General features: G+C 48.9%; 2 protein-coding genes and 1 pseudogene across 2 annotated transcripts; 2 read left to right on the top strand and 1 right to left on the bottom strand.

Annotated features, from left to right (window-relative positions):
- The first annotated feature begins 32,792 nt into the window (after positions 1-32,792).
- LOC138414239 (uncharacterized) lies at positions 32,793-33,536 on the top strand. The gene has a single exon (XM_069541290.1). It carries the CDS (start codon positions 32,793-32,795, stop codon positions 33,534-33,536), a length of 744 nt encoding a protein of 247 aa, XP_069397391.1.
- Positions 33,537-35,818: 2,282 nt separating this feature from the next.
- LOC138414238 (uncharacterized) lies at positions 35,819-36,940 on the top strand. The gene has a single exon (XM_069541289.1). It carries the CDS (start codon positions 35,819-35,821, stop codon positions 36,938-36,940), a length of 1,122 nt encoding a protein of 373 aa, XP_069397390.1.
- A 31,396-nt stretch (positions 36,941-68,336) lies between these two features.
- On the bottom strand, positions 68,337-69,646 carry LOC132436615 (elongation factor 1-gamma-like; annotated as a pseudogene).
- Positions 69,647-71,505: the final 1,859 nt, after the last annotated feature.

The raw sequence follows: 71,505 nt of genomic DNA, 5'->3' as shown, positions 1-71,505 counted from the left end.
ACTCCCCTGACGTGAAACACTGGAACTTCACCTTGAGGCCTGAGGTCACCTTTCTTTCGGCCGGAGCCGAACCTGGGGTGCCGTGGGAGGAGGTCCTAGAAAGGGATTGCCAGCACGGTTTTCGCTTTGGGAGAGCACGCAGCCTCGGCCCACAACGACGGTCCTGCCGTGCAGAGACGTCGGGCCGCTAGTCCTGTTCCAGGCAGCTTTGAAGCCAAGCGCAAGGCGCCTCCAAACGGGGAGAAAGCGTACTCTCCCCTCCGCGTCCCACGTTCAAGCTGAATGACGCAGCATGTTTCTCGGAAGGCTCTGCCGAGCTATCTAGTACAAGGGAGAGAGTGCCTGCCTCTGCCGAGAAAGGTTTTGACGTGGGGATTGCTGGACAGGCGGAAGAGCGTTCCCCAGGCCGTGCAAAGTTGAGGCCTTGGTGATTCTGGATGGTCCCAAGGGTCCAGAATTGTCCCTGGGAAAGCTGTCCTCTTCCCTCTTTTTCCGGCTGGAAGTACACCTCCGGCATCCGACTGCCGTTCGGCGACGTCCTGGGGGAGACGCCCTGGTTTCCCTTGATGCGCACACCGATGTTTCTCAGAAGAGCCCAAATTCCTCCCTGCGGGTGGGTGGGGGGCTTGGCACACCAGCATGGAATGTAAGGCTGTTTAGAACTGCGTACCTTGAGGCCGTGTGAAGGCCGCGCGAACGAGAGCTTTCGAGCGAACAGGGCAGCGCTTGGCCATCACCGTTGCACATTCACGGAGCTTAGTCAAACGAACGCGTTTACTTCCTGGGGCTCAAACACAGCCGAGGAGTTGGAAGGCATACGGTGAGGGCCCTTTGACAGTTGTTACAGCGAACGTGAGTGCACAGTGTCCCGTGAGATACCTTCCACGGTTGAAGCATTCCGTTAACGCGTGCCCCTCCGCTCCCTCTGGCACTCCGAGGTGTTACTAACGGGGGAAATCTGGACTTTTGCTTGAGGCCGGGGTGGGGCGGGGGGACTCACAATTCTTCTGCCGGCGAGCTCCAGAGCGCTCCTGCTGAAGCTCCCAGCAAGGAACTGAGAGCGGCAGGCCTCACACGAGTCAACTCAGACTTCTTCTGTCACGAGTCAACTCAGAGTTCTTATGTGAGGCCTTCCGGCAGCAAAGAGAAGGTGCGCGCGAGGAGCGTGCTTCAGGCAGCTTAGGAGCCGCCACTGTCTCGTCCACCACGGAGGGGAATCAGGTTTGGCCAGGGTCGCCCAGCTTCATAGCTGCGCTCCTACAGGTATCCTCAGTGGTTTCTGATTACCTCAAGGAGACACAACGGGAGGAACAGGGCCCTTCCGTGGAGGCCCTTCTGGGCACAGGGACCTCTGCGTGGGATCTACTGGGTAAGTATGGCAGTACCTTAGGTAGGCCTCAGTGACCAAGGCTCTCTGGCTCACGCCTAGCTGTGTAGAGAAGTGTGGCAAACGTACGTATACGGCTCCTCAGGCTGGGCCCACAGCCTAGCTTTCGCTTCTGTGAGAGTGCTGTCCCGAGTCTCTTCCTGGAGCCAGTCGTCAGCGCGGTGCCTTTTGGCACTGCGGTTCTCTTTCAGTCAAGGAGGCCGTTCGACTGACCGGCAAAGGGAGTCCGCCCAGCGCTGCTTTCGCCAGTCTCTCTGACGACTGGGCCACTCAACCCGGGCAACCCAGAGAGGAGTACACTGCCCTAGCTATGAATGTGAAGAGCTGTCTCCAGGGGCCTGCTTACGCTAAGGTTCCTCAGAAGCCAGAGGCCGCCGTTCCGGCACGGAGAGAGGTCATCATGCGAAACTGGTGAACGGGCTCCTAGCCTGTGTGTCCCCAGGAGCGTCGCCGGGTTAAGGCACTCCGTGGTGGAGTATGGCCTCATTGGAGACCCCTGCACGCCCAACTCCCCTGACGTGAAACACTGGAACTTCACCTTGAGGCCTGAGGTCACCTTTCTTTCGGCCGGAGCCGAACCTGGGGTGCCGTGGGAGGAGGTCCTAGAAAGGGATTGCCAGCACGGTTTTCGCTTTGGGAGAGCACGCAGCCTCGGCCCACAACGACGGTCCTGCCGTGCAGAGACGTCGGGCCGCTAGTCCTGTTCCAGGCAGCTTTGAAGCCAAGCGCAAGGCGCCTCCAAACGGGGAGAAAGCGTACTCTCCCCTCCGCGTCCCACGTTCAAGCTGAATGACGCAGCATGTTTCTCGGAAGGCTCTGCCGAGCTATCTAGTACAAGGGAGAGAGTGCCTGCCTCTGCCGAGAAAGGTTTTGACGTGGGGATTGCTGGACAGGCGGAAGAGCGTTCCCCAGGCCGTGCAAAGTTGAGGCCTTGGTGATTCTGGATGGTCCCAAGGGTCCAGAATTGTCCCTGGGAAAGCTGTCCTCTTCCCTCTTTTTCCGGCTGGAAGTACACCTCCGGCATCCGACTGCCGTTCGGCGACGTCCTGGGGGAGACGCCCTGGTTTCCCTTGATGCGCACACCGATGTTTCTCAGAAGAGCCCAAATTCCTCCCTGCGGGTGGGTGGGGGGCTTGGCACACCAGCATGGAATGTAAGGCTGTTTAGAACTGCGTACCTTGAGGCCGTGTGAAGGCCGCGCGAACGAGAGCTTTCGAGCGAACAGGGCAGCGCTTGGCCATCACCGTTGCACATTCACGGAGCTTAGTCAAACGAACGCGTTTACTTCCTGGGGCTCAAACACAGCCGAGGAGTTGGAAGGCATACGGTGAGGGCCCTTTGACAGTTGTTACAGCGAACGTGAGTGCACAGTGTCCCGTGAGATACCTTCCACGGTTGAAGCATTCCGTTAACGCGTGCCCCTCCGCTCCCTCTGGCACTCCGAGGTGTTACTAACGGGGGAAATCTGGACTTTTGCTTGAGGCCGGGGTGGGGCGGGGGGACTCACAATTCTTCTGCCGGCGAGCTCCAGAGCGCTCCTGCTGAAGCTCCCAGCAAGGAACTGAGAGCGGCAGGCCTCACACGAGTCAACTCAGACTTCTTCTGTCACGAGTCAACTCAGACTTCTTATGTGAGGCCTTCCGGCAGCAAAGAGAAGGTGCGCGCGAGGAGCGTGCTTCAGGCAGCTTAGGAGCCGCCACTGTCTCGTCCACCACGGAGGGGAATCAGGTTTGGCCAGGGTCGCCCAGCTTCATAGCTGCGCTCCTACAGGTATCCTCAGTGGTTTCTGATTACCTCAAGGAGACACAACGGGAGGAACAGGGCCCTTCCGTGGAGGCCCTTCTGGGCACAGGGACCTCTGCGTGGGATCTACTGGGTAAGTATGGCAGTACCTTAGGTAGGCCTCAGTGACCAAGGCTCTCTGGCTCACGCCTAGCTGTGTAGAGAAGTGTGGCAAACGTACGTACGGCTCCTCAGGCTGGGCCCACAGCCTAGCTTTCGCTTCTGTGAGAGTGCTGTCCCGAGTCTCTTCCTGGAGCCAGTCGTCAGCGCGGTGCCTTTTGGCACTGCAGTTCTCTTTCAGTCAAGGAGGCCGTTCGACTGACCGGCAAAGGGAGTCCGCCCAGCGCTGCTTTCGCCAGTCTCTCTGACGACTGGGCCACTCAACCCGGGCAACCCAGAGAGGAGTACACTGCCCTAGCTATGAATGTGAAGAGCTGTCTCCAGGGGCCTGCTTACGCTAAGGTTCCTCAGAAGCCAGAGGCCGCCGTTCCGGCACGGAGAGAGGTCATCATGCGAAACTGGTGAACGGGCTCCTAGCCTGTGTGTCCCCAGCAGCGTCGCCGGGTTAAGGCACTCCGTGGTGGAGTATGGCCTCATTGGAGACCCCTGCACGCCCAACTCCCCTGACGTGAAACACTGGAACTTCACCTTGAGGCCTGAGGTCACCTTTCGTTCGGCCGGAGCCGAACCTGGGGTGCCGTGGGAGGAGGTCCTAGAAAGGGATTGCCAGCACGGTTTTCGCTTTGGGAGAGCACGCAGCCTCGGCCCACAACGACGGTCCTGCCGTGCAGAGACGTCGGGCCGCTAGTGCTGTTGCAGGCAGCTTTGAAGCCAAGCGCAAGGCGCCTCCAAACGGGGAGAAAGCGTACTCTCCCCTCCGCGTCCCACGTTCAAGCTGAATGACGCAGCATGTTTCTCGGAAGGCTCTGCCGAGCTATCTAGTACAAGGGAGAGAGTGCCTGCCTCTGCCGAGAAAGGTTTTGACGTGGGGATTGCTGGACAGGCGGAAGAGCGTTCCCCAGGCCGTGCAAAGTTGAGGCCTTGGTGATTCTGGATGGTCCCAAGGGTCCAGAATTGTCCCTGGGAAAGCTGTCCTCTTCCCTCTTTTTCCGGCTGGAAGTACACCTCCGGCATCCGACTGCCGTTCGGCGACGTCCTGCGGGAGACGCCCTGGTTTCCCTTGTGGCGCACACTGGTGTTTCTCAGAAGAGCCCAAATTCCTCCCTGCGGGTGGGTGGGGGGGCTTGGCACACCAGCATGGAATGTAAGGCTGTTTAGAACTGCGTACCTTGAGGCCGTGTGAAGGCCGCGCGAACGAGAGCTTTCGAGCGAACAGGGCAGCGCTTGGCCATCACCGTTGCACATTCACGGAGCTTAGTCAAACGAACGCGTTTACTTCCTGGGGCTCAAACACAGCCGAGGAGTTGGAAGGCATACAGTGAGGGCCCTTTGACAGTTGTTACAACGAACGTGAGTGCACAGTGTCCCGTGAGATACCTTCCACGGTTGAAGCATTCCGTTAACGCGTGCCCCTCCGCTCCCTCTGGCACTCCGAGGTGTTACTAACGGGGGAAATCTGGACTTTTGCTTGAGGCCGGGGTGGGGCGGGGGGACTCACAATTCTTCTGCCGGCGAGCTCCAGAGCGCTCCTGCTGAAGCTCCCAGCAAGGAACTGAGAGCGGCAGGCCTCACACGAGTCAACTCAGACTTCTTCTGTCACGAGTCAACTCAGACTTCTTATGTGAGGCCTTCCGGCAGCAAAGAGAAGGTGCGCGCGAGGAGCGTGCTTCAGGCAGCTTAGGAGCCGCCACTGTCTCGTCCACCACGGAGGGGAATCAGGTTTGGCCAGGGTCGCCCAGCTTCATACCTGCGCTCCTACAGGTATCCTCAGTGGTTTCTGATTACCTCAAGGAGACACAACGGGAGGAACAGGGCCCTTCCGTGGAGGCCCTTCTGGGCACAGGGACCTCTGCGTGGGATCTACTGGGTAAGTATGGCAGTACCTTAGGTAGGCCTCAGTGACCAAGGCTCTCTGGCTCACGCCTAGCTGTGTAGAGAAGTGTGGCAAACGTACGTACGGCTCCTCAGGCTGGGCCCACAGCCTAGCTTTCGCTTCTGTGAGAGTGCTGTCCCGAGTCTCTTCCTGGAGCCAGTCGTCAGCGCGGTGCCTTTTGGCACTGCGGTTCTCTTTCAGTCAAGGAGGCCGTTCGACTGACCGGCAAAGGGAGTCCGCCCAGCGCTGCTTTCGCCAGTCTCTCTGACGACTGGGCCACTCAACCCGGGCAACCCAGAGAGGAGTACACTGCCCTAGCTATGAATGTGAAGAGCTGTCTCCAGGGGCCTGCTTACGCTAAGGTTCCTCAGAAGCCAGAGGCCGCCGTTCCGGCACGGAGAGAGGTCATCATGCGAAACTGGTGAACGGGCTCCTAGCCTGTGTGTCCCCAGGAGCGTCGCCGGGTTAAGGCACTCCGTGGTGGAGTATGGCCTCATTGGAGACCCCTGCACGCCCAACTCCCCTGACGTGAAACACTGGAACTTCACCTTGAGGCCTGAGGTCACCTTTCGTTCGGCCGGAGCCGAACCTGGGGTGCCGTGGGAGGAGGTCCTAGAAAGGGATTGCCAGCACGGTTTTCGCTTTGGGAGAGCACGCAGCCTCGGCCCACAACGACGGTCCTGCCGTGCAGAGACGTCGGGCCGCTGGTGCTGTTCCAGGCAGCTTTGAAGCCAAGCGCAAGGCGCCTCCAAACGGGGAGAAAGCGTACTCTCCCCTCCGCGTCCCACGTTCAAGCTGAATGACGCAGCATGTTTCTCGGAAGGCTCTGCCGAGCTATCTAGTACAAGGGAGAGAGTGCCTGCCTCTGCCGAGAAAGGTTTTGACGTGGGGATTGCTGGACAGGCGGAAGAGCGTTCCCCAGGCCGTGCAAAGTTGAGGCCTTGGTGATTCTGGATGGTCCCAAGGGTCCAGAATTGTCCCTGGGAAAGCTGTCCTTTTCCCTCTTTTTCCGGCTGGAAGTACACCTCCGGCATCCGACTGCCGTTCGGCGACGTCCTGGGGGAGACGCCCTGGTTTCCCTTGTGGCGCACACTGGTGTTTCTCAGAAGAGCCCAAATTCCTCCCTGCGGCTGGGTGGGGGGGCTTGGCACACCAGCATGGAATGTAAGGCTGTTTAGAACTGCGTACCTTCAGGCCGTGTGAAGGCCGCGCGAACGAGAGCTTTCGAGCGAACAGGGCAGCGCTTGGCCATCACCGTTGCACATTCACGGAGCTTAGTCAAACGAACGCGTTTACTTCCTGGGGCTCAAACACAGCCGAGGAGTTGGAAGGCATACGGTGAGGGCCCTTTGACAGTTGTTACAACGAACGTGAGTGCACAGTGTCCCGTGAGATACCTTCCACGGTTGAAGCATTCCGTTAACGCGTGCCCCTCCGCTCCCTCTGGCACTCCGAGGTGTTACTAACGGGGGAAATCTGGACTTTTGCTTGAGGCCGGGGTGGGGCGGGGGGACTCACAATTCTTCTGCCGGCGAGCTCCAGAGCGCTCCTGCTGAAGCTCCCAGCAAGGAACTGAGAGCGGCAGGCCTCACACGAGTCAACTCAGACTTCTTCTGTCACGAGTCAACTCAGACTTCTTATGTGAGGCCTTCCGGCAGCAAAGAGAAGGTGCGCGCGAGGAGCGTGCTTCAGGCAGCTTAGGAGCCGCCACTGTCTCGTCCACCACGGAGGGGAATCAGGTTTGGCCAGGGTCGCCCAGCTTCATAGCTGCGCTCCTACAGGTATCCTCAGTGGTTTCTGATTACCTCAAGGAGACACAACGGGAGGAACAGGGCCCTTCCGTGGAGGCCCTTCTGGGCACAGGGACCTCTGCGTGGGATCTACTGGGTAAGTATGGCAGTACCTTAGGTAGGCCTCAGTGACCAAGGCTCTCTGGCTCACGCCTAGCTGTGTAGAGAAGTGTGGCAAACGTACGTACGGCTCCTCAGGCTGGGCCCACAGCCTAGCTTTCGCTTCTGTGAGAGTGCTGTCCCGAGTCTCTTCCTGGAGCCAGTCGTCAGCGCGGTGCCTTTCGGCACTGCGGTTCTCTTTCAGTCAAGGAGGCCGTTCGACTGACCGGCAAAGGGAGTCCGCCCAGCGCTGCTTTCGCCAGTCTCTCTGACGACTGGGCCACTCAACCCGGGCAACCCAGAGAGGAGTACACTGCCCTAGCTATGAATGTGAAGAGCTGTCTCCAGGGGCCTGCTTACGCTAAGGTTCCTCAGAAGCCAGAGGCCGCCGTTCCGGCACGGAGAGAGGTCATCATGCGAAACTGGTGAACGGGCTCCTAGCCTGTGTGTCCCCAGGAGCGTCGCCGGGTTAAGGCACTCCGTGGTGGAGTATGGCCTCATTGGAGACCCCTGCACGCCCAACTCCCCTGACGTGAAACACTGGAACTTCACCTTGAGGCCTGAGGTCACCTTTCGTTCGGCCGGAGCCGAACCTGGGGTGCCGTGGGAGGAGGTCCTAGAAAGGGATTGCCAGCACGGTTTTCGCTTTGGGAGAGCACGCAGCCTCGGCCCACAACGACGGTCCTGCCGTGCAGAGACGTCGGGCCGCTGGTGCTGTTCCAGGCAGCTTTGAAGCCAAGCGCAAGGCGCCTCCAAACGGGGAGAAAGCGTACTCTCCCCTCCGCGTCCCACGTTCAAGCTGAATGACGCAGCATGTTTCTCGGAAGGCTCTGCCGAGCTATCTAGTACAAGGGAGAGAGTGCCTGCCTCTGCCGAGAAAGGTTTTGACGTGGGGATTGCTGGACAGGCGGAAGAGCGTTCCCCAGGCCGTGCAAAGTTGAGGCCTTGGTGATTCTGGATGGTCCCAAGGGTCCAGAATTGTCCCTGGGAAAGCTGTCCTCTTCCCTCTTTTTCCGGCTGGAAGTACACCTCCGGCATCCGACTGCCGTTCGGCGACGTCCTGGGGGAGACGCCCTGGTTTCCCTTGTGGCGCACACTGGTGTTTCTCAGAAGAGCCCAAATTCCTCCCTGCGGGTGGGTGGGGGGGCTTGGCACACCAGCATGGAATGTAAGGCTGTTTAGAACTGCGTACCTTGAGGCCGTGTGAAGGCCGCGCGAACGAGAGCTTTCGAGCGAACAGGGCAGCGCTTGGCCATCACCGTTGCACATTCACGGAGCTTAGTCAAACGAACGCGTTTACTTCCTGGGGCTCAAACACAGCCGAGGAGTTGGAAGGCATACGGTGAGGGCCCTTTGACAGTTGTTACAACGAACGTGAGTGCACAGTGTCCCGTGAGATACCTTCCACGGTTGAAGCATTCCGTTAACGCGTGCCCCTCCGCTCCCTCTGGCACTCCGAGGTGTTACTAACGGGGGAAATCTGGACTTTTGCTTGAGGCCGGGGTGGGGCGGGGGGACTCACAATTCTTCTGCCGGCGAGCTCCAGAGCGCTCCTGCTGAAGCTCCCAGCAAGGAACTGAGAGCGGCAGGCCTCACACGAGTCAACTCAGACTTCTTCTGTCACGAGTCAACTCAGACTTCTTATGTGAGGCCTTCCGGCAGCAAAGAGAAGGTGCGCGCGAGGAGCGTGCTTCAGGCAGCTTAGGAGCCGCCACTGTCTCGTCCACCACGGAGGGGAATCAGGTTTGGCCAGGGTCGCCCAGCTTCATAGCTGCGCTCCTACAGGTATCCTCAGTGGTTTCTGATTACCTCAAGGAGACACAACGGGAGGAACAGGGCCCTTCCGTGGAGGCCCTTCTGGGCACAGGGACCTCTGCGTGGGATCTATTGGGTAAGTATGGCAGTACCTTAGGTAGGCCTCAGTGACCAAGGCTCTCTGGCTCACGCCTAGCTGTGTAGAGAAGTGTGGCAAACGTACGTACGGCTCCTCAGGCTGGGCCCACAGCCTAGCTTTCGCTTCTGTGAGAGTGCTGTCCCGAGTCTCTTCCTGGAGCCAGTCGTCAGCGCGGTGCCTTTCGGCACTGCGGTTCTCTTTCAGTCAAGGAGGCCGTTCGACTGACCGGCAAAGGGAGTCCGCCCAGCGCTGCTTTCGCCAGTCTCTCTGACGACTGGGCCACTCAACCCGGGCAACCCAGAGAGGAGTACACTGCCCTAGCTATGAATGTGAAGAGCTGTCTCCAGGGGCCTGCTTACGCTAAGGTTCCTCAGAAGCCAGAGGCCGCCGTTCCGGCACGGAGAGAGGTCATCATGCGAAACTGGTGAACGGGCTCCTAGCCTGTGTGTCCCCAGGAGCGTCGCCGGGTTAAGGCACTCCGTGGTGGAGTATGGCCTCATTGGAGACCCCTGCACGCCCAACTCCCCTGACGTGAAACACTGGAACTTCACCTTGAGGCCTGAGGTCACCTTTCGTTCGGCCGGAGCCGAACCTGGGGTGCCGTGGGAGGAGGTCCTAGAAAGGGATTGCCAGCACGGTTTTCGCTTTGGGAGAGCACGCAGCCTCGGCCCACAACGACGGTCCTGCCGTGCAGAGACGTCGGGCCGCTGGTGCTGTTCCAGGCAGCTTTGAAGCCAAGCGCAAGGCGCCTCCAAACGGGGAGAAAGCGTACTCTCCCCTCCGCGTCCCACGTTCAAGCTGAATGACGCAGCATGTTTCTCGGAAGGCTCTGCCGAGCTATCTAGTACAAGGGAGAGAGTGCCTGCCTCTGCCGAGAAAGGTTTTGACGTGGGGATTGCTGGACAGGCGGAAGAGCGTTCCCCAGGCCGTGCAAAGTTGAGGCCTTGGTGATTCTGGATGGTCCCAAGGGTCCAGAATTGTCCCTGGGAAAGCTGTCCTTTTCCCTCTTTTTCCGGCTGGAAGTACACCTCCGGCATCCGACTGCCGTTCGGCGACGTCCTGGGGGAGACGCCCTGGTTTCCCTTGTGGCGCACACTGGTGTTTCTCAGAAGAGCCCAAATTCCTCCCTGCGGGTGGGTGGGGGGGCTTGGCACACCAGCATGGAATGTAAGGCTGTTTAGAACTGCGTACCTTGAGGCCGTGTGAAGGCCGCGCGAACGAGAGCTTTCGAGCGAACAGGGCAGCGCTTGGCCATCACCGTTGCACATTCACGGAGCTTAGTCAAACGAACGCGTTTACTTCCTGGGGCTCAAACACAGCCGAGGAGTTGGAAGGCATACAGTGAGGGCCCTTTGACAGTTGTTACAACGAACGTGAGTGCACAGTGTCCCGTGAGATACCTTCCACGGTTGAAGCATTCCGTTAACGCGTGCCCCTCCGCTCCCTCTGGCACTCCGAGGTGTTACTAACGGGGGAAATCTGGACTTTTGCTTGAGGCCGGGGTGGGGCGGGGGGACTCACAATTCTTCTGCCGGCGAGCTGCAGAGCGCTCCTGCTGAAGCTCCCAGCAAGGAACTGAGAGCGGCAGGCCTCACACGAGTCAACTCAGACTTCTTCTGTCACGAGTCAACTCAGACTTCTTATGTGAGGCCTTCCGGCAGCAAAGAGAAGGTGCGCGCGAGGAGCGTGCTTCAGGCAGCTTAGGAGCCGCCACTGTCTCGTCCACCACGGAGGGGAATCAGGTTTGGCCAGGGTCGCCCAGCTTCATAGCTGCGCTCCTACAGGTATCCTCAGTGGTTTCTGATTACCTCAAGGAGACACAACGGGAGGAACAGGGCCCTTCCGTGGAGGCCCTTCTGGGCACAGGGACCTCTGCGTGGGATCTACTGGGTAAGTATGGCAGTACCTTAGGTAGGCCTCAGTGACCAAGGCTCTCTGGCTCACGCCTAGCTGTGTAGAGAAGTGTGGCAAACGTACGTACGGCTCCTCAGGCTGGGCCCACAGCCTAGCTTTCGCTTCTGTGAGAGTGCTGTCCCGAGTCTCTTCCTGGAGCCAGTCGTCAGCGCGGTGCCTTTCGGCACTGCGGTTCTCTTTCAGTCAAGGAGGCCGTTCGACTGACCGGCAAAGGGAGTCCGCCCAGCGCTGCTTTCGCCAGTCTCTCTGACGACTGGGCCACTCAACCCGGGCAACCCAGAGAGGAGTACACTGCCCTAGCTATGAATGTGAAGAGCTGTCTCCAGGGGCCTGCTTACGCTAAGGTTCCTCAGAAGCCAGAGGCCGCCGTTCCGGCACGGAGAGAGGTCATCATGCGAAACTGGTGAACGGGCTCCTAGCCTGTGTGTCCCCAGGAGCGTCGCCGGGTTAAGGCACTCCGTGGTGGAGTATGGCCTCATTGGAGACCCCTGCACGCCCAACTCCCCTGACGTGAAACACTGGAACTTCACCTTGAGGCCTGAGGTCACCTTTCGTTCGGCCGGAGCCGAACCTGGGGTGCCGTGGGAGGAGGTCCTAGAAAGGGATTGCCAGCACGGTTTTCGCTTTGGGAGAGCACGCAGCCTCGGCCCACAACGACGGTCCTGCCGTGCAGAGACGTCGGGCCGCTGGTGCTGTTCCAGGCAGCTTTGAAGCCAAGCGCAAGGCGCCTCCAAACGGGGAGAAAGCGTACTCTCCCCTCCGCGTCCCACGTTCAAGCTGAATGACGCAGCATGTTTCTCGGAAGGCTCTGCCGAGCTATCTAGTACAAGGGAGAGAGTGCCTGCCTCTGCCGAGAAAGGTTTTGACGTGGGGATTGCTGGACAGGCGGAAGAGCGTTCCCCAGGCCGTGCAAAGTTGAGGCCTTGGTGATTCTGGATGGTCCCAAGGGTCCAGAATTGTCCCTGGGAAAGCTGTCCTTTTCCCTCTTTTTCCGGCTAGAAGTACACCTCCGGCATCCGACTGCCGTTCGGCGACGTCCTGGGGGAGACGCCCTGGTTTCCCTTGTGGCGCACACTGGTGTTTCTCAGAAGAGCCCAAATTCCTCCCTGCGGGTGGGTGGGGGGGCTTGGCACACCAGCATGGAATGTAAGGCTGTTTAGAACTGCGTACCTTGAGGCCGTGTGAAGGCCGCGCGAACGAGAGCTTTCGAGCGAACAGGGCAGCGCTTGGCCATCACCGTTGCACATTCACGGAGCTTAGTCAAACGAACGCGTTTACTTCCTGGGGCTCAAACACAGCCGAGGAGTTGGAAGGCATACGGTGAGGGCCCTTTGACAGTTGTTACAACGAACGTGAGTGCACAGTGTCCCGTGAGATACCTTCCACGGTTGAAGCATTCCGTTAACGCGTGCCCCTCCGCTCCCTCTGGCACTCCGAGGTGTTACTAACGGGGGAAATCTGGACTTTTGCTTGAGGCCGGGGTGGGGCGGGGGGACTCACAATTCTTCTGCCGGCGAGCTCCAGAGCGCTCCTGCTGAAGCTCCCAGCAAGGAACTGAGAGCGGCAGGCCTCACACGAGTCAACTCAGACTTCTTCTGTCACGAGTCAACTCAGACTTCTTATGTGAGGCCTTCCGGCAGCAAAGAGAAGGTGCGCGCGAGGAGCGTGCTTCAGGCAGCTTAGGAGCCGCCACTGTCTCGTCCACCACGGAGGGGAATCAGGTTTGGCCAGGGTCGCCCAGCTTCATAGCTGCGCTCCTACAGGTATCCTCAGTGGTTTCTGATTACCTCAAGGAGACACAACGGGAGGAACAGGGCCCTTCCGTGGAGGCCCTTCTGGGCACAGGGACCTCTGCGTGGGATCTATTGGGTAAGTATGGCAGTACCTTAGGTAGGCCTCAGTGACCAAGGCTCTCTGGCTCACGCCTAGCTGTGTAGAGAAGTGTGGCAAACGTACGTACGGCTCCTCAGGCTGGGCCCACAGCCTAGCTTTCGCTTCTGTGAGAGTGCTGTCCCGAGTCTCTTCCTGGAGCCAGTCGTCAGCGCGGTGCCTTTCGGCACTGCGGTTCTCTTTCAGTCAAGGAGGCCGTTCGACTGACCGGCAAAGGGAGTCCGCCCAGCGCTGCTTTCGCCAGTCTCTCTGACGACTGGGCCACTCAACCCGGGCAACCCAGAGAGGAGTACACTGCCCTAGCTATGAATGTGAAGAGCTGTCTCCAGGGGCCTGCTTACGCTAAGGTTCCTCAGAAGCCAGAGGCCGCCGTTCCGGCACGGAGAGAGGTCATCATGCGAAACTGGTGAACGGGCTCCTAGCCTGTGTGTCCCCAGGAGCGTCGCCGGGTTAAGGCACTCCGTGGTGGAGTATGGCCTCATTGGAGACCCCTGCACGCCCAACTCCCCTGACGTGAAACACTGGAACTTCACCTTGAGGCCTGAGGTCACCTTTCGTTCGGCCGGAGCCGAACCTGGGGTGCCGTGGGAGGAGGTCCTAGAAAGGGATTGCCAGCACGGTTTTCGCTTTGGGAGAGCACGCAGCCTCGGCCCACAACGACGGTCCTGCCGTGCAGAGACGTCGGGCCGCTGGTGCTGTTCCAGGCAGCTTTGAAGCCAAGCGCAAGGCGCCTCCAAACGGGGAGAAAGCGTACTCTCCCCTCCGCGTCCCACGTTCAAGCTGAATGACGCAGCATGTTTCTCGGAAGGCTCTGCCGAGCTATCTAGTACAAGGGAGAGAGTGCCTGCCTCTGCCGAGAAAGGTTTTGACGTGGGGATTGCTGGACAGGCGGAAGAGCGTTCCCCAGGCCGTGCAAAGTTGAGGCTTGGTGATTCTGGATGGTCCCAAGGGTCCAGAATTGTCCCTGGGAAAGCTGTCCTCTTCCCTCTTTTTCCGGCTAGAAGTACACCTCCGGCATCCGACTGCCGTTCGGCGACGTCCTGGGGGAGACGCCCTGGTTTCCCTTGTGGTGCACACTGGTGTTTCTCAGAAGAGCCCAAATTCCTCCCTGCGGCTGGGTGGGGGGGCTTGGCACACCAGCATGGAATGTAAGGCTGTTTAGAACTGCGTACCTTCAGGCCGTGTGAAGGCCGCGCGAACGAGAGCTTTCGAGCGAACAGGGCAGCGCTTGGCCATCACCGTTGCACATTCACGGAGCTTAGTCAAACGAACGCGTTTACTTCCTGGGGCTCAAACACAGCCGAGGAGTTGGAAGGCATACGGTGAGGGCCCTTTGACAGTTGTTACAACGAACGTGAGTGCACAGTGTCCCGTGAGATACCTTCCACGGTTGAAGCATTCCGTTAACGCGTGCCCCTCCGCTCCCTCTGGCACTCCGAGGTGTTACTAACGGGGGAAATCTGGACTTTTGCTTGAGGCCGGGGTGGGGCGGGGGGACTCACAATTCTTCTGCCGGCGAGCTCCAGAGCGCTCCTGCTGAAGCTCCCAGCAAGGAACTGAGAGCGGCAGGCCTCACACGAGTCAACTCAGACTTCTTCTGTCACGAGTCAACTCAGACTTCTTATGTGAGGCCTTCCGGCAGCAAAGAGAAGGTGCGCGCGAGGAGCGTGCTTCAGGCAGCTTAGGAGCCGCCACTGTCTCGTCCACCACGGAGGAGAATCAGGTTTGGCCAGGGTCGCCCAGCTTCATAGCTGCGCTCCTACAGGTATCCTCAGTGGTTTCTGATTACCTCAAGGAGACACAACGGGAGGAACAGGGCCCTTCCGTGGAGGCCCTTCTGGGCACAGGGACCTCTGCGTGGGATCTACTGGGTAAGTATGGCAGTACCTTAGGTAGGCCTCAGTGACCAAGGCTCTCTGGCTCACGCCTAGCTGTGTAGAGAAGTGTGGCAAACGTACGTACGGCTCCTCAGGCTGGGCCCACAGCCTAGCTTTCGCTTCTGTGAGAGTGCTGTCCCGAGTCTCTTCCTGGAGCCAGTCGTCAGCGCGGTGCCTTTTGGCACTGCGGTTCTCTTTCAGTCAAGGAGGCCGTTCGACTGACCGGCAAAGGGAGTCCGCCCAGCGCTGCTTTCGCCAGTCTCTCTGACGACTGGGCCACTCAACCCGGGCAACCCAGAGAGGAGTACACTGCCCTAGCTATGAATGTGAAGAGCTGTCTCCAGGGGCCTGCTTACGCTAAGGTTCCTCAGAAGCCAGAGGCCGCCGTTCCGGCACGGAGAGAGGTCATCATGCGAAACTGGTGAACGGGCTCCTAGCCTGTGTGTCCCCAGGAGCGTCGCCGGGTTAAGGCACTCCGTGGTGGAGTATGGCCTCATTGGAGACCCCTGCACGCCCAACTCCCCTGACGTGAAACACTGGAACTTCACCTTGAGGCCTGAGGTCACCTTTCGTTCGGCCGGAGCCGAACCTGGGGTGCCGTGGGAGGAGGTCCTAGAAAGGGATTGCCAGCACGGTTTTCGCTTTGGGAGAGCACGCAGCCTCGGCCCACAACGACGGTCCTGCCGTGCAGAGACGTCGGGCCGCTGGTGCTGTTCCAGGCAGCTTTGAAGCCAAGCGCAAGGCGCCTCCAAACGGGGAGAAAGCGTACTCTCCCCTCCGCGTCCCACGTTCAAGCTGAATGACGCAGCATGTTTCTCGGAAGGCTCTGCCGAGCTATCTAGTACAAGGGAGAGAGTGCCTGCCTCTGCCGAGAAAGGTTTTGACGTGGGGATTGCTGGACAGGCGGAAGAGCGTTCCCCAGGCCGTGCAAAGTTGAGGCCTTGGTGATTCTGGATGGTCCCAAGGGTCCAGAATTGTCCCTGGGAAAGCTGTCCTCTTCCCTCTTTTTCCGGCTGGAAGTACACCTCCGGCATCCGACTGCCGTTCGGCGACGTCCTGGGGGAGACGCCCTGGTTTCCCTTGTGGCGCACACTGGTGTTTCTCAGAAGAGCCCAAATTCCTCCCTGCGGGTGGGTGGGGGGGCTTGGCACACCAGCATGGAATGTAAGGCTGTTTAGAACTGCGTACCTTGAGGCCGTGTGAAGGCCGCGCGAACGAGAGCTTTCGAGCGAACAGGGCAGCGCTTGGCCATCACCGTTGCACATTCACGGAGCTTAGTCAAACGAACGCGTTTACTTCCTGGGGCTCAAACACAGCCGAGGAGTTGGAAGGCATACGGTGAGGGCCCTTTGACAGTTGTTACAACGAACGTGAGTGCACAGTGTCCCGTGAGATACCTTCCACGGTTGAAGCATTCCGTTAACGCGTGCCCCTCCGCTCCCTCTGGCACTCCGAGGTGTTACTAACGGGGGAAATCTGGACTTTTGCTTGAGGCCGGGGTGGGGCGGGGGGACTCACAATTCTTCTGCCGGCGAGCTCCAGAGCGCTCCTGCTGAAGCTCCCAGCAAGGAACTGAGAGCGGCAGGCCTCACACGAGTCAACTCAGACTTCTTCTGTCACGAGTCAACTCAGACTTCTTATGTGAGGCCTTCCGGCAGCAAAGAGAAGGTGCGCGCGAGGAGCGTGCTTCAGGCAGCTTAGGAGCCGCCACTGTCTCGTCCACCACGGAGGGGAATCAGGTTTGGCCAGGGTCGCCCAGCTTCATAGCTGCGCTCCTACAGGTATCCTCAGTGGTTTCTGATTACCTCAAGGAGACACAACGGGAGGAACAGGGCCCTTCCGTGGAGGCCCTTCTGGGCACAGGGACCTCTGCGTGGGATCTATTGGGTAAGTATGGCAGTACCTTAGGTAGGCCTCAGTGACCAAGGCTCTCTGGCTCACGCCTAGCTGTGTAGAGAAGTGTGGCAAACGTACGTACGGCTCCTCAGGCTGGGCCCACAGCCTAGCTTTCGCTTCTGTGAGAGTGCTGTCCCGAGTCTCTTCCTGGAGCCAGTCGTCAGCGCGGTGCCTTTCGGCACTGCGGTTCTCTTTCAGTCAAGGAGGCCGTTCGACTGACCGGCAAAGGGAGTCCGCCCAGCGCTGCTTTCGCCAGTCTCTCTGACGACTGGGCCACTCAACCCGGGCAACCCAGAGAGGAGTACACTGCCCTAGCTATGAATGTGAAGAGCTGTCTCCAGGGGCCTGCTTACGCTAAGGTTCCTCAGAAGCCAGAGGCCGCCGTTCCGGCACGGAGAGAGGTCATCATGCGAAACTGGTGAACGGGCTCCTAGCCTGTGTGTCCCCAGGAGCGTCGCCGGGTTAAGGCACTCCGTGGTGGAGTATGGCCTCATTGGAGACCCCTGCACGCCCAACTCCCCTGACGTGAAACACTGGAACTTCACCTTGAGGCCTGAGGTCACCTTTCGTTCGGCCGGAGCCGAACCTGGGGTGCCGTGGGAGGAGGTCCTAGAAAGGGATTGCCAGCACGGTTTTCGCTTTGGGAGAGCACGCAGCCTCGGCCCACAACGACGGTCCTGCCGTGCAGAGACGTCAGGCCGCTGGTGCTGTTCCAGGCAGCTTTGAAGCCAAGCGCAAGGCGCCTCCAAACGGGCAGAAAGCGTACTCTCCCCTCCGCGTCCCACGTTCAAGCTGAATGACGCAGCATGTTTCTCGGAAGGCTCTGCCGAGCTATCTAGTACAAGGGAGAGAGTGCCTGCCTCTGCCGAGAAAGGTTTTGACGTGGGGATTGCTGGACAGGCGGAAGAGCGTTCCCCAGGCCGTGCAAAGTTGAGGCCTTGGTGATTCTGGATGGTCCCAAGGGTCCAGAATTGTCCCTGGGAAAGCTGTCCTTTTCCCTCTTTTTCCGGCTGGAAGTACACCTCCGGCATCCGACTGCCGTTCGGCGACGTCCTGGGGGAGACGCCCTGGTTTCCCTTGTGGCGCACACTGGTGTTTCTCAGAAGAGCCCAAATTCCTCCCTGCGGGTGGGTGGGGGGGCTTGGCACACCAGCATGGAATGTAAGGCTGTTTAGAACTGCGTACCTTGAGGCCGTGTGAAGGCCGCGCGAACGAGAGCTTTCGAGCGAACAGGGCAGCGCTTGGCCATCACCGTTGCACATTCACGGAGCTTAGTCAAACGAACGCGTTTACTTCCTGGGGCTCAAACACAGCCGAGGAGTTGGAAGGCATACGGTGAGGGCCCTTTGACAGTTGTTACAACGAACGTGAGTGCACAGTGTCCCGTGAGATACCTTCCACGGTTGAAGCATTCCGTTAACGCGTGCCCCTCCGCTCCCTCTGGCACTCCGAGGTGTTACTAACGGGGGAAATCTGGACTTTTGCTTGAGGCCGGGGTGGGGCGGGGGGACTCACAATTCTTCTGCCGGCGAGCTGCAGAGCGCTCCTGCTGAAGCTCCCAGCAAGGAACTGAGAGCGGCAGGCCTCACACGAGTCAACTCAGACTTCTTCTGTCACGAGTCAACTCAGACTTCTTATGTGAGGCCTTCCGGCAGCAAAGAGAAGGTGCGCGCGAGGAGCGTGCTTCAGGCAGCTTAGGAGCCGCCACTGTCTCGTCCACCACGGAGGGGAATCAGGTTTGGCCAGGGTCGCCCAGCTTCATAGCTGCGCTCCTACAGGTATCCTCAGTGGTTTCTGATTACCTCAAGGAGACACAACGGGAGGAACAGGGCCCTTCCGTGGAGGCCCTTCTGGGCACAGGGACCTCTGCGTGGGATCTACTGGGTAAGTATGGCAGTACCTTAGGTAGGCCTCAGTGACCAAGGCTCTCTGGCTCACGCCTAGCTGTGTAGAGAAGTGTGGCAAACGTACGTACGGCTCCTCAGGCTGGGCCCACAGCCTAGCTTTCGCTTCTGTGAGAGTGCTGTCCCGAGTCTCTTCCTGGAGCCAGTCGTCAGCGCGGTGCCTTTCGGCACTGCGGTTCTCTTTCAGTCAAGGAGGCCGTTCGACTGACCGGCAAAGGGAGTCCGCCCAGCGCTGCTTTCGCCAGTCTCTCTGACGACTGGGCCACTCAACCCGGGCAACCCAGAGAGGAGTACACTGCCCTAGCTATGAATGTGAAGAGCTGTCTCCAGGGGCCTGCTTACGCTAAGGTTCCTCAGAAGCCAGAGGCCGCCGTTCCGGCACGGAGAGAGGTCATCATGCGAAACTGGTGAACGGGCTCCTAGCCTGTGTGTCCCCAGGAGCGTCGCCGGGTTAAGGCACTCCGTGGTGGAGTATGGCCTCATTGGAGACCCCTGCACGCCCAACTCCCCTGACGTGAAACACTGGAACTTCACCTTGAGGCCTGAGGTCACCTTTCGTTCGGCCGGAGCCGAACCTGGGGTGCCGTGGGAGGAGGTCCTAGAAAGGGATTGCCAGCACGGTTTTCGCTTTGGGAGAGCACGCAGCCTCGGCCCACAACGACGGTCCTGCCGTGCAGAGACGTCGGGCCGCTGGTGCTGTTCCAGGCAGCTTTGAAGCCAAGCGCAAGGCGCCTCCAAACGGGGAGAAAGCGTACTCTCCCCTCCGCGTCCCACGTTCAAGCTGAATGACGCAGCATGTTTCTCGGAAGGCTCTGCCGAGCTATCTAGTACAAGGGAGAGAGTGCCTGCCTCTGCCGAGAAAGGTTTTGACGTGGGGATTGCTGGACAGGCGGAAGAGCGTTCCCCAGGCCGTGCAAAGTTGAGGCCTTGGTGATTCTGGATGGTCCCAAGGGTCCAGAATTGTCCCTGGGAAAGCTGTCCTTTTCCCTCTTTTTCCGGCTGGAAGTACACCTCCGGCATCCGACTGCCGTTCGGCGACGTCCTGCGGGAGACACCCTGGTTTCCCTTGTGGCGCACACTGGTGTTTCTCAGAAGAGCCCAAATTCCTCCCTGCGGGTGGGTGGGGGGGCTTGGCACACCAGCATGGAATGTAAGGCTGTTTAGAACTGCGTACCTTGAGGCCGTGTGAAGGCCGCGCGAACGAGAGCTTTCGAGCGAACAGGGCAGCGCTTGGCCATCACCGTTGCACATTCACGGAGCTTAGTCAAACGAACGCGTTTACTTCCTGGGGCTCAAACACAGCCGAGGAGTTGGAAGGCATACAGTGAGGGCCCTTTGACAGTTGTTACAACGAACGTGAGTGCACAGTGTCCCGTGAGATACCTTCCACGGTTGAAGCATTCCGTTAACGCGAGCCCCTCCGCTCCCTCTGGCACTCCGAGGTGTTACTAACGGGGGAAATCTGGACTTTTGCTTGAGGCCGGGGTGGGGCGGGGGGACTCACAATTCTTCTGCCGGCGAGCTCCAGAGCGCTCCTGCTGAAGCTCTCAGCAAGGAACTGAGAGCGGCAGGCCTCACACGAGTCAACTCAGACTTCTTCTGTCACGAGTCAACTCAGACTTCTTATGTGAGGCCTTCCGGCAGCAAAGAGAAGGTGCGCGCGAGGAGCGTGCTTCAGGCAGCTTAGGAGCCGCCACTGTCTCGTCCACCACGGAGGGGAATCAGGTTTGGCCAGGGTCGCCCAGCTTCATAGCTGCGCTCCTACAGGTATCCTCAGTGGTTTCTGATTACCTCAAGGAGGCACAACGGGAGGAACAGGGCCCTTCCGTGGAGGCCCTTCTGGGCACAGGAACCTCTGCGTGGGATCTACTGGGTAAGTATGGCAGTACCTTAGGTAGGCCTCAGTGACCAAGGCTCTCTGGCTCACGCCTAGCTGTGTAGAGAAGTGTGGCAAACGTACGTACGGCTCCTCAGGCTGGGCCCACAGCCTAGCTTTCGCTTCTGTGAGAGTGCTGTCCCGAGTCTCTTCCTGGAGCCAGTCGTCAGCGCGGTGCCTTTTGGCACTGCGGTTCTCTTTCAGTCAAGGAGGCCGTTCGACTGACCGGCAAAGGGAGTCCGCCCAGCGCTGCTTTCGCCAGTCTCTCTGACGACTGGGCCACTCAACCCGGGCAACCCAGAGAGGAGTACACTGCCCTAGCTATGAATGTGAAGAGCTGTCTCCAGGGGCCTGCTTACGCTAAGGTTCCTCAGAAGCCAGAGGCCGCCGTTCCGGCACGGAGAGAGGTCATCATGCGAAACTGGTGAACGGGCTCCTAGCCTGTGTGTCCCCAGGAGCGTCGCCGGGTTAAGGCACTCCGTGTTGGAGCATGGCCTCATTGGAGACCCCTGCACGCCCAACTCCCCTGACGTGAAACACTGGAACTTCACCTTGAGGCCTGAGGTCACCTTTCGTTCGGCCGGAGCCGAACCTGGGGTGCCGTGGGAGGAGGTCCTAGAAAGGGATTGCCAGCACGGTTTTCGCTTTGGGAGAGCACGCAGCCTCGGCCCACAACGACGGTCCTGCCGTGCAGAGACGTCGTGCCGCTCGTGCTGTTCCAGGCAGCTTTGAAGCCAAGCGCAAGGCGCCTCCAAACGGGCAGAAAGCGTACTCTCCCCTCCGCGTCCCACGTTCAAGCTGAATGACGCAGCATGTTTCTCGGAAGGCTCTGCCGAGCTATCTAGTACAAGGGAGAGAGTGCCTGCCTCTGCCGAGAAAGGTTTTGACGTGGGGATTGCTGGACAGGCGGAAGAGCGTTCCCCAGGCCGTGCAAAGTTGAGGCCTTGGTGATTCTGGATGGTCCCAAGGGTCCAGAATTGTCCCTGGGAAAGCTGTCCTTTTCCCTCTTTTTCCGGCTGGAAGTACACCTCCGGCATCCGACTGCCGTTCGGCGACGTCCTGCGGGAGACGCCCTGGTTTCCCTTGTGGCGCACACCGGTGTTTCTCAGAAGAGCCCAAATTCCTCCCTGCGGGTGGGTGGGGGGGCTTGGCACACCAGCATGGAATGTAAGGCTGTTTAGAACTGCGTACCTTGAGGCCGTGTGAAGGCCGCGCGAACGAGAGCTTTCGAGCGAACAGGGCAGCGCTTGGCCATCACCGTTGCACATTCACGGAGCTTAGTCAAACGAACGCGTTTACTTCCTGGGGCTCAAACACAGCCGAGGAGTTGGAAGGCATACGGTGAGGGCCCTTTGACAGTTGTTACAACGAACGTGAGTGCACAGTGTCCCGTGAGATACCTTCCACGGTTGAAGCATTCCGTTAACGCATGCCCCTCCGCTCCCTCTGGCACTCCGAGGTGTTACTAACGGGGGAAATCTGGACTTTTGCTTGAGGCCGGGGTGGGGCGGGGGGACTCACAATTCTTCTGCCGGCGAGCTCCAGAGCGCTCCTGCTGAAGCTCCCAGCAAGGAACTGAGAGCGGCAGGCCTCACACGAGTCAACTCAGACTTCTTCTGTCACGAGTCAACTCAGACTTCTTATGTGAGGCCTTCCGGCAGCAAAGAGAAGGTGCGCGCGAGGAGCGTGCTTCAGGCAGCTTAGGAGCCGCCACTGTCTCGTCCACCACGGAGGGGAATCAGGTTTGGCCAGGGTCGCCCAGCTTCATAGCTGCGCTCCTACAGGTATCCTCAGTGGTTTCTGATTACCTCAAGGAGACACAACGGGAGGAACAGGGCCCTTCCGTGGAGGCCCTTCTGGGCACAGGGACCTCTGCGTGGGATCTACTGGGTAAGTATGGCAGTACCTTAGGTAGGCCTCAGTGACCAAGGCTCTCTGGCTCACGCCTAGCTGTGTAGAGAAGTGTGGCAAACGTACGTACGGCTCCTCAGGCTGGGCCCACAGCCTAGCTTTCGCTTCTGTGAGAGTGCTGTCCCGAGTCTCTTCCTGGAGCCAGTCGTCAGCGCGGTGCCTTTTGGCACTGCGGTTCTCTTTCAGTCAAGGAGGCCGTTCGACTGACCGGCAAAGGGAGTCCGCCCAGCGCTGCTTTCGCCAGTCTCTCTGACGACTGGGCCACTCAACCCGGGCAACCCAGAGAGGAGTACACTGCCCTAGCTATGAATGTGAAGAGCTGTCTCCAGGGGCCTGCTTACGCTAAGGTTCCTCAGAAGCCAGAGGCCGCCGTTCCGGCACGGAGAGAGGTCATCATGCGAAACTGGTGAACGGGCTCCTAGCCTGTGTGTCCCCAGGAGCGTCGCCGGGTTAAGGCACTCCGTGGTGGAGTATGGCCTCATTGGAGACCCCTGCACGCCCAACTCCCCTGACGTGAAACACTGGAACTTCACCTTGAGGCCTGAGGTCACCTTTCGTTCGGCCGGAGCCGAACCTGGGGTGCCGTGGGAGGAGGTCCTAGAAAGGGATTGCCAGCACGGTTTTCGCTTTGGGAGAGCACGCAGCCTCGGCCCACAACGACGGTCCTGCCGTGCAGAGACGTCGGGCCGCTGGTGCTGTTCCAGGCAGCTTTGAAGCCAAGCGCAAGGCGCCTCCAAACGGGGAGAAAGCGTACTCTCCCCTCCGCGTCCCACGTTCAAGCTGAATGACGCAGCATGTTTCTCGGAAGGCTCTGCCGAGCTATCTAGTACAAGGGAGAGAGTGCCTGCCTCTGCCGAGAAAGGTTTTGACGTGGGGATTGCTGGACAGGCGGAAGAGCGTTCCCCAGGCCGTGCAAAGTTGAGGCCTTGGTGATTCTGGATGGTCCCAAGGGTCCAGAATTGTCCCTGGGAAAGCTGTCCTTTTCCCTCTTTTTCCGGCTGGAAGTACACCTCCGGCATCCGACTGCCGTTCGGCGACGTCCTGGGGGAGACGCCCTGGTTTCCCTTGTGGCGCACACCGGTGTTTCTCAGAAGAGCCCAAATTCCTCCCTGCGGTTGGGTGGGGGGGCTTGGCACACCAGCATGGAATGTAAGGCTGTTTAGAACTGCGTACCTTGAGGCCGTGTGAAGGCCGAGCGAACGAGAGCTTTCGAGCGAACAGGGCAGCGCTTGGCCATCACCGTTGCACATTCACGGAGCTTAGTCAAACGAACGCGTTTACTTCCTGGGGCTCAAACACAGCCGAGGAGTTGGAAGGCATACAGTGAGGGCCCTTTGACAGTTGTTACAACGAACGTGAGTGCACAGTGTCCCGTGAGATACCTTCCACGGTTGAAGCATTCCGTTAACGCGTGCCCCTCCGCTCCCTCTGGCACTCCGAGGTGTTACTAACGGGGGAAATCTGGACTTTTGCTTGAGGCCGGGGTGGGGCGGGGGGACTCACAATTCTTCTGCCGGCGAGCTCCAGAGCGCTCCTGCTGAAGCTCCCAGCAAGGAACTGAGAGCGGCAGGCCTCACACGAGTCAACTCAGACTTCTTCTGTCACGAGTCAACTCAGACTTCTTATGTGAGGCCTTCCGGCAGCAAAGAGAAGGTGCGCGCGAGGAGCGTGCTTCAGGCAGCTTAGGAGCCGCCACTGTCTCGTCCACCACGGAGGGGAATCAGGTTTGGCCAGGGTCGCCCAGCTTCATAGCTGCGCTCCTACAGGTATCCTCAGTGGTTTCTGATTACCTCAAGGAGACACAACGGGAGGAACAGGGCCCTTCCGTGGAGGCCCTTCTGGGCACAGGGACCTCTGCGTGGGATCTATTGGGTAAGTATGGCAGTACCTTAGGTAGGCCTCAGTGACCAAGGCTCTCTGGCTCACGCCTAGCTGTGTAGAGAAGTGTGGCAAACGTACGTACGGCTCCTCAGGCTGGGCCCACAGCCTAGCTTTCGCTTCTGTGAGAGTGCTGTCCCGAGTCTCTTCCTGGAGCCAGTCGTCAGCGCGGTGCCTTTTGGCACTGCGGTTCTCTTTCAGTCAAGGAGGCCGTTCGACTGACCGGCAAAGGGAGTCCGCCCAGCGCTGCTTTCGCCAGTCTCTCTGACGACTGGGCCACTCAACCCGGGCAACCCAGAGAGGAGTACACTGCCCTAGCTATGAATGTGAAGAGCTGTCTCCAGGGGCCTGCTTACGCTAAGGTTCCTCAGAAGCCAGAGGCCGCCGTTCCGGCACGGAGAGAGGTCATCATGCGAAACTGGTGAACGGGCTCCTAGCCTGTGTGTCCCCAGGAGCGTCGCCGGGTTAAGGCACTCCGTGGTGGAGTATGGCCTCATTGGAGACCCCTGCACGCCCAACTCCCCTGACGTGAAACACTGGAACTTCACCTTGAGGCCTGAGGTCACCTTTCGTTCGGCCGGAGCCGAACCTGGGGTGCCGTGGGAGGAGGTCCTAGAAAGGGATTGCCAGCACGGTTTTCGCTTTGGGAGAGCACGCAGCCTCGGCCCACAACGACGGTCCTGCCGTGCAGAGACGTCGGGCCGCTAGTGCTGTTCCAGGCAGCTTTGAAGCCAAGCGCAAGGCGCCTCCAAACGGGGAGAAAGCGTACTCTCCCCTCCGCGTCCCACGTTCAAGCTGAATGACGCAGCATGTTTCTCGGAAGGCTCTGCCGAGCTATCTAGTACAAGGGAGAGAGTGCCTGCCTCTGCCGAGAAAGGTTTTGACGTGGGGATTGCTGGACAGGCGGAAGGGCGTTCCCCAGGCCGTGCAAAGTTGAGGCCTTGGTGATTCTGGATGGTCCCAAGGGTCCAGAATTGTCCCTGGGAAAGCTGTCCTCTTCCCTCTTTTTCCGGCTGGAAGTACACCTCCGGCATCCGACTGCCGTTCGGCGACGTCCTGGGGGAGACGCCCTGGTTTCCCTTGTGGCGCACACCGATGTTTCTCAGAAGAGCCCAAATTCCTCCCTGCGGGTGGGTGGGGGGCTTGGCACACCAGCATGGAATGTAAGGCTGTTTAGAACTGCGTACCTTGAGGCCGTGTGAAGGCCGCGCGAACGAGAGCTTTCGAGCGAACAGGGCAGCGCTTGGCCATCACCGTTGCACATTCACGGAGCTTAGTCAAACGAACGCGTTTACTTCCTGGGGCTCAAACACAGCCGAGGAGTTGGAAGGCATACGGTGAGGGCCCTTTGACAGTTGTTACAGCGAACGTGAGTGCACAGTGTCCCGTGAGATACCTTCCACGGTTGAAGCATTCCGTTAACGCGTGCCCCTCCGCTCCCTCTGGCACTCCGAGGTGTTACTAACGGGGGAAATCTGGACTTTTGCTTGAGGCCGGGGTGGGGCGGGGGGACTCACAATTCTTCTGCCGGCGAGCTCCAGAGCGCTCCTGCTGAAGCTCCCAGCAAGGAACTGAGAGCGGCAGGCCTCACACGAGTCAACTCAGACTTCTTCTGTCACGAGTCAACTCAGACTTCTTATGTGAGGCCTTCCGGCAGCAAAGAGAAGGTGCGCGCGAGGAGCGTGCTTCAGGCAGCTTAGGAGCCGCCGCTGTCTCGTCCACCACGGAGGGGAATCAGGTTTGGCCAGGGTCGCCCAGCTTCATAGCTGCGCTCCTACAGGTATCCTCAGTGGTTTCTGATTACCTCAAGGAGACACAACGGGAGGAACAGGGCCCTTCCGTGGAGGCCCTTCTGGGCACAGGGACCTCTGCGTGGGATCTACTGGGTAAGTATGGCAGTACCTTAGGTAGGCCTCAGTGACCAAGGCTCTCTGGCTCACGCCTAGCTGTGTAAAGAAGTGTGGCAAACGTACGTACGGCTCCTCAGGCTGGGCCCACAGCCTAGCTTTCGCTTCTGTGAGAGTGCTGTCCCGAGTCTCTTCCTGGAGCCAGTCGTCAGCGCGGTGCCTTTCGGCACTGCAGTTCTCTTTCAGTCAAGGAGGCCGTTCGACTGACCGGCAAAGGGAGTCCGCCCAGCGCTGCTTTCGCCAGTCTCTCTGACGACTGGGCCACTCAACCCGGGCAACCCAGAGAGGAGTACACTGCCCTAGCTATGAATGTGAAGAGCTGTCTCCAGGGGCCTGCTTACGCTAAGGTTCCTCAGAAGCCAGAGGCCGCCGTTCCGGCACGGAGAGAGGTCATCATGCGAAACTGGTGAACGGGCTCCTAGCCTGTGTGTCCCCAGGAGCGTCGCCGGGTTAAGGCACTCCGTGGTGGAGTATGGCCTCATTGGAGACCCCTGCACGCCCAACTCCCCTGACGTGAAACACTGGAACTTCACCTTGAGGCCTGAGGTCACCTTTCGTTCGGCCGGAGCCGAACCTGGGGTGCCGTGGGAGGAGGTCCTAGAAAGGGATTGCCAGCACGGTTTTCGCTTTGGGAGAGCACGCAGCCTCGGCCCACAACGACGGTCCTGCCGTGCAGAGACGTCGGGCCGCTAGTGCTGTTCCAGGCAGCTTTGAAGCCAAGCGCAAGGCGCCTCCAAACGGGCAGAAAGCGTACTCTCCCCTCCGCGTCCCACGTTCAAGCTGAATGACGCAGCATGTTTCTCGGAAGGCTCTGCCGAGCTATCTAGTACAAGGGAGAGAGTGCCTGCCTCTGCCGAGAAAGGTTTTGACGTGGGGATTGCTGGACAGGCGGAAGAGCGTTCCCCAGGCCGTGCAAAGTTGAGGCCTTGGTGATTCTGGATGGTCCCAAGGGTCCAGAATTGTCCCTGGGAAAGCTGTCCTCTTCCCTCTTTTTCCGGCTGGAAGTACACCTCCGGCATCCGACTGCCGTTCGGCGACGTCCTGCGGGAGACGCCCTGGTTTCCCTTGTGGCGCACACTGGTGTTTCTCAGAAGAGCCCAAATTCCTCCCTGCGGGTGGGTGGGGGGGCTTGGCACACCAGCATGGAATGTAAGGCTGTTTAGAACTGCGTACCTTGAGGCCGTGTGAAGGCCGCGCGAACGAGAGCTTTCGAGCGCACAGGGCAGCGCTTCGCCATCACCGTTGCACATTCACGGAGCTTAGTCAAACGAACGCGTTTACTTCCTGGGGCTCAAACACAGCCGAGGAGTTGGAAGGCATAGAGTGAGGGCCCTTTGACAGTTGTTACAACGAACGTGAGTGCACAGTGTCCCGTGAGATACCTTCCACGGTTGAAGCATGCCGTTAACGCGTGCCCCTCCGCTCCCTCTGGCACTCCGAGGTGTTACTAACGGGGGAAATCTGGACTTTTGCTTGAGGCCGGGGTGGGGCGGGGGGACTCACAATTCTTCTGCCGGCGAGCTCCAGAGCGCTCCTGCTGAAGCTCCCAGCAAGGACCTGAGAGCGGCAGGCCTCACACGAGTCAACTCAGACTTCTTCTGTCACGAGTCAACTCAGACTTCTTATGTGAGGCCTTCCGGCAGCAAAGAGAAGGTGCGCGCGAGGAGCGTGCTTCAGGCAGCTTAGGAGCCGCCGCTGTCTCGTCCACCATGGAGGGGAATCAGGTTTGGCCAGGGTCGCCCAGCTTCATAGCTGCGCTCCTACAGGTATCCTCAGTGGTTTCTGATTACCTCAAGGAGACACAACGGGAGGAACAGGGCCCTTCCGTGGAGGCCCTTCTGGGCACAGGGACCTCTGCGTGGGATCTACTGGGTAAGTATGGCAGTACCTTAGGTAGGCCTCAGTGACCAAGGCTCTCTGGCTCACGCCTAGCTGTGTAGAGAAGTGTGGCAAACGTACGTACGGCTCCTCAGGCTGGGCCCACAGCCTAGCTTTCGCTTCTGTGAGAGTGCTGTCCCGAGTCTCTTCCTGGAGCCAGTCGTCAGCGCGGTGCCTTTCGGCACTGCAGTTCTCTTTCAGTCAAGGAGGCCGTTCGACTGACCGGCAAAGGGAGTCCGCCCAGCGCTGCTTTCGCCAGTCTCTCTGACGACTGGGCCACTCAACCCGGGCAACCCAGAGAGGAGTACACTGCCCTAGCTATGAATGTGAAGAGCTGTCTCCAGGGGCCTGCTTACGCTAAGGTTCCTCAGAAGCCAGAGGCCGCCGTTCCGGCACGGAGAGAGGTCATCATGCGAAACTGGTGAACGGGCTCCTAGCCTGTGTGTCCCCAGGAGCGTCGCCGGGTTAAGGCACTCCGTGGTGGAGTATGGCCTCATTGGAGACCCCTGCACGCCCAACTCCCCTGACGTGAAACACTGGAACTTCACCTTGAGGCCTGAGGTCACCTTTCGTTCGGCCGGAGCCGAACCTGGGGTGCCGTGGGAGGAGGTCCTAGAAAGGGATTGCCAGCACGGTTTTCGCTTTGGGAGAGCACGCAGCCTCGGCCCACAACGACGGTCCTGCCGTGCAGAGACGTCGGGCCGCTAGTGCTGTTCCAGGCAGCTTTGAAGCCAAGCGCAAGGCGCCTCCAAACGGGGAGAAAGCGTACTCTCCCCTCCGCGTCCCACGTTCAAGCTGAATGACGCAGCATGTTTCTCGGAAGGCTCTGCCGAGCTATCTAGTACAAGGGAGAGAGTGCCTGCCTCTGCCGAGAAAGGTTTTGACGTGGGGATTGCTGGACAGGCGGAAGAGCGTTCCCCAGGCCGTGCAAAGTTGAGGCCTTGGTGATTCTGGATGGTCCCAAGGGTCCAGAATTGTCCCTGGGAAAGCTGTCCTCTTCCCTCTTTTTCCGGCTGGAAGTACACCTCCGGCATCCGACTGCCGTTCGGCGACGTCCTGGGGGAGACGCCCTGGTTTCCCTTGTGGCGCACACTGGTGTTTCTCAGAAGAGCCCAAATTCCTCCCTGCGGGTGGGTGGGGGGGCTTGGCACACCAGCATGGAATGTAAGGCTGTTTAGAACTGCGTACCTTGAGGCCGTGTGAAGGCCGCGCGAACGAGAGCTTTCGAGCGAACAGGGCAGCGCTTGGCCATCACCGTTGCACATTCACGGAGCTTAGTCAAACGAACGCGTTTACTTCCTGGGGCTCAAACACAGCCGAGGAGTTGGAAGGCATACAGTGAGGGCCCTTTGACAGTTGTTACAACGAACGTGAGTGCACAGTGTCCCGTGAGATACCTTCCACGGTTGAAGCATGCCGTTAACGCGTGCCCCTCCGCTCCCTCTGGCACTCCGAGGTGTTACTAACGGGGGAAATCTGGACTTTTGCTTGAGGCCGGGGTGGGGCGGGGGGACTCACAATTCTTCTGCCGGCGAGCTCCAGAGCGCTCCTGCTGAAGCTCCCAGCAAGGAACTGAGAGCGGCAGGCCTCACACGAGTCAACTCAGACTTCTTCTGTCACGAGTCAACTCAGACTTCTTATGTGAGGCCTTCCGGCAGCAAAGAGAAGGTGCGCGCGAGGAGCGTGCTTCAGGCAGCTTAGGAGCCGCCACTGTCTCGTCCACCACGGAGGGGAATCAGGTTTGGCCAGGGTCGCCCAGCTTCATAGCTGCGCTCCTACAGGTATCCTCAGTGGTTTCTGATTACCTCAAGGAGACACAACGGGAGGAACAGGGCCCTTCCGTGGAGGCCCTTCTGGGCACAGGGACCTCTGCGTGGGATCTACTGGGTAAGTATGGCAGTACCTTAGGTAGGCCTCAGTGACCAAGGCTCTCTGGCTCACGCCTAGCTGTGTAGAGAAGTGTGGCAAACGTACGTACGGCTCCTCAGGCTGGGCCCACAGCCTAGCTTTCGCTTCTGTGAGAGTGCTGTCCCGAGTCTCTTCCTGGAGCCAGTCGTCAGCGCGGTGCCTTTCGGCAGTGCGGTTCTCTTTCAGTCAAGGAGGCTGTTCGACTGACCGGCAAAGGGAGTCCGCCCAGCGCTGCTTTCGCAGTCTCTCTGACGACTGGGCCACTCAACCCGGGCAACCCAGAGAGGAGTACACTGCCCTAGCTATGAATGTGAAGAGCTGTCTCCAGGGGCCTGCTTACGCTAAGGTTCCTCAGAAGCCAGAGGCCGCCGTTCCGGCACGGAGAGAGGTCATCATGCGAAACTGGTGAACGGGCTCCTAGCCTGTGTGTCCCCAGGAGCGTCGCCGGGTTAAGGCACTCCGTGGTGGAGTATGGCCTCATTGGAGACCCCTGCACGCCCAACTCCCCTGACGTGAAACACTGGAACTTCACCTTGAGGCCTGAGGTCACCTTTCGTTCGGCCGGAGCCGAACCTGGGGTGCCGTGGGAGGAGGTCCTAGAAAGGGATTGCCAGCACGGTTTTCGCTTTGGGAGAGCACGCAGCCTCGGCCCACAACGACGGTCCTGCCGTGCAGAGACGTCGGGCCGCTAGTGCTGTTCCAGGCAGCTTTGAAGCCAAGCGCAAGGCGCCTCCAAACGGGCAGAAAGCGTACTCTCCCCTCCGCGTCCCACGTTCAAGCTGAATGACGCAGCATGTTTCTCGGAAGGCTCTGCCGAGCTATCTAGTACAAGGGAGAGAGTGCCTGCCTCTGCCGAGAAAGGTTTTGACGTGGGGATTGCTGGACAGGCGGAAGAGCGTTCCCCAGGCCGTGCAAAGTTGAGGCCTTGGTGATTCTGGATGGTCCCAAGGGTCCAGAATTGTCCCTGGGAAAGCTGTCCTTTTCCCTCTTTTTCCGGCTGGAAGTACACCTCCGGCATCCGACTGCCGTTCGGCGACGTCCTGGGGGAGACGCCCTGGTTTCCCTTGTGGCGCACACTGGTGTTTCTCAGAAGAGCCCAAATTCCTCCCTGCGGGTGGGTGGGGGGCTTGGCACACCAGCATGGAATGTAAGGCTGTTTAGAACTGCGTACCTCGAGGCCGTGTGACTGCCGCGCGAACGAGAGCTTTCGAGCGAACAGGGCAGCGCTTGGCCATCACCGTTGCACATTCACGGAGCTTAGTCAAAGGAACGCATTTACTACCTGGGGCCCAGACACAGCTGAGGAGTTGGAAGGCATACAGTGAGTGCCCTTTGACAGTTGTTACAACGAATGTGAGTGCACAGTGTCTCGTGAAATACCTTCCACGGTTGAAGCATTCCGTTAACGCGTGCCCCTCCGCTCCCTCTGGCACTCCGAGGTGTTACTAACGGGGGAAATCTGGACTTTTGCTTGAGGCCGGGGTGGGGCGGGGGGACTCACAATTCTTCTGCCGGCGAGCTCCAGAGCGCTCCTGCTGAAGCTCCCAGCAAGGAACTGAGAGCGGCAGACCTCACCACGAGTCAACTCAGACTTCTTCTGTCACGAGTCAACTGAGACTTCTTAAAGTGAGGCCTTCCGGCAGCAAAGCGAAGGTGCGCACGAGGAGTGTGCTTCAGGCAGCTTAGGACCCGCCACTGTCTCGTCTACCACGGAGGGGAATCAGGTTTGCCCAGGGTCGCCCAGTTTCAAAGCTGAGCTCACGTAGTTATCCTCAGTGGTTTCTGATTACCTCAAGGAAACACATGGGAGGAACAAGGCCCTTCCATGGAGGCCCTTTTGGGCACAGGGACCTCTGCGTTGGATCTACTGGGTAAGTATGGCAGTACCTTAGATAGGCCTCAGTGACCAAGGCTGTCGTCTGACTCATGTCTTAGCTGTGTTAAGTGTGGAAAACGTGCTTTTCCTCAGGCTGGGTCCGCAGCCTAGCTTTCGCTTCTGTGAGAGTGCTGTCCCGAATCTCCTCCTGGAGCCAGTCGTCAGCACGGTGTCTTTTGGCACTGCAGTTCTCTTTCAGTCAAGGAGGCCGTGCAACTGGCAAAGGGAGTCTCTGCAGCACTGCCTTCTCGAGGCTCTTTGACGACTGGGGCGCTCAACCCAGGCAAGCCAGAGAGCAGTACGTTGCCCTTGCTATGAATGTGAAGAGCTTTCTCCAGGGGCCTGTTTAGGCTAAGGTTCCTCAGAAGTCAGGAGCCGCCGTTCCGGCACGGAACGCAGTCTCCATTGCTCTCACCATCACACACACCATCGCACGCTCCATCGCACTCACCATCTCACTCACTATCACTCTCACGATAGCACTCACCATCGCTCTCACCATCGCACACACCATCTGACTCACCATTAAATGGACCATCGCACGCAGCATCACTGTCGCCGTCGCACTCACCATAGCTCTCACCATTGTTCTCACCATCGAACTCATCATCGCACTCGCCATCGCACTCACCATCACTCTCACAATCGTACTTATCGCACTTATCAGCTCTCTCACTGTGGCAGCCGCCATCACTCTCATTATCGCTCTCCCCATCACACTCACCCTCCCAGTCACCATCGCACTCACCATCGCACTCACCATCGCACTCACCATCACATTCGCCATTGCACTCACCATCGCTCCAACCATCGCACTCAAAATCGCTCTCACCGTCACACACAGCATAGCACTCACCATCGCTCTCACCATCGCCTCACCCTCGCTCTCATCATCACTCTCACCATCGTTCTCAACATCACACTCACCATCGCTCTCACCAACGCATTCACCCTCGCAGTAACCATCGATCTCACCATCGCACTAACCATTGTTCTCACAATTGCACTCATCATCACCCTCACCATCGCACTAAACTTCGCTCTCAACATCTCTCTCACCATCACACTCATCACCGCACTCATCATCACACGGAGCATCGCTCGCAGTCTCGCTATCTCCATCACACTGACCATGACTCTCATCATTGCTCTCATAATTGCACTCATCATCGCACTCACCACCACTGTCACCACTGCTCTCACGATCGCACTCACCATCGCTGTCACCATCGGTCTCAACGTTGCAATCATCATCGCACACGCCATTGCTCTCACTATCATGCACACCATCGCACTCACCATCACATGCACCATCCCACTCACCATCGCTCTCACCATCGCTCTCAAGATCTCTCTCACCATCGCACACACCTTTGCAATCACAATCACTTTCAACATCGCTCTCACTATCACTGTCAGCATCGCACTGCCTATCGCACTCTCCATCACTCTCACCATCACACACACCATTGTACGCTCCATCGCACTCACCATCTCACTCACCATCACTCTCACGATAGCACTCACCATCGCTCTCACCATCACTCTCAACACCGCACTCACCATCGCACCTACCATTGCACTTACCATCGCTCTCACCATCACTCTCACCATCACACTCAACATCGCTCTCAACATCGCACTCACCATCGCTCTCACCATCGCACATGCCATCGCACTCACCATTGCTCTCACCATCGCTCCCACCATCACACTCAAATTTGCACTCACCGTCGCTCTCAATACCACTCTCAAGATCACACTCGGCATTGCACTGTCCATTGCATGCACCGTGTCACGCACCATCACATGGACCATCGAAAGCAGCATCGCTCTCACCCTCGGACTCATATCCCTCTCACCATCACACTCATAATCATACACACCATTGCTCTCACCATCGCACTCACCATCGCTCTCACCATCACTCTCATCATCACACTCACCATTGCTCTCACCATCGCACTTACCATCTTCTCACCATAAGACTCACAGTCGCACTCACAATCGCACACATCTTTGCACTCACATTCGCTTTCACCATCACTCTCACCATTGCACTCCCCATTGCACTCACCATAGCATGCACTGTGGCACACACTGTCACGTGCTCCGTCACACGCTCTAACACTCTCACCATCGCTCTCAACATCGCACTCACCATGTCTGTCACCATGGTTCTCACCATCACACTCTCCATCATACTCACAATCGCTCTCAAAATTGCTCTCACCATCACACTCAGCCAAGCACTCTCCATCGCATGCACCATCACACGCGCTTTCGCTCTCATGCTCACTCTCACCGTCCCAATCACCGTCGCACCCACCATCATGTGCACTGCCGTATCACACTCATCACTGCACTCACCACTGCACTCACCGTTACTCTCAGCATCACTCTAACCATCACACTTATCCTCGCTCTCACCATCGGTCTCACCATGGCGCTCACCAAAGCTCGCAGCATGGCACGCACCAACGTACTCACCATCGTACTCACCATCACTCTCACCATCGCTCTCACCATGACTCTCACCCGCACACTCACGATCACTCTCACCCTCGCACTCAACATCACACTCGCCATCGCACTCAACATTGCTCTCACCATCGCACTCAACATTGCTCTCATGATCGCTCTCACCATCGCACCCAGCAAATCACTCACCATCACTCTCACCATCGCCTCACCATCGCTCTCATCATCACTCTCACCATCGTTCTCACCAATACACTCACCCTCGCAGTCACCATCGATCTCACCATCGCACTCACCATTGCTCTCACACTCGCACTCATCATCGCTCTCACCATCGCACTCACGATCGCTTTCACGATTGTTCTTATTATCGCGCTCAGCATGGCATTCTGTATTGCACGCAACATCGCAGGCACCATTGGTCTCACCCTCAAATTATCCATCGCACTCAACTTTGCTCTCACTGTCGCACTCACCGTTGCACTCACTGTCTCACAAACTGTCGCATGCACCATGTCCCACATTTTTGCACGTAACATCGCATGCACTATCACTCTCAGCATTGCATTGAACATTGCACTCACCATCACTCTCACCATCACACTCATCATCCCTCGCACCATCACATGCACCATCGGTCTCACCATCACACTCAGCATCACACTCAGCATCGCTCTCACCATCGTACTCACCATCGCTCTCACCATCACACGCACCATCGCTCTCAACATCGCACTCACTGTTGAATTCACCATGGCTCTCACTATTGCACCCACCATCTCACTCACCATCGCTCTCACCATCACAATCACCATCACACTCATCATCACACTCTAGATCGCTCTAACCATCGAACTCAGCATCGCACACTCCATCTCACGAACCATCGCACACACCATGGCTCTCATCCTTGCACTCACTGTCGCACTCAACATTGTTCTCATGGTTGCACTACACATTGAACTCACCATTACACACACTGTTGTACGCACAGTGTTACACACTGTCGCGTGCACCGTCACATGCACTATCTGTTTCACCAAAGCACTGAACATCACACTCACCATCACTCTCTCCAACACACTCACGATAGCTGGCACCATCACATGCACCATCGCACTCAGCCTCGCACTCATCATTGCACTCACAATTGCTTTCACCATCTCTCTCACCATCTCACTCAACATCCCAGTCTCCATCGCACACACTCTCACCCACACCTTCGAATTCACAATCGCTTTCACCATCACTCTCATCATCGCTGTCACCATCGCACTAACCATCGCACTCTCCATTGCTCTAACGATTGCATGCACAATCGTGCACACCATCGCACTCACCTTCACACTCGCCATCTCTTTCCCCATCATGCTCACCATCTGACTCACCATCACACTCACCATCACACGCACTTTGGCACTAACAATCACTTTTACAATCGCACTCACCATCGCTCTCAAGATCGCTCCCGATATCACACTCGGCATCGCACTCTCCATCGCATGCACCCTGGCATGCACCATCACACGGACAGTTGCACGCAGCTTCACTCTCACAATCACACTCACCATCACTCTCACAATCACCATCATCATCGCACTCACCATCGTTCTCACCATTGCTCTCACCTTTGTTCTCACCATTGCTTTCACCATCGCACTCCACGTCTCACTCACTATGGCTCTCATCATCGGTCTCACCATCGCCCTCAACATCACACTGACCATCGCACACACTATCGCACTCATCATCACTCTCACCATTGCACTCTCCGTTGCTCTCACCATCGCACTCACCATCGAACACACCATAGCTCTCAGCATCACACTCACCAACGCAGTCACCATCGCACTCAGCATCACACGGATCATTGCACGCAACATTGATGTCACCCTCACACTCGCCATCACCCTCACTATCGCTCTCCACATCGGACTGATCGTTGCACCCTCCATCACCATGACTCTCATCATTGCTCTCATAATTGCACTCATCATTGCACTCACCACCACTCTCACCATTGCTATCACGATCGCACTCACCATCGGTCTCAACGTCGCACTCACCATCGCACGCGCCACTGCTCTCACTATCACGCACACCATCACACTCACCATCACATGCACCATCCCACTCACCATCGCACTCACCATCGCTCTCAAGATCTCCCTCACCATCGCACACACCTTTGCAATCACAATCACTTTCAACATCGCTCTCACTCTCACTGTCAGCATCGCACTGCCTATCGCACTCTCCATCGCTCTCACCATCACACACACCATCGCACGCTCCATCGCACTCACGATCTCACTCACCATCACTCTCACGACAGCACTCACCATCGCTCTCACCATCACACACACCATCTCACTCACCATTAAATGGACCATCGCACGCAGCATCACTGTCACCGTCGCACTTACCATAGCTCTCACCATTGTTCTCACCATCGCACTCATCATCGCTCTCACCATCACTCTCAACATCGCACTCACCATCGCACCTACCATTGCACTTACCATCGCTCTCACCATCACTCTCACCATCACACTCAACATCGCTCTCAACATCGCACTCACCATCGCACATGCCATCGCACTCACCATCGCTCTCACCATCGCTCCCACCACCACACTCAAAATTGCCCTCACCGTCGCTCTCAATACCACTCTCAAGATCACACTCGGCATTGCACTGTCCATTGCATGCACCGTGTCATGCATCATCACATGGACCATCGAAAGCAGCATCGCTCTCACCCTCAGACTCACATCACTCTCACCATCGCACTCATAATCGTACACACCATCGCTCTCACCTTAGCTCTCACCATAGCACTCACCGTCGCTCTCACCATCACTCTCATCATCACACTCACCATTGCTCTCACCATCGCACTTACCATCTTCTCACCATAAGACTCACAGTCACACTCACAATCGCACACATCTTTGCACTCACATTCGCTTTCACCATCACTCTCACCATTGCACTCCCCATTGCACTCACCATAGCACTCACTGGGGCACACACTGTCACGTGCTCCGTCACACGCTCTAACACTCTCACCATCGCTCTCAACATTGCACTCACCATGTCTGTCACCATGGTTCTCACCATCACACTCTGCATCATACTCACAATCGCTCTCAAAATTGCTCTCACCATCACACTCAGCCAAGCACTCTCCATCGCATGCACCATCACACGCGCTTTCCCTCTCATGCTCACTCTCACCGTCCCAATCACCGTCGCACCCACCATCATGTGCACTGCCGTATCACACTCATTATTGCACTCACCACCGCACTCACCGTTACTCTCAGCATCATTCTAACCATCACACTTATCCTCGCTCTCACCATCGGTCTCACCATGGCGCTCACCAAAGCTCGCAGCATGGCACACACCAACGTACTCACCATCGTACTCACCATCACTCTCACCATCGCTCTCACCATGACTCTCACCCGCACACTCACGATCACTCTCACCCTCGCACTCAACATCACACTCGCCATCGCACTCACCATCACACTCACCATCACTCTCAAGATCACTCTCACCATCACACTCAGTGTCACACTCAGCATCATCCTCACCATTGCTCTCACCATCGCAGTCACCATAGCTCTCATCATCGCACTCACCATTGCTCTCAAGATTGCTCTCACCATCACACTCAACATCGAACTCACCATCACTTTCACCATCGCTCTCACCATCACAGTCACCATCGCTCTCACCATCGCCTCACCATCACTCTCAAGATCACTCTCACCAGCACTCTCACCATCGCTCTCATCATCGCACTGAACGTCGCACTCACCATTGCTCTCACCATCTCAGCCAACACCGCACGCACCACTGCAGGCATCATCGCACTCATGATAGCTCACCCCATCACTTTCAGCATCGCACTCACCATGTCTCTCACCATTGCACTCACCATTGCACTCACCATCACTCTCTATATCACTCTGACCATCATAGTAAGCATCCCACACTCCATCACTCTCACAATTGCACTCACCATCACACTCACCATCGTTCTCACCATCACACTCACCGTGTTTCGCACCATCGCACACACCATTGCCCTCAACATCCCACTCATCATTGTACTCATCATTGCTCTCACCATCGCACTCACCTTCTCTCTCTCCATTGAACTCACCATTGTTCTGAACATCTTAATCATCATCGCACTCAACATCGATCTCACCACCATCTCACCATCGCATGCTCCATCGCACTCACCATTCAATGCACCATCGCTCACACCCTCACACTCTCCGTTGCAGTCACAATCGCAGTCACCATCGCACTCACCTTTGCTCTCACCATCGCACTCACCATTGCACTCACCATCACTCTCGATATCGCTCTGACCATCGCAGTAAGCATCCCACTCTCCATCGCTCTCACAATTGCACTCTTGAGAATGATGTTTTCCTATGTGCCACTTGAAAATCCTCTTTTAATAGCTGCCTGGTCCTTTCTAAAGCTTAATTACTAGAGTCTTGAAAGTAAGTGTATTTAAAGGACTACCCCAAAATCATTATGTTAAATTTTAAAATGTATCTGGACATCTGAAGAGACTTCACAGTGTTTGGTAAACACTGGCTCCCTGCTAAGTATTCAATAAATAATTGTTTGGTTATTGAGACTTTAGTAGACACTGTTGATGCTGTCAACTACAATTGACACTCACCATTGGGACTTGCCATCTACCTCTACAAGGATTAAACCATGTGCTGCTGCAGCTGCTGATTTTCAACACCTCCCTGAAAGGAGTTCAGGGTGAAGAACTGAAATGAGGCACTCTGTGCTCTGGGAAAACCTGGCAGAACAGGTCTTCAGATAGTTAGATATTGTCAGGAGCTGATTTTATGAGCCCAAATCTTGTATCTCCTCATATTTAGAAAAACACTAAAATTCTTCATGGTGATGTCTGCTCCTCATGACTAGCAGTAACTTTCATGAGACTAACAGAAACGTTCTACAAAAAATATGTGCTTGATTGCATGTATTTCCCCTTCACCAAAATCACATATATACTGACCTTCCTCCCTAACTTTTTGAAGCAGTTTCTCAGAGCTATCTGAAATATTGTCTCCTGGGCTTCAGTTCTCATTTTGCCCCAAATGAAACTTAACTCGCAACTCTCACATTGTGCATTTTTTAAAGTCGACAGTTATGGCGACCACGAAGGAAGAGACAGAGTGAACTCCTCTCCTTTGCCTGAACTCTACAAGGATCGGGAGGCTTGGTACAAGCAGAGGTCCCTTGCATCCATCTGTCTCCTCAGAGAGTCCAGATGAATTTGGATCTCTTCTGTTTCTCGGATCTCCCGTATTGGTTGATGATCCTGAGTTTTATTTGGCAGTATAGCAGGTACCTGCCTCCTCCCAGTGGAAAGATACTGGGCAGGGGGTTCCTGGTTGAAAGATACCAGGGAAATACCCACCCAGTGGAAAGATAGTGGGTGGGCCTTGGTTGAAAGATACTGGGGAATACCCACCCAGGTGAAAGATACTGGGGTGGGGGAGGCTGGTTGAAAGATACCAGGGTTTGTTCAGTTGTAGGAGACTGAGTGGTCTGCACTGAGTGGTTAAGTAATTTGTTGATCTGACGCTTTTTCTCAATTTGGCTGCCTTAATAGAATTTGTAGGGATAAAAGTGGAGATATTACATTAAAGCTTTTGCTCTGAAGAAAAGGGACAAGACACCTCCCGGCCGGTTACAGCTTTCTCAGGTGACTGAGAAATATACAGGAGTGGTGGAGGCAGAGTCCTCATACTGTGCAGTGGTCCCATAGGGAAACCCACTCATTAATTAAAATACTTGCTCATCCAGGGTTCACAGGTAAGAATTGGCCATTCAGTGATTTGAGCACCAGTGGTGTTCTTAGACCGTCAAAAGGAGAAACAGAGAAGTAAGAGGGCTGGAACAACTCTAGGGTGATGCCTAGAGGAGTTAAGCTCACAAGAAGCACACAATTTCACTAGTGTTTTTATCCCTGACAAATTCAACTTTAAAATGGGAAATAGAGACTTTCAAACAGAAACAAGGGGCGTCAGAAATCCAGCCTCTGACTAACACTCCAGCCAGGTTCATATACATACAAAAACTCATACTTGCAAGTACCTACTTAATTGGGGAACTTATACTAAAGGAGATCTCAACTTAAAATGACCAAATTGCATTTCTTTTGATATTCCAAAATTAATATTTTGCACACACAGAAAAAAGCCAGCCATAAAATCAAACAGACTGAATAGAATGCTTACTAGGATCTTCTAAAAGAAGAAATGATAGAGTAACTTCTTTGCATGAAACCAACAATTAATTACTTGAAACTATATCAGACCAACTTTGCAGAACCATTAAAAAGAAAGAAAAGGGGGTATCTACAAAAATTATGAACCAATTGCGCCAATTAGGTACTCAATGCCAGTTAAGTACACAATGTCAATCGAAGGTTAACTGACACCCATTTAATTCCCAACCAGTAGAGAAAGCTAGCTTGAAGGAAAAAAAATCCTCTTCAGAATTCTGACCCTGAGGGAATAAGTCCTACTAGGAAAACTTTATTTTCTCTCCTTGTGCCTTGAGACCAGGGCTCTCAGGAACACTTGTCTAGACTATTTCTAATTCCTGAGATTGGAAAATAAAATAAAATAAAAACCTGGAACAAGGATTAAATTTTTTTTTATTCTAGCTGTTATTTATAAACCAGTGAGTTTTATATTATAATATCTGATTCATGACTAAGTATAGAAAGTGAAGCTATGAGATCTCTCATTGTGTCTGTATGTTTATGTGTGAATTATCTTTGTTTTTACCTTTGGATGGCATTATCAAAACTTAATTTGTAAGTGAGCTCTACTTAATTGGGTTAAAGGAAATTAAGTGCTTATATAAATTCTCAAAAAAAATACAGAAGGTAACCGACCAGAATTAATTTTAGGTTCATGTGAACTGGGAAATATTCTGTATTAAATTAACATCTGGTATTAATGTTTGTTGATCTAAATATTATAGACATGTTTTTAGAGTCATCAACATTAACTATAATACTTTTATTGTGCCTAGGTGTAATATAAGCTAAATGAAATCTTTTTATATCTGTTACAAATTTGTCAGCAAGGAAAGTAATTTGATGTGAAGAAAATTTTCAGGAAAGAAAATGTAAATGAGACAAGAGCTTTTAGATAAACTCTATTAAGAATAGCTATGCTTTAGGAATGTCTATCTAAAATAGTTTCTCCAGATTCTGGTAACTTGAAATTCTAGAGTTGTGTTAAATTAAGTGAAGTGATGGAAACTTATTGAATAGCTAGGTCATTCCCAAATAAGATACTGAAACATTAATTACTGAACACTGGCTTCCTCTTACAGAGAAACTAAAGATAACTTGGACTATTAATGAATATGTTTGGTGCCATGTTCTCTAAAGTAAGCAAATGTTTTTAGAAATTATCTTTGGTGTTTATGTTCACCAATCTACAAAATGCTGATATAAAGGACAGTTCATGTTTGCTTAAGGAAAGTAGGATGTGTGTTTTCAGTAAAGAAGGCATGAGGAATGGAATTGCATTTTACTAAGGGAAAAGGATGTAAGTCTGACTTACAGGTGGCTCATTCTGAATGGGAAAATAAAGTGATGGATAAGGAAAGTGACAAAAGTGTTTGTGGAAAGTGGACCCCGAGAAAAGAGTTTTGTGCATGGTCAGGATTGACTAAGTTTAAAATACATTTAATGAGTAAATGAATTTTAAAAGTTAAGTGGGTGCAAAACTTGAATTTGGCTTTTCTCTCAAGAGGACAAGATTTCTTAAAATGTTGAACTGCCTTTGATAACAGATTTTAAGTTTCCTTACCTTTTAAGTGATCCATTCTTTATTTGCCTTTAAAGTGTTTTATTGTTACTTTGGCTAAGTGAATAACTATTGTTTCACAGTGACCTGTGATCCTAAATGACTGAGTGTTCTAAACACTTGGATATTTTTTAACAAAACTTCCTAAATCAAATTCTAATAAAGTCCTTTTGACCTCTAGCTAACTTTGGGATGCTTCAAAGGGCCCCTGAAACATCCCAAAGAGAGTTATAAACTAGGTTTATTTGGTACCTTAAGTTACATTGTCAAATGAGTAATAAATCTTCTTAGGTTTTAGTGTATGATAAATGTTATTAATATAGATACTCTAAAAATTATATGGCATTCCTAAAATTCTGACATGTCCCGGTAAAATGTTATCAGTCATAATTCTAGTTATTATCTTAAAGTGTTGTATGTCACAGCATTAACCAAGTTACTTTGTCAGTTGCATTGCATTGTAAGCAGATTTTTTTAAATAGATCTTTATTGGAGTATAATTGCTTCATAATACTGTGTTAGTTTCTGTTGTACAACAAAGTGAATCAACCATATGCATACATATATCCCCATATCTCCTCCCTCTTTAGCCTCCCTCCCACCCTCCCTATTCTACCCCTCTAGGTCGTCACAAAGCACCAAGCTGATCTCCCTGTGCTATGCTGCTGCTTTAAACGTGCCTTAAGTCTTTTGTCACTATAGACACTTATGGTTTCACTCTAATGCCTTTGCAAAAATGTTTTCTCTTCAGGAAGATTTATAGAAAGGACTTTTGGTTAAATACAAGTTTCTGACTTCCAGACCATAATGCTGAACTGGGTAAGAATTTTTCTTTTATTCTTTTATTTTTGGCTGCGTTGGGCCTTTGTTGCTGTGTGTGAGCTTTCTCCAGTTGTGGTGAGTGGGGGCTACTCTTCATTGCAGTGTGCGGGATTCTCATTGAGGTGGTTTTTCTTGTTGTGGAGCATGGACTGTAGGTGCGAGGGCTTCAGTAGTTGTGGCACTTAGGCTCAGTAGTTGTGGTTCATGGGCTTAGTTGTTCCACGGCATGCGGGATCTTTCTGGACCAGGGCGCAAACCTGTGTCCCCTGCATTGGCAGGGAGATTCTTAACCACTGTGCCACCAGGGAAGTCCCTGAACTGGGTAAGAAATTGAAGAATTCTAATGAAAAACCTGATGGCTTCATAAAGCTGTTAACAAAAAACATTATTTACATAGGGATGAGTGAATTGGTGAATATGGTTATAAATTTTATGGTTTCTATCTGAAAAATTACTGCCTTAAATCTGTGTTTTCCAGGTGTAAGGAAAACCTTCCCCTCAAGGAAGGTTTACCTTATACATTTGTAAGCAGGATTGAAACATTTATCTTTTCTATCTGTTCCCTCCAGACATTGGAAACTCTTAGGTTCCCAGCAACTTTAGCAGATAAGTTAGGAAGGCTACCTCACTAACATGTATAGAGAACTCAGGGTATTTTGGGGACCTTGAAAAGGGAGTAATTCACCTAGATCTGTTAGGCAAAATCTGTGATAAGCTCTTGGCATGACTTTCCTAGCCCGAGAGGTACTTTTTCTTTTCTTTTACTTTTATTGGAGTAAAATTGTTTTACAATGTTGTGTTAGTTTCTGCTGTACAATGAAATGAATCAACTATGTGTATACCTATATCCTCTCCCTCTTGGACCTCCCTCCCACCTCCTGATCCCACCCATCTAGGTAGTCACAGAGCACCAAGTTGAGCTCCTTGTGCTGTACAGCAGGTTCCCACTAGCTATCTATTTTACACATGGTAGTGTATTTATGTCAAACCTAATCTCCCAATTCATCACACCCTCCCTTTCCCCCCATGTCCACAAGTATGTTCTCTATGTGTACGTCTCTATTCCTACCCTACAAATAGGTTCATTTGTACCATTTTTCTAGATTCCACATAAATGCATTAATATACAATATTTGTTTTTCTCTTTCTGGCTTACTTCACCCTGTATGACAGACTCTAGCTCCATCCACATCTCTACAAATGACCCAATTTCATTCCTTTTTATGGCTGAGTAACATTTCATTGTATATATTACAACATCTTCTTTATCCATTCATCTGTCATTGGACATTTAGGTTGTTATCATGTTCTGGCTATTGTAAATAGTGCTGCAATGAACATTGTGGTTCATGTGTCTTTTTGAATTATAGTTTTCACAGGGTATATGCCCAGTAGTGGGAGCGCTGGGTCATACGGTAGTTCTATTTTTAGTTTTTTAAGGAACCTCCATAATTTTCTCCATAGTGACTGTATCAATTTACATTCCCACCAACAGTGCAAAAGGGTTCCCTTTTCTCCACACCCTCTCCAGCATTTATTGTTTGTAGATTTTTTGATGATGGCCACTCTGAACGGTGTGAGGTGATACCTCATTGTAGTTTTGATTTGTGTTTCTCTAATAAATAGTGATGTTGAGCATATTTTCATGTGCCTCTTGGCCATCTGTATGTCTTCTTTGGTGAAATGTCTATTTAGGTCTGCCACCTATTTTTTAATTAGGTCATTTGCTTTCTGGTAATGAGCTCCATGAGCTGTTTGTATATTTTTGAGATTAATCCTTTGTCAGTTGCTTCATTTGCAAATATTTTTTCCCATTCTGAGGGTTGTCTTTTCATCTTGTTTATCGTTTCCTTTGCTGTGCAAAAGGTCTTTTAAAAGTCCAGTCTGAGACTCCTTATAAAAGTTTCAGCAAGCAAAAATCCTTTATGATCAATCATAGTTATATGAATCATCCGGCCAAGTTTATTGAGACCAGATTTATTTTTCAAACAAATTAGTCTTAATTTGCTTATATTTATTTAGTAGAAATAAGGGTAATTTTAGAGAAAAAAAGAGATGTTTCAGTGAATGTTAAATCTCAGTTTTGTTAATGGAGGTCTCTATTTACTACGATGACTCACTTCTCATATAGTTCCTTGCTGTCATGTTATATTAGTGTAAAGTTAAATTGAATTATTAAAAGGGCACTCTAAGTTTGTTCCTGAAGCTTATCTCAGTAATCTGTCTTTGGATGAAAATCAGATGTCTCACGACCTGCAACCAAAGGACTATGTATATTGGAAAAGACATCATTTAAAGGACTCACTACAACCCAGATGGAAAGGCCTCCACTAGGTACTCTTAACTAGCTCATGTGCAGCAAAACTAAAGAGAATTCACTCTTGGTTTCATATTTCCCACTTAAAAAGGGCTCCTGCACTGGACTGGTCTATAGAGTGGACTGCTGACCTCAAAGTAACCTTAAAATGATGCTCAAACAGAGGAAAGTACACTCACACCAGGATGAGAAGATGACATCAGAACTAGACATCTTACCCAAGATGCTGGACCTGATTCATATGATCTTTTATAATGTTTTCTTGAATTCTTGGACCTTTGCATATAAATAAAATATTTCTCTATCATAGACACAATCCTATGCTAGTTTTAAAAATCAATCCAATTGTTGGGTTTGTGACCAGTTTCCTGTATCTAGTACTTCTGGATTACCTTGGTGGATTTCTGCACTCCAAGGCTCTAATTGGATGGTCCTCAGGAAATTTATTTTAGAAGAAAGAAAGTTCAGTCTTGTTCAGGCTACTCTCTATATTACTGCATGGGATCCCCACACTTAGACAATTAATAATACCCACTCTGACACTGACCATAAAAATGAATTTTCCTCTAAAGTTACTCAAGCACAATCAGAGCAACAAGCAATATTTCAGCCAGGGAATAAAACCTCTGACAATTATGGGATGGCTTTATGTGGTTAACACCAGGCTATGGTCATTTAACCTTTAAGGTGCCTGTTTAACTTGGGAACAATTAAATTATACTAAGGATAACCAGCCTAGTAACTAGGAAATTAAGCTGGGAGCTTTACAGACAGCACCAATATATCATTTCCCTGAAAGATAAGGATTGGTACAGAACAGACTAAGTCAGATGACCTGAGGATATACTGGTCTGAACCTAATGGAAGTTATTGGCTTAATTCTTTCTTATGGCTTTAATAATACTGCTAGCTATGTTATTTGTATTTTGCCTGTTTTACAAGATTGTTTTTTTCTTGTATTACAAAATGTGTGACTGAGCCACCAACAAAAATAATGATAACTAGGTTACTTGAAACAGGTGATCAAATATATAGTTCTGTATGCGATCAATGATTGTTATAGTGTAACTCTAGATATAGGAAGATGCAAGAAGAGGGAATTTTTTTCCTGTTCCATAACAGAGTAGGAATACGGGTGGTCCAGAGACCTTTGTTGATAAGACCTATCCCAGTAATAGCACATTGAGTGACGTATCTGTGAAATCTTAGCCAGACCTAGGAATGAGCCTAGCACCTAGCATCTAGACCTAGGAATGAACCTAGCACCATGGGACAAATGGTCATGATATGTCTCCCAAAGCATGGTCGAATTTATGACCATGAGGGGGTCCTGTCAACTACAATTGACACTCATCATTGGGACTTGCCATCTACCTCTACAAGGATTAAATTATGTGCTGCTGCAGCTGCTGATTTTCAACACCTCCCTGGAAGGAGTTCAGGGTGAAGAACTGAAATGAGGCACTCTGTGCTTTGGGAAAAACTGGCAGAACAGGTCTTCAGATAGTTAGATATTTTTAGGAGCTGATTTTATGAGCCCAATTCTTGTATCTCCTCATATCTAGAAAAAAACACTAAAATCCTTCATGGTGACGTCTGCTTCTCGTGACTAGCAGACCTTCACAATACTAGAAGAAATGTTCTACAAAAAATATGTGCTTGATTGCATGTATTCCCCCTTCACCAAAGTCACATATATACTGACCTTACCCCCTACCTCTTTGGAACAGTTTCTCAGAGCTCTCTGAAATGTTGTCTCTCCGGATGCAGTTCTCATTTTGCCCCAAATAAAACTTACCTCATAACTCTCACGTGCATTTTTTTAAGTCGACAATTCCTTTCTTGGATCTCCTTTACCAAGCTGATGCACTTGCTCTCCCAGCTGCTGCGAATGTTGGTTGCTAATGCTCACAGAAACCCTCTTCTCTAGAAAATTGTCCTCAGCCAAATGGCAGCTGCCTTGCCTGGGAGGTTGTATTCTTTATCCCAGTAATTGGTGTTATCAATGACTGATTGGCATAAAAATAAAAATGGTCAACTTTCTTGCTTTTGGTCGTTTCTCTGTGTAGTTCAACTTATGCTCCAGAGCTCCTATGGAGATTAGGCTAAAGCTAGACTCCAGATGAGACACATATTGGGCAATCCTCTTTCCTTGCCCTGTCCTGCTTCCTTCATGCTCTTTCTTCTGAAGGCACTGCCTTAAAAAGTATCACATGGACTTGAATATTTACCTTAGGTTTTTCTTCTAGGGAATCTAGCCTTAGGTAGAAATTAAACTAAGTTAAAAATGCTTGTGTATAATATTTTTGACTATAGAGAATATACAGGAAGCTACTAGTATCTGTCATTTTTCATTATAAGGGAGAATTCAGTATAAAGTGAATATAATGTAATTCATCAGTATTTGTATAATACGAGATCAAGGGAACTTCATTAAATATTTTCCTTTCTGAAACATTTCCCTTTAGAAAATATTTACTGAGTGCTGGATAAACTTGATGACAGATATGTGGATAATTTAAAAACATCATTCTACTTAAAGCATACTTTGAAAGATTACTTGGGCCAGGATAAAGTATAGGTATTTTTTAAAAAATAGAGGTGCCTGGATCCTTAAGGGCCTACAAGTCAGAATAGTAGGGAGCGGGTTCTAGGAATCTCTATATAAAATAATAGCATTTTACCTACCATCCTGTCAGGGAAGAAGGAATTTTCTTTGTTCTTCTATGTTCTTCTGGATAACATAATAGTTAAATTGACATGAGATGGATTAACAGGAGAAAATCAAACAAAGTTTAATAGCATGTATATGTGGGAGAGACCCAGAAAAACTGAGTAACTCACCAAAATAGCTAAAGCCCTCATCTTAAATACCATCTTCAGCTAAAGACAAAAAAAGGATGTTGGGGGTAGGGGTTTGGGGCCCCAAAAGGTAGGAAGGCAACTGACATGGAGATAGAAAAGTAAATGTTTGGTAAATAAATATCTGCTAAGCTAGGCAGAGACAATGGGACACAGAGAAGAATTTTAACAAAGAGATTTTGCTAGGTTCCTCACTGTCTACCATACCTAATTCATATTATAGTTATCTATGGTAATACTTCCCTTCCTGGAATATGTCCTCTATCTACACTATTTTAGACAGTTAGGGGGAAAGTCAGAGTTTCTTCCTGAGATTTTTAGGCCTTGATTGTTTTCAGCTCAAAATAATCTGCATGCCAAAAAGACATTTTTAGGAGGCAAGTTTCACCTCCCTACACTATCAAAAATACAAAATAAAAAAATAATTGTTTTGATAAATGTAATCACATTTGCATGAACAAAAATAATCTTTTATGCAGATAAATATTTTATCATAACCTTAAGAGTAGTATAGATGATGCATGTAATGTACCCTGAAATGATCCTGGGGAAAAAATGTGTGTGAGTGTGTATGGAGATGAAGGAAGGAGAGAGAAAATAATAAAGTAGCCAAATGGGGTTAAATGTTAACAGTGGATGAAACTGAATAATGAGTATATGGATGTTACTTGTACCATTTTTATTTCTGACACATTGTGTTAGCTGAATAAGTAAAAAAGTTTTTCAAAATAATAAGTGATATAATATGCTCCATGATAGAGCAATGGTGTGGTATAATGAAAACATATATCCAGTTTTTGTTCCTATGGAATTTCTGGCACAAAGCCCCTAGAACCCTTAGAATTTCCTGAGTGATAGGAGTCCTTTTTATGTTAATGAAGTAAAAAGGTAAGCCCCTAGATAGTTTCAGGGTGAGGGCTGGACACCATAAAGACCAAGTATATGATTAGAAGTTTGAAATTTTGGAAGAACCTGACATCCAAAGAGAAGAGAGGGTACTGGAGATTGAATTTAATCACTTAGTCAATGATTTAATTAATCATGCTTACATGCCCAATACAAACTCTAGATACAAGACTTGGTAGAACTTCCAGGTTGGTGAACACACTGACATACAGGGAGGGTAAGATGCCCTGACTCCACAGAGAGAGGGCATAAAGGCTTTATGTCTGGGACACTTCAGATCTTGTTTTATGTGTAACATTTATAATAATACTGCAATAGAAAGTATAGTGCTTTGAGTGAGTTCTGTCAGTTATTTTAGTGAATTGTTGAACCTGAAGGAGTTGTTGGAATTCTCTAATTTATAGCTGGTCTGTTGGCTCTTAGAATTGAGGCTGGCATTTGAAATGAAAGGAGTCTTGTGGGAACCCTTAAACCTATGGAGTTTGATGCTAATTCTGGTCTTGGGTGACCTCGGCTTGCAGCAGCTTGAAGCAGGATTTTCATTCCCTGGCCAGAGACTGAAGTCAGGCCATGGCAAAGAGAGTGCTGAATCCTAGCCACTAGACCACTACAGCCACTGATGAGGCCCTGGACTCTTGGCTTTGTAGAAATGAATTTCTACAAAGTGATGGAAAGTAGTGAAACAAGTAAAGTTTTTATTAGGAGGAAAAAGAGTATGTATGAGTAGACTCTCATGCGTGGGCTCAGAGAGAGAGTCACCCTTATGTGGTAGTTTGAGTCACTTATATGGGGTATTTCTTCCAGGTTTCCTTTGGCCAATCATCTTGCTTTATCTGGCTCTGAGTCTGTATTTGGTTTATCTCAGGGTCCTACCATGTGTGCACATCTCTTAGCCACGATGAATTCTGGTGAAAAGGCCTATGGGTAGGTTGACATAACATACTATGGGGTGGTGCCCCCTCCTTTTTTGACCTCTGAGGAGCCTTTCTGCATGTGCGTAGTCAGGAAGGTATTCTTGATCCAAAAATTATCTCTTATGTGGGCAGGGTTAAGTTCCTCCTCACTCCTGGTATTATTTTTATCTTGGAGTATCGGTCCACAGGGGACAAACTCCAGCTGCTCAGCCTGGGGCCCATCTATCTCATGCCCCAAATCCCCCCTGAGAGACATAGACCCCAATAAATCTTTGTTGGGAAGATGAAGAGTGAAGGCCTGTCTTCTGTAATTTCTTCAGGCCGGCATGGGGCTAGTAGAACCTACCTAGCTGGGGTCATGGAGCTCTCACCCTGTCTCATTAAGGGACCCAGGGTGACTTCTGCTGTTATTTCAACAGGATCAGTTCCAAGGACTGGCCGGAATCTCTGCATCACTGTCATCTTGTCTGAGAAACCGTTGTGTCATTAGAAAGGACAAACTAAGTAGATTAAGAAGGCAGGGACCAAAGAACAAAAAAAGAATTATTGTAACCAGAGGCCCAAGCAGGAATAAGAACCAGGCCACGTTTGGTAGCAACTTTGATCCTGGTTCAGATAGACTTAGAACTTGGGTTACCCTGTCCAAAAGAATGGAGCCATTTGGCATGGTCATATATATTTTTGATGTTCTCTTCTATTAGCCCAGTGTGATTGATGTAGGTGTAACAGACACAGTTAGAAGTAGTTGGAGGTGTGCCAACTTGAATGTTAATAGATAAAATATATCTCATTTCTTTTCAGGAGAATAAGCATGAAACCCAGTCTGGACCTTGTACTTTGGGGACACTTGTAAAGCCAGGTAGCCAATTGTCTAATTTTACCTAAGTAGGTTTTAACTTTTGATGTGTTATTAACACATAAATAAAAGGTGCTATTGGTCACTACACATGTGTTTTCTCCTTTTGTTAACATATGATCTAAACCAATTTTATCATCTAAAAAATATAATAATTATGAGAGGAGACCTTGAAAATGAAAGGTTGCAGCTACCAGTTGCCAGCTGGTGTCTTAAGAATGTCGTGACACACTATTTACAATAGCCAGGACATGGAAGCAACCTAAGTGTCCATCGACAGAAAAATGGATAAAGAAGGTGTGGCACATATACACTATGGAATATTACTCAGCCATAAAAAAAACAAAATTGAGTTATTTGTAGTGAGGTTGATTGACTTAGAGTTTGTCATACAGAGAGAAGTAAGTCAGAAAGAGAAAAACAAACACCATATGCTAACACATATATATGGAATCTTAAAAACAAACAAACAAAAAAAACCGTTCTGAAGAACCTAGGGGAAGGACAGGAATAAAGATGCAGACATAGAGAATGGACTTGAGGACAAGGGGAGAGGGAAGGGTAAGCTGGGACGAAGTGAAAGAGTTGCATTGACATATATACATTACCAAGTGTAAAATGGATAGCTAGTGGAAAAGCAGCCACATAGCACAGGGAGACCAGCTAAGTGCTTTGTGACCACCTAGAGTGGTGGGATAGGGAGGGTGGGAGGGAAACGCAAGAGGGAAGAGCTATGAGGATATATGGATATGTATAGCTGATTCACTTTGTTATAAAGCAGAAACTAACACACCATTGTAAATCACCTATACTCCAATAAAGATGTTAGAAAAAATAAATTAAATAGTATACTAAGAAAAATAAGAAAAAAGAATGGCTGGTGATGTCAAGTCTGATACAGCTCATAAAACCTAAGTTCTCAGCAATACAAGGACTTCTCTGAAATCACACCCACAGTGTTACCTAATATTACCTTGCATGTCTGAACCATAGATACTCCATTTTGATTTTTAACTGTAATTTTCTCCTTAATAGCCAAAGCAGATGTCACCATTAATGTTAGTGTTTCTCTAGGTATGAGAAGATGCAAGAATTTTGGCTCACAAAATCTCTTAAAAGTATCTAACTATCTGAAGACCTATTCTGCCGGTTTTTCCCAGTGCACAGAGTGAGTACCTCATTCCTGATCTCCACACTGAACCCCTTTTAGTGGGTGTTAAAAGTCAGCAGCTGCAGCAGCTCATGATTTAATCTTTGTAGAGGTAGATGGTAAGTGCAAATTTCCAGTCAGGAGGGCTCCTTCATGGTCATAAATTCGACCATGGTTTGGGGAGTATTTCATGACCATTTTGCCCCATGGTGCTAGGAATGCTTATTCTCAGGTCTGGTAAAGATTTCACTGATAAGCCACTCAATGTGCTATGACTGAACTAGGTCTTGTTAACAGTAGCCAAAACTCTCTGGACCATCTGTCTTACTAGTCTTTTATGGTCCAGAAAAATATTCCCTCTTGTTTCTTCTTCCCACATCTAGGGTTATACTATTACAATCATTGATCTCATATGGACCTATATAATATCACAATCTTGTCAGAGGCTCAGTCACACATTTGGTAATGTAAGAAACAAAAATTTTCTGAAACAGGCAATGTAGAAAATAATATAGCTAGCAGTATTAGTAAGGTCATAAATAAGAATTTAGGTCAAGAACTTTCATTAGGTGCCATCCAGCATATCCCAGGTCATTTGACTTAGTCTGTTCTGTACCAGTCCTTATCTTTAAGGGAAATTATATACTGGCATTGTCCACAAGGCACCCAGCCCAGTCTCCTAGTGCTACTAGACTGATTATCCTTAATATGATTTAATTGTTCCCAATATAGTGGAGCCTTTAAATTTAAATTACCATAGTCTGGTGTTAACTACATAAATCCATCCCATAATTGTAGGAGGTTTTATTCCTTGGCTGAAAGTTCACTTGTTGCTCTGATTGAGCTTGAGTGATAGAGGAAAATTCATATTTATGGCCAGGGTCAGAGCAGGTATTGTTAATTGGCCAGGTGAGGGGAATCCCACCTAGTAATATCAATAGTGGCCTAAACAGGACTATAACTTGTTTTCTCTAGAATAAATTTCCTAAGGGCCAAACAATTAGAGCCTTGGAGTGGAGAAGTTCAACAAAGGTAACCCAGAAGTACTAGACACAAGCAATTGGCCATAAATCCAACAATTGGATTGATTTTTAAAACTAGCATAGGATGGTGCCCACAATAGGAAAACATTTGATTCATATTCAAGAGTCCAAGTTAAGAAAAAATTATAAATGATCATATGAGTCAGGTCGAGGATCTTGGGCTAGCTGTTTACTTCTGATGTCATCTTTTTCTTGTCCTAGTAGGAGTGTAGTTTCTCCTCTGTTTGGGCATTGTTTTAAGTTGATTTTGAGGTCAACTGTCCTCTCTATAGGCCAGTCCAAAGCAGGGGTCTTTTGTGAATGGAAATTAAACTGTGCCAATTCCCTAGTTTCACTGTGAGTGAGCTAGTTAAGAGTATCTGCTAAGGCTCTTTCCATCTATGTTGGAGATAGTCATTTAAATTATGTCTTTTCTGGTGTGCATAATCCCCAGGTTGTAGGTCATGGAGCATCTGTTCTTCATCCAAAGGTAGATCACCAAAATAAGCTTCAGGAACAAACATAGAGTGTCCTTTTAATAATTCAATTAAATTTTACATTAATATAATGTAACAGCAAGGAACTATCTGGGAAGTGAGTCTTAGTAAATACAAACCTCCATTAACAAAACTGGAATTAAATATTCGCTGAAACATAATATTTTTCTCTTTAAAATTAATCTCATTTCTACTAAATATAACCAAATTAAGACTAATTTGTTTTCAAAATAAGTTTAGTCTCAGTAAACTTGGCCTGATGTTTTATATAAATATAATTGATCATATAGACTTTTTTTTTTTTTGACTTTGCTGAAACTTTTATAAGGAGTCTCAGACTGAACTTTTAAAAGACCTCTTGGGGATAGGAAAGTCATGCCAAAGGCTTATCACAGATTTTCCCTTACAGATTTAGGTGAATTCCTCCCTTTTCGAGGTCCACAAAATACCTTCATCTTCCTTCACCTGTTAAGAGGTAACCTTCATAATTTACCTCATAAAGCTGCTAGGAACCAAAGAGTTTCCAATCTCTGGAGGGAGCAGATAGAGAGAAAAGATAAATGTTTCAATCCTGCTGACAAAAGTATAATTTACTAAATTACTGTTAAGTCATAATTTGTTTGAGGGGAAGGTTTTCCTTATACCTGGAAAACAGGTTCAAACCAGTAATTTTTCAGATAGAAATCATAAAAATTATAACCACATTCACCAACTCACTCAGTCATTTTGTTAAATTTTTATGAAGTCATCAGTTTTTTCATTAGAAATTTCAATTTCCCACCCAGTTCAACATTATTGTTTGAAAGACAGAAATTTGTATTTATCCAAAAAATCCTTTCTATAAATCTTGAAGAGCAAACATTTTTGCAAATGTATCGGAGTGAAACCATAAGTGTCTGTGAATGACAAAAAAACTTAAGAAGGCATGGTAAAAAACCTGATTACAATGCAATTGACTAACTTGGTTAATGTTGTGACATACAAAACTTTAAGCTAATAACTAGAATTATAACTGATAACATTTAACCAGGACATACCAGAATTTTAGGAACTCCATATAATTTCTAGAATATCTATATTAATAACATTTACCATACAATATAACCTAACAAAATTCATTACTCATTTGACAATACTTTCTATGTAATTTAACATACCAAATGAACATAATCAGTTCAATATCTCCTTTTGGGATGTTTCAGGGGCTCTTTGAAGCATCCCAAAGTTAGTTAGAAGTCAAAAGGCCTTCACTAGAATTTGACTTAGGAAGGTTTAGCAAAAAATTATCAAAAAAAGTGTTTAGAACATTCAGTCAGATAGGATCACAGGTCACTGTGAAATAATATTCACTTAGCCAAGTGACAATAAAAAATTTCAAAGACAAATATAGAACAGATTACTTAAAAGGTCACAACAGTAGAATTGCAAGTTACCAAAATCTGGAGAGACTACTTTAGATAGACATTCCTAAAATGTAACTATTCCTATAGAGTTTACCTAAAATCTCTTATCTCATTTACATTTAATTTACTTATAAAAATTTTTGTCATACCAAGTTATTAATTTATTTGCTGCAAATTTGCAACAGATATAATAAGATCTTATTTAACTTCTATTAAACCTAGGTACAATAAAGTATTATACTTAATGTTGATGACTCTAAAGGCATGTCTATATTAATTAGATCAAGTTTATACAATAATACCAGGCATTGATTTAATACTGAATATTTCTCAGTTCACATGAACATGAAATTAATTCTAGTCAGTTACTTACTATATTTTTAAGAATTTATATTTGTGCTTAATTTCCTTTAGGCCAATTAAGTAGAGCTCATTGACAAATTAATTTTGATAATACCATCTGAAGGTAAAAACAAAGATAACGCACACATAAACCTATAAACAGACACAAGGAGAGATCTCATGGCTTCATTTCCTAAACTTAGTCATGAATGAGATATCACAGTATAAAACTTCATATTTGTAAATAACAGTTGGAATAAGAAAAAAGTTAAAAGGTTTCTTCCCCTTTTTTTTACCCCTCAGTTCTCAGGAATTAGAGATGGTCTAGATAAGATAAGGGCTCCTGAGACTCCTGGTCTCAGGGCACAGGGAGGGAAAATCAAGTTTTTCTAGTAGGACTTTTTGTTCTCCCAGGGTCAGAATTCTGAAAAAAAAAGTATTTTAACAAGCTAGCTTTCTCTGATTGTACATGCAAAAAAAAAAAAAAAAAACAGGTTTTGCAATTTCAAAAAAAAAAGTTTTTTCTTAATCAATTTTCTCTGGAGCCCAAAGAATATTGTTTCCACACAGTCAAAACTCATCTTCTTTGTTCTGTTGGCATAGTTTCATAGCTAAAATTTAGATTGGCCCTGATAACAGGAGCAGACTTGTTGATAAAATGTTGTCCCAGCAGAGGTTGTCCCTCTGGGGAGGTGGGGTCTTAGTTTGATGAGAAGAATCTGAAGGAGTAAGGGAAATTGCAGCAATGGGGGAAGCTTGGTTTCCCCTATGACAGTTGGGAGAAGTTAGAAGGGGATCGTTTAGAATGTCAGGAGAGTTTTTCTGATTCCTTAAGCTTTTGATTGTAGGAGTCATATAGAGCAGGATTATGATAAAGGACCATAAATTCCTGGACATAAGGGAACCTCAGTCCATTTTCCCATCCTGTGACAATAAAGATCTAATTGTAAGATAGTATTTTAATCTAGAGACCCATTTGCAGACCATTTTCCATCCCCCAACTTAAATAAAGGCCAGGCAATGTTACAGCAAAACTTTTTTCCCTTCTTGGTCCATCTGGCTTAGAAAGGGGTGAGCAACCTGCATCCGAGAACAGCACTCCTAGAAAATATTACTAGGAGACACATGAAGGAGATTCAGAGCATCCTTTGAATTTCCTTTGAATCCTGTTGCTTAATGGAATTTTGAGCCTCTTCTACTCTCCCATTGATCCCTGACCAGATGTCTCTGGTTGACCGAGTTCCTCACATGAGGGATCCCCAGAAGGGGGGACATTTGATGCACTGCCAGTGCATTGCCATGACTGTCTTTGAAGGGAATCTGTTGTCTATGACAGTGCATGGGTTGCCAAGGTCTGGAGTAAAGGGGGAACTCCTAGAGGAACTGGAGTTGGCTGCAATGGAAAGTGCCATGGGAGTCAGGACATGAGGACCGAGAGGTGGGAGTATTCCCATAGGGGATTTTGGACACAGAATAAGGTGGGAGATTAAACAGCAGAAGAACCCCTAGTCTATTGCCCTGTTTGTTTGGCAGCTAAGGTAAAATTGAAGAGAACCTAAGGTTTAGGTGAAAAAGAAATCTTGCCTTGTGAGTAAATTAGGAAAGAAAATCTCAGGAAAAAAGTGAAGGACAGTTGCGCACGCTGGTGGGGTGGTGTGTGTATCAGCGGGCAACTCTGGATGAAAGACACTGGAAGACAGTGGGGCCCAGGAGATGAAATTTTTCTACCCCCAGGAAATAAAGTGTGCTGTGTAGCAGGGTACAATTTGTTGGAGACAGCAGCAGACACCAAGCTATGACTCCCAGCATGTTGCTCACAATGTTGCTGAGCATACACCCCTTGGGTGCTGGGCATGCTGAGGGTTGTGGCTTAGGCAGAGCAAAAGAAAGAGGGAGTGAGGAGAGAGAAAAAAAACCTTGGGCTCCTTCACAGTTGGAAATCATATTTCCACCAGGTTCCAAAGGACAGTGTCACACAAGCACTGTTTGAATCTGCACAGCCTGGGGATACCAGCTGCCACCCTGAATTTGAGGGGAGCCATAATGCACATAATGCAGTGAGTGGACTGAGTTTATGCCTTGTGGGTCTTGAAAAGAAAACAAAGTAGAGAGCAAGAGAAAGAGGGCAAGAGAGAAAGTCAGGGACCTCAAGCTGCAGCCAGGCAAAGCCTGCGGTTTACCTTGAATTCCTGGGTTTCAGCACCAAAATGATCTCAGGTGGCTTCAGTCTGCAGCAGATTGAAGCAGGACTTCAGTTCTTCATCCAAAGATTGAAGTCAGCCCTGTCAATGAGAGCGCTGAATCCTAGCCACTAGACCACGGTGGCCAGTGACACAGCCTGTCGGATTTGTAGAAATGAATTTCCACAAAGAGTCAGAAAGTAGTGAAACAAGTAAAGTGTTTATTAGGAGGAATAACAGTACAGTAAGGTTCCTACATATGAATGCATTCCATTGGAGAGCACGTTCATAAGTCCAATTTGTTTGTAAATCCAACAAAATTAGCCTAGGTACCCAACTAACACAGTCGGCTATATAGTACTGTACTGTAATAGGTTTATAATACTTTTCCCACAAATTATACATAAAAAACAAAGACAAAAAATAAAGAAAACATTTTTAATCTTACAGTACAGTATCTTGAAAAGTACAGTAGTACAGTATAACAGCTGGCATACAGGGGCTGGCATCGAGTGAACAGGCAAGAAGGGTCACTGATTGGAGGAGAGAGAGGAGGTCAGAGATGTTAGAGCTGAAGGATCATCAGCAATAGCAGATGGAGGGCAAGCTGCAATTTCACTCACACCTGATGTTGAGGGCACAGGTTCTGGTTCCTTGATGGATTCAATTCTATCTACACTCTTGAAAAAATGACCCAGTGATATCTAGGTAGTAGCTCTTTTTTTCTCATCATAAATGACATCCTGGGCTTGAAATAAAGATACTGTACTACTGTACTCTATACAGTACTGTACAGTAAAGTACACAGCAGCACAACCACTTGTAGAGGATACATTCATATGACAATATTTGTCAGACATGTGAATTAACTTATGTGATTGGACATGCAAATGCATGTTCACCTCTTTAAAAGTTTGAAATTTGAAGGTTCGTATGTATGGGACTTACTGTATGTGTGAGTAGACATACACGGGTGAGCTCAGAGAGAGAGTCGTGCCTTTGTGGTAGTTTGAATCACTTATACAGGGAATTTCATCTGGGCTTCCTTTGGCCAATCATCTTTCTTTGTCTGGCTCTGAGTCCGTATTTGGTTTATCTCAGCGTCCTCCTCTGTGTGTGTGTGTGTGTGTGCATCTCTTAGCCAAGATGGATTCTAGTAAAGAGGACTATGGGGTAGGTTGACATCACCTATGATGGGGTGGCATGCCCTCCCTTTTTGAACTCTGAGGAGCCTTTTTGCCCTTGTGTAGTTGGGAAACTCTCCTTGACATCAAAAATGAGAAATATGTGGTCTCTTTTATTTTTTTAATATGAACACATTTATAATGAAATGTCAAGAATAAGCAAATCTATGGAGACAGAATGTAGATTAGTAATTGCTCAGGGTTGGGGAAGGAGAAAAAAAGGGTATGGTGTTTCTATTTGAGGTAATGTAAATATTTTGGATATAGAGGTGACAGTTGTAAAACATTGTGAGTGTACACTATAAAATGGTTAAATAATGAATTTTATGTAAATTTTATCAGTACAATCATAAAAATATTAAAATATACCATTTTATTTAACCCTTCATCAAAAAAAGTTTAGGAAAGCGTTCTTTCTTTTTTTTTTTTAACATCTTTATTGGAGTATAATTGCTTTACAATGGTGTGTTAGTTTCTGCTTTATAACAAAGTGAATCAGTTATACATACACATGTGTTCCAATATCTTTTTCCACTTGCGTCTCCCTCACTCCCACCCTCCCTATCCCACCCCTCTAGGTGGTCAAAACCCAACAAGCTGATCTCCCTGAGCTATGTGGCTGCTTCACACTAGCTATCTATTTTACGTTTGGTAGTGTACATATGTCCATGCTACTCTGTCACTTTGTCACAGCTTACCCTTCCCCCTCCCCATATCCTCAAGTCCATGCTGTAGTAGGTCTGTGTCTTTATTCTCTTCTTACCTCTAGGTACTTCATGACTTCTTTTTTTCTTTCTTAGATTCCATATTTATGTGTTAGCATACGGTATTTTTTTTCCCTTTCTGAATTACTTCACTCTGTATGACAGACTCTAGGTCCATCCACCTCACTACAAATAACTCAATTTTGTTTCTTTTTATGGCTGAGTAATATTTCATTGTATATATGTGCCACATCTTCTTTATCCATTCATCTGTTGATGGAAACTTAGGTTGCTTCCATGTCCTGGCTACTGTAAGTAGAGCTGCAATGAACATTTTGATACATGACTCTTTTTGAATTATGGTTTTCTCAGGGTATATGCCCAGTATTGGGATTGCTGGGTCATATGGTAGTTCTATTTTTAGTTTTTTAAGGACCCTCCATACTGTTCTCCATAGTGGCTGTATCAATTTTCATTCCCACCAACAGTGCAAGAGGGTTCCCTTTTCTCCACACCATCTCCCACATTTATTGTTTCCAGATTTTTTGATGATGCCCATTCTGACCAGTGTGAGATGATATCTCATTGTAGTTTTGATTTGCATTTCTCTAATGATTAATGATGTTGAGCATTCTTTCATGTGTTTCTTGGCAATCAGTATATCTTCTTTGAAGAAATGTCTATTTAGGTCTTCTGCCATTTTTGGATTGGGTTGTTTGTTTTTTTATTTTTGAGCTGCATGAGCTGCTTGTAAATTTTGGAGATTAATCCTTTCCATTTGCTTCATTTGCAAATATATTCTCCCATTCTGAGAGTTGTCTTTTGGTCTTGTTTATGATTTCCTTTGCTGTGCAAAACTTTTTAAGTTTCATTAGGTCCCGTTTGTTTCTTTTTCTTTCCACTTCTCTAGGAGGTGGGTCAAAAAGGATCTTGCTGTGATTTATGTCATACAGTGTTCTGCCTATGTTTTCCTCTGAGTTTGATAGTGTCTGGCCTTACATTATGGTCTCTAATCCATTTTGAGTTTATTTTTGTGTATGATGTTAGGGAGTGTTATAATTTCATACTTTTACATGTACCTGTCCAGTTTTCCCAGCACCACTTATTGAAGAGGATATCTTTTCTCAACTGTATATTCTTGTTCCCTGTATCAAAGATAAAGTGACCATACGTGTGTGGGTTTATCTCTGGGCTTTCTACCCTGTTCCATTGATCTGTATTTCTGTTTTTGTGTCAGTAATATACTGTCTTGATTACTGTAGCTTTGTAGTATAGTCTGAAGTCAGGGAGCCTGATTCTTCCAGTTCCATTTTTCGTTCTCAAGATTGCTTTGGCTATTCGGAGTCTTTTGTTTCTCCATACAAATTGTGAAATTTTTTGTTCTAGTTCTGTGAAAAATACCAGTGGTAGTTTGATAGGGATTGAATTGAATCTGTGGATTACTCTGGGTAGTAGAGTCATTTTCACAATGTTGATGCTTCCAATCCAAGAACATGGTATATATCTCCATCTATTTGTATCATCTTTAATTTCTTTCATCAGTGTCTTATAATTTTCTGCATACAGGTCTTTTCTCTCCTTAGGTAGGCTTATTCCTAGATATTTTATTCTTTTTGTTACAATGGTAAATGGGAATGTTTTCTTGATTTCACTTTCAGATTTTTCATCATTAGTGTATAAGTATGCCAGAGATTTCTGTGGATTAATTTTGTACCTGCTACTTTACCAAATTCACTGATTAGCTCTAGTAGTTTTCTGGTAGCATCTTTAGGATTCTCTTTGTATAGTATCATGTCAGCTGCAAACAGTGACAGCTTTACTACTTGTTTTCCAATTTGGATTCTTTTTATTTCTTTTTCTTCTCTGATTGCTGTGGCTAAAACTTCCAAAACTATGTTGAATAAGAGTGGTGAGAGTGGGCAAACTTGTCTTGTTCCTGATCTTAGTGGAAATGGTTTCAGTTTTTCACCACTGAGGATGATGTTGGCTGTGGGTTTGTAATATATATGGCCTTTATTATGTTGAAGAAGTTCCCTCTATGCCTACTTTCTTCAGGGTTTTTATCATAAATGAGTGATGAATTTTGTTGAAAGCTTTCTCTTCATCTATTGAGATGATCATATGGTTTTTCTCCTTCAATTTGTTAATATGGTATATCACGTTGGTTGATTTGCGTATATTGAAGAATTCTTGCATTCCTTGAATAAACCCACTTGATAATTGTTTATGATCCTTTTAATGTGCTGTTGGATTCTGTTTGGTAGTATTTTGTTGAGGATTTTTGCATCTATGTTCGTCAGTGATATTGGTCTGGAGTTTTCTTTATTTGTGACATCTTGGTCTGGTTTTGGTATCAGGGTGATGGTGGCTTTGTAGAATGAGTTTGGGAGTGTTCCTCCCTCTGCTATATTTTGGAAGAGTTTGAGATGGATAGGTCTTAGCTCTTCTCTAAATGTTTGATAGAATTCACCTGTGAAGCTCTGCCTTTTGTTTGTTGGAAGATTTTTAATCACAGTTTCAATTTCAGTGCTTGTGATTGGTCTGTTCATATTTTCTATTTCTTCCTGGTTAAGTCTCAGCAGGTTGTACATTTCTAAGAATTTGTCCATTTCTTCCAGGTTGTCCATTTTATTGGCATACAGTTGCTTGTAGTAATCTCTCATGATCCTTTGTATTTCTGCAGTTTAAATTTTTACTTCTGCTTTTTCATTTCTAATTCTATTGATTTGAGTCTTCTCCCTTATTTTCTTGGTGTGTCTGACTAATGGTTTATCAATTTTGTTTATCTTCTCAAAGAACCAGCTTTTAGTTTTATTGATGTTTGCTATCATTTCCTTCATTTCTTTGTCATTTATTTCTGATCTGATCTTTATGATTTCTTTCCTTCTGCTAACTTTGGAGTTCTTTTGTTCTTCTTTCCCTAATTGCTTTAGGTGCAAGATTAGGTTGTTTATTTGAGATGTTTCCTGTTTCTTAAGGTAGGATTGTATTGCTATAAACTTCCCTCTTATAACTGCTTTTGCTGCATCCCATACGTTTTGGGTCATCGTGTCACCATTGTCATTTTTTTCTAGGTATTTTTTGAGTTCCTCTTTGATTTCTTCAGTGATCACTTCGTTATTAAGTAGTGTATTTTTTAGCCTCCATGTGTTTGTATTTTTTTACAGCTCTTTTCCTGTAATTGATATCTAGTCTCTTAGCATTGTGGTCAGCAAAGATACTTGATACAATTTGAATTTTCTTAAATTTGTCAAGGCTTGATTTGTGACACAAGATATGGTCTATCCTGGAGAATGTTGCATAAGCACTTGAGAAAAATGTGTATTCTGTTGTTTTTGGATGGGATGTCCTATGAATATCAATCAAGCCCATCTTTTTTAATGTATCATTTAGAGTCCATCTTGTTTAATGTATCATCATGGGTTTCCTTATTTATTTTCATTTTGGATAATCTGTCCATTGGTGAAAGTGAGGTGTTAAAGTCCCCTACTATGATTGTGTTACTGTCAGCTTCTCCTTTTATGTCTATTAGTATTTGCCTTATGTATTGAGGTACTCCTATGTTGGGTGCATAAATATTTACAATTGTTATATCTTCTTCTTGGATCGATCCTTTAATCATTATGTAGTGTCCTTCTTTGGCTCTTGTAATAGGCTTTATTTTAAAGTCAATTTTGTCAGATATGACAATTGCTACTCTAGCTTTCTTTGGATTTCCATTTGCATGAAATATCTTTTTTATACCCTCACTTTCAGTGTGTATGTGTCCCTATGTCTGAAGTGGGTCTCTTGTAGACAGCATATATATGGGTCTTGTTTTTGTATCCATTCAGCCAGTCTGTGTCTTTTGGTGGGAGCATTTAATCCATTTACATTTAAGGTAATTATCGATATGTATGTTCCGTTTCCCATTTTCTTAATTGTTTTGGGTTTGTTATTGTAGGTCTTTCCCTTCTCTTGTGTTTCCTGCCAAGGGAAGTTCCTTTAGCATTTGTTGTAAACTGGTTTGGTGGTGCTGAACTCTCTCAGCTTTTGCTTGTCTGTAAAGGTTTTAATTTCTCCATCAAATCTGAATGAGATCCTTGCTGGGTAGAGTTATCTTGGTTGTAGGTTTTTCTCCATCACTTTAAATATGTCCTGCCACTCCCTCTGGCTTGCAGAGTTCTGCTGAAAGATCAGCTGTTAACCTTATGGGGATTCCCTTGTGTGTTATTAGTTGTTTTTTCCTTGCTGCTTCTAATATATTTTCTTTGTATTTAATTTTTGATAGTTTGATTAATACCTGTCTTGGTGTGTTTCTCCATGGATTTATCCTGTATGGGACTCTCTGTGCTTCCTGGACTTGATTAACTATTTCCTTTCCCATATTAGGGAAGTTTTCAACTATAATCTCTTCAAATATTATCTCAGTCCCTTTCTTTTTTCTTCTTCTTCTGGGACCCCTATAATTCAAATGTTGACACATTTAATGTTGTTCCAGAGGCCTATGAGACTGTCCTCAAGTCTTTTCATTCTTTTTTCTTTATTCTGCTCTGCAGTAGTTAGTTCCACTATTTTATCTCCCAGGTCATTTATCCATTCTTCTGCTTCAGTTATTTTGCTATTGATCCCTTCTAGAGTATTTTTAATTTCATTTGTTGTGTTTTTCATCATTGTTTTGTTTCTTCTTTAGTTCTTCTACGTCCTTGTTAAATGTTTCCTGCATTTTCTCTGTTCTATTTCCAAGATTTTGTATCATCTTTACTATTATTATTCTGAATTGTTTTTCAGGTAGACTGCCTATTTCCTCTTCATTTGTTAGGTCTGGTGGGTTTTTACCTTGCTCCTTCATCTGCTGTGTGTTTTTCTGTGTTCTCATTTTGCTTATCTTACTGTGTTTGGGATCTCCTTTTTGCAGGCTGCAGGTTCGTAGTTCCCATTGTTTTTGGTGTCTGTTCCCAGTGACTAACGTTGGTTCAGTGGGTTGTGTAGGCTTCCTGGAAGAGGGGACTAGTGCCTCTGTTCTGGTGGATGAAGCTCGATCTTGACTTTCTGATGGGCAGGTCTATGTCTGGTGGTGTGTTTTTGGGTGTCTGTGGACTTATTATGATCTTAGGCAGCCTCTCTGCTAATGGGTTTGGTTGTGTTCCTGTCTTGCTAGTTTTTTGGCATAGGGTGTCCAGCACTGTAGCTTGCTGGTCATTGAGTGAAGCTGGGTATTGGTGTTGAAATGGAGATCTCTGGGAGATTTTCATCATTTGATATTATGTGGAGCTGGGAGTTCTCTTGTGGACCTGTGTCCTGAAGTTGGCTCTCCCACCTCAGGCAGAGCACTGACTGCTGGCTGGAGCACCAAGAGCCTTTCATCCACATAGCTCAGAATAAAAGGGAGAAAATGTAGAAAGAAAGAAAGAAAGAATGGAAGAAAGCAAGAAAGAAAGAGGATAAAATAAAATAAAGTAGGATAAAATAAAATAAAGTTATTAAATAAAAGAAATTATTAAGGTTATTTTTTTAAAGTAAAAATAAAAAACAAAACAATGGATGGACAGAGCCCTAGGACAAATCGTGAAAGCAAAGCTTTACAGAGAAAATCTCACACAGAAGCACACACATACACACTCACAAAAAGAGGAAAAGGGGAAAAAGTAATAACTCTTGATCTCAAAGTCCACTTCCTCAATTTGGGATGATTCGTTGTCTATTCAGGTATTCCACAGATGCAGGGTACATCATGTTGTTTGTGGAGCTTTAATCCGTTACTTCTGAGGCTGCTGGAAGAAATTTCCCTTCCTCTTCTTTGTTCACACAGCTCCTGGGCTTCAGCTTTGGATTTGGCCCCGCCTCTGCCTGTAGGTCTCCTGTTCTTCGTTCAGACAGGACTGTGTTAAAGGAGCAGCTGACTCAGGGACTCTGGCTCACTCAGGCTGTGAGGAGGGAGGGGTACGGATGTGGGGCGAGCCTGTGGTGGCAGAGGCCAGCATGACCTTGCACCAGCCTGAAGCATGACTTGTGTTCTCCTGGGGAAGTTGTCCCTGGATCACCGGACCCTGGCAGTGACGGGCTGCACAGGTTCCCTGGAAGGGGGTGGTGGATAGTGACCTGTGCTCACACACAGGCTTCCTGGTGGCAGCAGCAACAGCCTTAGCATCTCATGCCCTTCTCAGGGGTCCATGCTGATAGCCGTGGCTCGCGCCCTTCTCTGGAGCTCCTTAAGCAGCGCTCTTTATCCCCTCTCCTCGCACACCAGGAAACAAAGAGGGAAGAAAAAGTCTCTTGACTCTTTGGCAGGTCCAGACATTTTCCCGGACTCCCTCCCTGCTCGTCGTGGTGCACTTACCCCTTCAGGCTGTGCTCACGCCGCCAACCCCAGTCCTCTCCTGAGCCTCAGCACCCAGTCCCCGCCTGTCCTGGTGGGTGAGCAGACAAGCTTCTCGGGCTGGTGAGTGCTGGTCAGCACCGATCCTCTGTGTGGGAATCTCCCTGCTTTGCCCTCCGCACCCCTGTTGCTGTGCTCTCTTCTGCGGCTCCGAAGATTTCCCCTTCTGCCACCCGCAATCTCCGCCCATGAAGGGGCTTCTAGTGTGTGAAAACCTTTCCTCTTTCACAGATCCCTCTCACTGGTGCAGGTCCCGTCCCTATTCTTTTGTCTCTGTGTTTTCTTTTTTCTTTTGCCCTACCCAGGTACGTGGGGGAGTTTCTTGTCTTTTGGGAGGTCTGAGGTCTTCTGCCAGCGTTCAGTGGGTATTCTATAGGAGCAGTTCCAAGTGTAGATGTATTTCTGATGTATCTGTGGGGAGGAAGTTTATCTCCACGTCTTACTCTTCCGCCATCTTCCTCAACTGCCTATGTGATCTCTTTATCTTTTATCTGGGCAGGGTTCAGCTCTTCCTTGCTTCTGGTGTTATCTTTATCTTAAACTATCTGTCCACAGGAGATAAACTCCAGCTGCTCAGCCTGGGGCCCATATATCTCTTGACTCAATTCTGCATAGTGAGAAACCAGAATTAAATTGCAGGTCACCAAATTGGAATCGGAGAATTGTTGTCAGAGCATTATTGGTGTTGATTTTCTAAAATAAATAACAAATGTACCAAATATCCCCCTCACTCAGTGGCCTCCAGGGGTTTCACCTCATGCTATTGGATCCCTCTTTTACTTCCACTTATGGTCTCTGATTCTGAAAAGCATGACCAGTGCATCTTTTAGAAATAAATGATTCTTGTATAGTCTTGTTATAATTATAGATTTATAATTAATTATAGTTTCAGAATGTCCCTTTTGCTAAAAATGACTAACAGTAAATTGGTAGAAATACCTGAAAATCTGTTCTTTCTTGAGTGTGGAATAGATAGAGAGGTGTAGAAGGAAATAAAACTAGAAAGATTGGATAGATTTAAAAAGCACAAAGGAAGTCCAATGAGCAGTAGAGTGTTTTGGACTTTATTCAATAGAAAACAAGGAGTCTCCATGTGTTCTTAAAGGGAGCAGACATTATCTGACTTGTGATTTAAGAAGATAAATTTGGTCACCGTGTAAAGGAAAGATTTTAGAGAAGAGATAACAGAGAAGTCAGGAATCCATTGCCACAATTATCCATGTGAGAGACAATGAGGACCTGAACAGGAGCTGTGGAATCATCACTGAATACACAGGACACCATGACTGTCTGGATGTGGGGAAGGGAAAAGGATCTAAAATTATGCTTTTTCTATGGAGAAGTTTAGGATTCATGTTCATGAATACTAAAGATAGCATAAATTTGGAGAGAGCCCAAAGGGTGATGGTGACTTTCTGGAGATTTAGAGCACTTGGACATAGCAGAAACACTGCAATAAGGTCAGTTTTAATGTGGATAGATGTGAAATACAGCAAAGAAGCAACAGTTGCATTTTCTTTTCCAAATATTCATATATAATCTCCTGTCACTCTGCAATTAAAACTATCTAGTAATGACATTCTATATTATGGGAGAATATTTGAATTCCCAATGTCTTTATATGAGTACTATTTTATTTTAATGAGTGTTATTAACCTTCATTGTGTATGACTTGGGGGATGTCATATGGAGTCTTTAATGGGACTCTTCTACCTCTAGAATGTATATTTATATACATTCACCAATTATTCCTAGTTGAAACAACACATTACATTATACAGCCTGTAGACTGGTCACTTTATCATCTTAGAGTTAATTGGTGTCATTTTGGAAATACATATGCATAAATGTAGGCACCAGATGTGTTGACTCTTTTTCCTTCTTCAGAAATGCATGTCTTTCTAATGGACAATTTCAGGACTAAAATTTAAAAGGGACTTTTGGTATCACCTATTTTGTTATTTGATCTTTAGGTAAGTTCTCTTAGATTATTTTCATTTTAAGCTGGCAATATAATTTATTGTTTTTTTATTTTTATAATATTTTTCAGGGTTGTTAACTGACATTTTTGACTGCTCTACATTGCAGGAAGCAGTAGGGCATGTTTAAGGTTCAGGCTCCAGTGACACCCACTTGGTTCAAAATCCTGCCTCCACCACCTAAGATGTGTGATCACAGGCAACTTGCTTAAATTTATGAACCCCACTTCCTTGTTATAAAATAGGGATACCCTAGAGATGATCCACAGCCAGGTTAGGGCCCACAGGCCAGTATCTGTTCCAAGGAATCTGTACCTCTTCTTGCTGTTTGTCTGAATTGTTGAAACTATGACTCTTGGATACGGCTGCTGCCCCACCTCACAGGGCAGCTGCAGGAAGTAATGTTAAGTCACTCTTCATTCTGTGCTCTCACCCCATCAGCAGGTATTCTCCCCATTCATGCAGGAAGGTCTGGAATTAGGTAGTTACAAAGCCCTGTCTCACCACCTCCTAACTACATCCAATGTTTCCCAGCTAGCCTAGAAGATCGTCATCACAGGAGAGGCAAGGCAATTAAAAAAAAATCAAAACCGAGGAGAAACCTCTCTTTCTGCTCTTCTGAAGGCTTCTCTCCTGCACAGGAAGGTCCTGGAGGTATAGACAACACCCTGCTTCAAAATATCTACTCCCCTTTGAAGAAACCATGACCCACGAAGGAGGCAGGGCAGGAAAAGGTTCAATGTTCAGTTTCCTTTAATGACCCCATTCTCCCTGAAAGGCAGGTGCAGGCAGCTAGGCAATGGCAAGAGATGTTCACTTGAAGATCTTGCCCTGATTAAAGGCTTTGCCCGCATGCTGGAAGACCCCATCCCAGGAAAAATATTCTTGAACCAGCGGCTGGATATCCTCGCTGCTGGGATCCAGTTTCTGCTATGTGTATGACTCATAATCCACCTGCCAATCTGGACTCAGGGGAAAGGCAAGTTCCTGGTCTCGGAAGACTCAGACTCCAGAAATGGAGCTGCTATTGTTGGTTCCAAATAGAATGACACTGGCAAAGGCATTCTTCCTCAGTTTGTCCAATTGCTGGAACATTCCATTGATAAGGTTGCAGCTTATGAATGTCTGGGTGAGCTCTTCAGGGAAGTAGTAGTTGCAGTACCACAGGAATCAGCCATTTTTATCAAAGTGCTCCCAAAAGTACGGCAGCACCACGGAGAGTGTGTCCTCGTTGGAGTACTTGCGCTTAAATTCATCCAACACAAAGTTACTCTTGGGCAGGTGAGCAAAGGGATCCTTGGCCTTCTGCTCAGCAGCCAATGCCTGCTCACATTCATCCAGCGCCTCCTCAGTAGCAGAGGCAGCTGTCTTCTTCTCCTCCTTCCGCTCAGCTTGGGGCTTCTTCTTCTCTTCTCGAGAAACTTTCTCTTTCCATGGGGTGTCCTTTTTAGGCTGGCTCTCTGCAAACTTTTTAACATCAAACTGGGCTATTTTTTCAGTTTCACCTCACCCAAGACAACCCAGAACTGGGGCTGGTTAATGCAGGTGAGGAGCCAGTGGTTTGTATTAGGAAAGGACTGGCAGAAAGAAGGCTTCAGAACCTGTTTATAAAGCCACAACAGGGTGCAGACAACTATGATATCAGCCATTGTCACACGTTCGCCCACCAGAAAAGTCCTTGTCTTCAAGTGAGCATCCAGCAGCCTCATAATTTGCCTCACCACCACCTTTGCATGCTCTGTGACCTGCTTGTTGTGGTGCATGTTGCTCAAGGTGGGGAACACCCAGGTACTGGCTGGGGGAACTATGTTTCTATCAGCAAAGCTCACCCACTGCACCACCTGGACTGCTGCTTCAAGAGTACTTCTCTGCAACTCCTCGTTGCTCACATAGGAGGCAATGCCATTGCTCTCAAACACACAGAATCCATCATCACCCTCAAAGGCTGGAACCTTGCCAGCAGGAAATTTACTGAGAAATTCGGGGGTGCTGTTGGTTTGGCCAAAATAGAAGTGGGGTGGTGCGGAGAGCACATGGACTTGATCCCCGCTGTACTGAGTGGCAGTGAGGGCCTTGAAGGCCTTCCAGTTTTCAGGATATGTGCACAAGGTTCCAGCCACCATGGTGATTCTGCAGAGAAAGGGGCTAATTTATTGTCATATTACTATGTGATCATTTTAAGCTGGGTACCTTATAAAAGTGATGCGTAAGGCTCTTAGAGGGAAGGCTAGCATGAAGATTTTATCAATAATGTGAAGATTCATTAAGTCAATTGAACTAAATTATCCCATTTCTTAAACAACCCTATGATTTTTGAAGCACACGCTCAATCTTTATTCAGCTTACTTAATACATTAAGGGTCTTTTAAAATATTTCATATACTAGCTGGAATAAAGAAAAAAATTCTCTTAAAAGTTTTTTTTATTTTATCTCAAGAATTAATATAAGTACATTATTATTATGGTAGATAATTCTACTTAGAATTATTATCTTCTCTTATGTACAGTACTAACATTTCCATAAACTAGCAACAGGGAGAGCTAATATCGCTGGGATTTTTCAACTCTCATTACACGACTGGAACACATTTCTTTGTAAAAAAACAACAACATTCTCAGATGACTATTACCCACTGTGATAAACTATTTCTTACTCTGCCATTATTGTCATAAGAGTTAATGAAAAGCCTCTTGTTACTTTACAAGTACAAATCTTTTTTTAAAATTTTATTTTTTTATGGAAGTAGAGTCAAGTTACAATGTTTCAGGTATACAGCAAAGTGATTCAGTTATATATATATATATATATATATATATGATATTAATATAGTTCCCTGTGCTATACAGTAGGTCCTTGTTGTTTATCTATTTTATATATAGTAATGTATACCTGTTAATCCCAAATTTCAATTTTATCCCTCACCCCCTTTCCCCTTTGGTAACCATAAGTTTGTTTTCTATGTCTAGGACATTTAAAAATATTCATTCATAAAATAGTTATTATTATTATGTGACTGACTATGGATTAGGGACTAGGAATACAACAATAAAGACAAATGCTTGTGCCTCATCGTTTTCATTCTAGTGAAGGATAAGGTTATGTCTAAGTGGGTTTTTCCTTTCTTGGCCACACACTTAGATACTGACATTTGAATATCTAAATTTTAGCATCTCATGTTGTTTTGTTTGCTCTATTATGCATCTCTGATTGTTTTGTGTATTTTGTCTTTAGGGAGTTGGTAACAACTTAGTGGTAAAAAGTGCAAGGTTAGGGCCTTATTGCCTAGGTCTGAGTCCTGCTCAGCTATTTTCTAGTTGTGTTATATTGAACAAGTTTTCTTTATCATTATAAGCTTCCCAGGAATAGCAGTAGGGACAACTATGCCATAGGTTTAAAAGAGACACTTGTAAAGCACTGAGCAGAGTGCCAGGCACATTCATTAACCATTATTTCTTAAGATTAACTATTAATTTTGAGACCAAATATTTTCATTAATACATATTTTTCATATCCTATAACAATTAGAATGGTGCTGTGTTCACAGAGAGGCAATAATAAATTCCCTGGAAAAAAGTAATAAGAGCAGCTTTGATAAAGAAAAACAGGGGAGAATACACAGGCTCTAAACAATTCCATCAGGGAAGTGATAAATGAAAGGGAGAGGGAAGCTGAAAACAAAGGTCTCAAGGTAAAGCCATACTCCATAGTTAGCTACTTTTACCATTTATTAATGACCAGTCTTAAGGGGGAGGATTCAAAAGAATTTTTTTTTGTTTTTTAAACAATATTCTCCTCAGAATTGAAACTCCGTATCTATGGTTCTCCCTTTCCCTGGAGGAAGTTAGATAAGAGGATACAGAGAAAGGGTCATCTTTGAAAAGTCTTCTCTTCCTTGACATGAGTTTCAGACCCAATAGCACAATGTGTTGGAGAGGCAAGGGAATTGTGGCCCATCAAAGACTGCAAAAGACTGCAAAGATG

This window comes from Delphinus delphis, chromosome 13 (genome assembly GCF_949987515.2).
Source record: "Delphinus delphis chromosome 13, mDelDel1.2, whole genome shotgun sequence".
NCBI classification, from domain to species: Eukaryota; Metazoa; Chordata; class Mammalia; order Artiodactyla; family Delphinidae; genus Delphinus; species Delphinus delphis.
Note: the sequence above shows the minus strand (reverse complement) of the source record. Positions and strands in the feature narration are given on the sequence as shown.

Excerpts from the sequence above, each read along its gene's own strand:
- LOC138414239 (XM_069541290.1), top strand. The coding sequence starts at position 32,793 with ATGACTCTCATCATTGCTCTCATAATTGCACTCATCATCGCACTCACC.
- LOC138414238 (XM_069541289.1), top strand. The coding sequence starts at position 35,819 with ATGGCTCTCATCATCGGTCTCACCATCGCCCTCAACATCACACTGACC.